Source organism: Tachyglossus aculeatus, chromosome 2 (assembly GCF_015852505.1).
Source record: "Tachyglossus aculeatus isolate mTacAcu1 chromosome 2, mTacAcu1.pri, whole genome shotgun sequence".
In the NCBI taxonomy this organism is placed as follows: domain Eukaryota; kingdom Metazoa; phylum Chordata; class Mammalia; order Monotremata; family Tachyglossidae; genus Tachyglossus; species Tachyglossus aculeatus.
In genome coordinates, this window is record NC_052067.1 from 129586207 (window position 1) to 129658295 (window position 72089).

The 72089-nt window shown below is 44.9% G+C and overlaps 2 protein-coding genes across 4 annotated transcripts in view; both read right to left on the reverse strand.

The window, feature by feature from the left end:
• Positions 1-3420: 3420 nt before the first annotated feature.
• On the reverse strand, positions 3421-27959 carry FBXL3 (F-box and leucine rich repeat protein 3). 3 transcript variants are annotated; one of them, XM_038770643.1, is made up of 5 exons: positions 27940-27959; positions 14071-14431; positions 13346-13468; positions 8237-8408; positions 3421-5603 (listed from the first exon to the last, which is right to left on the reverse strand). In XM_038770643.1, the coding sequence occupies exons 2-5, from the start codon at positions 14428-14430 to the stop codon at positions 4960-4962; spliced, it is 1299 nt and encodes a 432-aa protein (XP_038626571.1). In that variant the 5' UTR covers position 14431; positions 27940-27959; the 3' UTR covers positions 3421-4959. The 3 variants fall into 3 exon arrangements, with proteins under 3 accessions (XP_038626571.1, XP_038626552.1, XP_038626561.1); XM_038770624.1 differs by lacking the exon at positions 27940-27959 and adding an exon at positions 16003-16166; XM_038770633.1 differs by lacking the exon at positions 27940-27959 and adding an exon at positions 15549-15583.
• Positions 27960-43372: 15413 nt separating this feature from the next.
• The window catches only part of MYCBP2 (MYC binding protein 2), a 404370-nt gene continuing 375653 nt past the window's right edge, over positions 43373-72089 (reverse strand). Inside the window, exons 76-86 of the mRNA XM_038763035.1 lie at positions 71536-71655; positions 69085-69186; positions 67053-67181; positions 65739-65871; positions 64424-64527; positions 63001-63189; positions 62115-62222; positions 58337-58546; positions 46979-47086; positions 46527-46692; positions 43373-44248 (exon numbers count right to left, since the gene is read on the reverse strand). Of these exons, the coding sequence (XP_038618963.1) occupies positions 44133-44248; positions 46527-46692; positions 46979-47086; positions 58337-58546; positions 62115-62222; positions 63001-63189; positions 64424-64527; positions 65739-65871; positions 67053-67181; positions 69085-69186; positions 71536-71655 (1485 nt within the window). The 3' untranslated portion in view covers positions 43373-44132. The remainder of the gene's footprint in view (positions 44249-46526; positions 46693-46978; positions 47087-58336; positions 58547-62114; positions 62223-63000; positions 63190-64423; positions 64528-65738; positions 65872-67052; positions 67182-69084; positions 69187-71535; positions 71656-72089) is intronic.

Consider the following 72089-nt stretch of genomic DNA (forward strand, 5'->3'; position numbering starts at 1 on the left):
GGTTCAAATCCCAGCTCCACCACATGTCCGCTGGGTGACTTTGGGCAAGTCACTTCACTTCTCTGTGCCTCAGTTACCTCATCAGTAAAATGGGGATTAAAACTGTGAGCCCCCCATGGGACAACCTCATCACCTTGTAAGCTCCCCAGCGCTTAGAACAGTGCTTTGCATATAGTAAGTGCTTAATAAATGCCATTATTATTATTATTATTATTGTTATTATTAAGAATGCCAAGCATTGGATTATGGGCTGTGGAAGACGCAAGATAATCGGGTCAGACACAGTCAGGGTTCCTTACGGGGCTCACAGTTCTACACACACGTAAGGGAGAACAGGAACTTAATCCCCATTGTACAGATAAGGAAACTGAGGCTGAGAGGAGGTAAGTGACTTGTCCAAGGTCACGTGGCAATGAAACTAGAATTAGAACCCCCAGGTCACCTGACTCCAGCTCTTGCCATCAGGCAACACTGCTTCTCTTGCTTTAAACAGAATAAAAAGGATTCATTTTCAACAGTCACAGCTGAAAATGGTACATATTTGCAAGCCTTATCACAAGGGGTAACAGTCACTGCTTGCAAATAACATCATTTTGGAAAAAGCAGTCAACCATTAGTATCTGGTACCTCAAAAATAAATATTAGGTTCGATACTAAACTCCGAGAAGCAGTGTGGCCCAGTAGAAAGAGCACGGGCTTGGGAGTCGGAGGACCAGCTCTACAACTTGTCACGTGTGCGACTTCGAGAAATCGCTTAACTTCTCCGTGCCTCAGTGTCCTCCTCTGTAAAATGGGGATTCAATCACACTCCTCTCACCCGGACCGTGAGCCCCACTCGGGATGGGGACTGGGTCCAACCTGATAACCTAGTATTTGCTCCAGGTTTCGAGCAGCGCTTGCACAAGTAGTAAACGCTCAACAACTAGTTTAAATACTTCGAGCCACACCAGAAGCTAAAAGACTGAACAGCTCCCCATTTTGGGGACAATCGAAAGCTAAAATTAAGGTAACCAAACCAGAAAGAGTAACTTTTTATTCCAAAATGACAAAAAGCGTCGAATCCGGGGTTTAAGGTATTTACAAGGCAGTTTAAGCGCTGTGCATCTTGCTTATAAACCAAAACCAAAATGTTTCAAGCATTATATGTGTTCAAAATGTAAACTTCCAAACAAAGCTTTGATTCTAGAGCACTGATCCCACAGTCAAATCCTTTGTAGCCATCCATTATATTTGCTGAACTGTGTGTACGTCAATTAGGCGAACTTGGGAGATTGTAAGAGTAGCTAAATAATCAGGGACCTTACAACCTAATGGGTGAGAGAGCCATTAAAAAAACAAAAAAAAAAAGAGGAAAAGAGGAAGGATATTTAGATTCAGACAGCAAAGTATCTATTTATTTTATTTTAATTTGTTAGTATGTTTGATTTTGTTCTCCGTCTCCCCCTTTTAGACTGTGAGCCCACTGTTGAGGGACTGTCTCTATATGTTGCCAATTTGCACTTCCCAAGCGCTTAGTACAGTGCTCTGCACATAGTAAGCGCTCAATAAATACGATTGATCAAAGTATGGATTGGAGAGGGGGAAAAGCTGAGGCAGGGAGGTGAGGAAGGAGGTACCAGTCGAGATGGGATAAAACAACTACTTGGGACAGTGAGGTGGCAGATGGTTGGAGATGGATTGGACTCCGGAGACGTGAAGATCGAAGGGGCAGGACACGGGCTGAAAGAGAGAGGTGAAGGGAGGGTCATGCCAAGGTGGCAGACTTGTGAAATGGAGAGGATAGTGGTGTTGTCCACAATGATGGGAAAGTTGGAGGGAGGGCAGGGCTTGGATGGGAAGAGAAGGAGCTCTGTTTTGCACGTGTTAAATCTGAGGTGTCAACGGGATCATTTGAGAAGAGATAACCCTGAAGACGGGGTGAAACGCAAGGCTGCGCAGGAGAGAGGTTGGAGCCGAAGAGGTAGATTTGGGAGTTATTCCCGCCAATAGAGCAGTGGGAGTGAATGAGTTTTCCAAGGCAGTGGGTGCAAGTGGAGAAACAGAGGGCCGGAACTGAACACTGAGTCCCCACGGTTCGGGGATGGGAGGCAGAAGAGCGAGCGAAGGAGACGGAGAAGGAGCAGACAGAGATAGGAGAACCCTGACGGTGTCAGAGAAGTAATAATAATAATAATGATGGTATTTGTTAAGCGCTTACTATGTGCAAAGCAAAGCTGGGGAGCTTACAAGGTGATCAGGTTGTGTCACGGGGGACAACCCCCGTTTTAATCCCCATTTTGCTGATGAGGGAACTGAGGCCCAGAGAAGTGAAGTGACTTGCCCAAAGTCACACGGCTGACGGCGGGAGGAGCCGGGATTTGAACCCAAGACCTCGGACTCCAAAGCCCGGGCTCTTGCCACCGAGCCGCGCTGCTTCTCGCGGTATTGTGGCCTAGTGGGAAGAGCGCGGGCCTGGGATTCACACGGCCAGATTCTCATCTCACCTCTGCCACTTGTCAGCGGTGTGACCTTGGACGAGTCACTTCCCTTCTTCTGGGCCTCAGCTTCCCTCTCCCTCGGACTTTGAGCCTCATATGAAGCAGAAACTATGTCCAACCTGATGACCTTTTATCTATGTGCTCGGCACACAGTAAGCGCTTAACAAACACTGTGATTATTATTATTATTATTATTATTATTATTATTATTATTATTATTACGACGCTTGGCGTATCGTCAGCATTTAACAAGTACCATTAAAAAAAAAAAGGCAGGGTGTTTCCCGAAGAAGGGGCGGTCCAGAGTGCTCAAAGTCTGTGTCTTCAAAGGAATCAATTACACCACCCACCAACATTTAAGGTTTATCCGGGGGAGAATTCAAGCTGAGAATGAATGCTGTGGAAAAAAAATCTGAAGCTAGGGCTATTTTGTTTTTAATTGAATCTGCCCCCCAAAACCATAGGATGGTGAGGCACCGAATCCTCTCGGTGCAGCAGTGGAGTAACATTTTAAATGGATTTTAGATCATTTTCTTTTTTCTTGCCTTTCTTCCTTTACTTCTGCCTGTCCAGTTCCCCCCAACTCTTTCCCAGGATTTGCTAGAGAGCTTCTGCATATCGGAAGTACCCGGTTTAACAGTACGGAAATCATCTTCATCTTCTGGGCTTAAAAGAGATGCTTGAAAATGGATGAAACGTTAAAGCGCCCAGTACAGTGCTCCGCACATAGTAAGCGCTCAATAAATACGATTGAATGAACTGAAAATCACTCAGTCCATTTTCAAAGTCATTTCTAACTTGTCCTGTACTCAGCAGCCCACCATTTTCCTAAAGTGGTGAGAGTAACTTACCGATTTCCTGACAGAGGGACACAGGTTCAAACGCCAGTGCTCAAAACCAAAGTTTATGCCAGGGCTAAGAATTGCTTTTTTTTAAAAACACCCAGGTTTAACACAGACTTTATTAGTGCATAATTACCTTTTTACAGATGAAGGTAACCTATAATGCAACACGTTCTAATACAAAAGGATCTACTGTCCAAAATGCGGTTGCTAAGCAAACTTCCACAGGAATATTTTCCGATTAAAATTGTCCAGTCGGGCAACGATCTGCTCAAAAATATTACGGTTTTAAATACGTCTTTTATTTCTGCTTACCCTAAAGCTGGTCAGAGTTCTACACCTGGGAACGAAAACCCCTATCTTTTCATTTCCAGCTGAAATGACCTGGCTGCGTATTTCCGATCCAAAGATAGCAGTAAATGCACTTGAGGCAATCTTTCCAACAACTTAAAAGTTTTACCTCTAATTCTGATTTAGTTTTTTCAGCACATAGGTTTTTACTCCTAAGAATTTCAATTACCTTAAAAGAATCTTCAACGGGGATTTGGCAAAGGAAAGGAAAAGCTTATTCTTTACAGTATTGAAAAATGCCTCAAGTACAATTTACAATATGTGTTATAGGATGTATGTACATGGTGTAGCAGATTACAAAAGCCATTTGCCTTCCCCCTTGATATTTCCTTGCTCTCCAATGATTTAGCTCTTTAAACAAGTCATTTTTGTTAAATTTGACATTTTTCTGTTCATTTTCGACCAAGCTTTTCTCCTCCAAGAAACACGCACAGCGTCTCATCTGAATAAATGCAGAACTAGGTAGTGTTATAGTTACGAAAATCCAGGCAGTCCGCTTCAAAAGCAACATAAGTGATCTACGTCTGAGAAGGCTCACCCTCCTGAGCTGCAATAAGCACCTTAAAACAGGCGCATCTATGAAGACCCTACATTCTTAATTTCCCATTTACAAAAAAAAATCTGCATAGACAACAAAACATCTTTTTTTAAACCGGTTATTACTGATTCTCCTATTAACACTGGTTTGCTGAATCTGTCGAAAATGCATTTTTCCCCCCCTCGGTTTTAGCTGTTCACGCTGTACAGGGCCCGGGCTTTGGAGTCGGAGGTCACGGGTTCAAATCCCGGCTCCGCCAGCTGTCAGCTGGGTGACTTTGGGCAAGTCACTTCACTAGGCCTCAGTTCCCTCATCTGTCAAATGGGGATGAAGACTGGGAGCCCCCCGTGGGACAACCTGCTCGCCTCGTGATCTCCCCGGTGCTTTGCACATAGTAAGCGCTTAACAAATGCCATCATCACCATCATTATTATTATTATTATTATTACGGCCATTTCTCTACCTACCCCGCGATGCGTGACTTTTCCAGCAGGTTTACCTAGTCTCTACAGCAACTGATTGAATAACGGACAAAAAGAGAACGCACACCGGTCTTCCGACCCAATTCACCCCGGTGATCTTCCGCGTCGGTGCTTGGTGTCAACGCGCCAGCCGGGAATATCGCTTTTTCGAAGCCTTAAGGGGAGCGGGATTCTCCCGAAAACGCCGCCGAGTCGGCCTGCTCCGCCGTTCGGTGTGCTCCGATTTAAGGTGCGACTCCACAGGGGCCCGCCCCCCGGTTCGAACGCCTTTACCAAGTGGGCATCACGTCCGGGAACCAGACCCTTCCAAGATGCTTCGACACTTCCCAGTGTATCTGCTCCAGGCTGTACTTCTGGTCGGGGATGAGGACTTCCTCCATGATGGACAGCTGGGACAGGCGGCCGCCGCACATCTTCACGAACTCCACGAAGGCGCTGCAGGAGACCTCGCATTCCCCCAGGCCGACGGCCGACAGGTTCTCGCAGCGCTCGGCGATGCGGATCAGCTCCTCGTCCAGCGGGCGCAGGCCGTTGGCACAGACGACCAGCTCGACCAGCCGGGGGCACGTCAGCCCCACGCGGCCCAGCACGTCTTTGCTCACCGACCTCCCGAAGTACAGGTGGGTGGCGGGGACCTCGTAGCGGAAGAAAGGGTCGAACTCCTCCTCGTACAGAAAGAAGTACATGACCAGGTTCACCTTGGGCGAGTGCTTCACGAAAGCGTCCCAGCTGCTCTTCTGAATCCAGTGGAAGTGGGTCTGGCCCGGGTTTTCACTCACCACGTCGATGCGCAAGTGTTCTAGCCGGACGTGCTTCTCCGAGGACAGGGCGAGGAGCAGCTCGTCGCTCAGCAGGTGGTAGTTCAGGGCCAGTTCGCGTAAGCCGTGGCACTGGTCGGCCACGCACAGGATACCTCGTAAGAAGAAGAAGAAAAAACAATCAGCTATAAACCAGAGTTAAATACACAGCTTGGAGAAGTAGAATCCATCTTTCCGAGTTGTAGACATAGAGGGCCTTTGGAAGAAAATCTGCATTACGGTCGCTTCTTTGCATTCATTCGTGAGCGTTTACTGTGTGCAGAGCACTGTACTAAGCCCTTGGAAAGTACAATTCGGCAACAGTTGGAGACAATCCCCACCCAACAACGGGCTCACAGTCGTCATCATCATCATCAATCGTATTTATTGAGCGCTTACTGTGTGCAGAGCACTGTACTAAGCGCTTGGGAAGTACAAATTGGCAACATATAGCCCAACAGTGGGCTCACAGTCTAGAAGGGGGAGACAGATAACGAAACAAAACAAGCAGACAGGCATCAATGGCATCAAAATAAATAGAATTATAGATATATACACACAGAGAAGCAGCGTGGCGCAGTGGAAAGAGCCCGGGCTTTGGAGTCAGAGGTCAGGGGTTCAATTCCCGGCTCTGCCAATTGTCAGCTGTGTGACTTTGGGCAAGCCACTTCACTTCTCTGGGCCTCAGTTCCCTCATCTGTAAAAAGGGGATGAAGACTGTGAGCCCCCCATGGGACAACCTGATCACCTTGTAACCTCCCCAGCGCTTAGAACAGGGCTTTGCACATAGTAAGCGCTTAATGCCATTATTATTTATTATTATTATTATTATTATTATTATTATTATTATTATTATTATTATTATTATAACGACTTTAGATATAATGCTGTTGAGCATTTTGGGAACTTTTTTCCAAAGAACACATCAGTCTGAATAGAACGTGATGCAGTGTCAGAAGAAATGGTGTGCATGTGGTATGAGGACTGTCTCTGTGTGTTGCCAATTTGTACTTCCCAAGCGCTTAGTACAGTGCTCTGCACATAGTAAGCGCTAAATACGATTGATGATGATGATGATGATGACTTACCCTCGGATTTATCAACATAACCCTTGAACTATTTTTTTCCTTCCTGTTAACACAAATTTTAAGATTACACACTGTAGGGATCCAAAGAATTGTTATGCTTATAATACGAAGATTGATTGGGATTAGTGTCCTGTCTAGTATGGGGATGAAATGATTTACTATTTACTTTTTTTGCTTCTTTGGAACAGGAACAAACCTGATTTGTATATACGGTGTCAACTAGAAACTACAAAAGTTTTAGGTGAAAACCACAGTAAAGCACTCCTCTTCCCCAGATGAAAGGAAATTTGAACCTCTGGCCCACTGCCAACATAAACTGGGAAAATAGCTAACGTTTTACAATTTGGTTTCAAAAGAATAAACAAGGCTGTGAATTTTTCCACAAGATGGTCATTGGAAGCGGGAAGATTAAAATACCTTTTCTGGCAAGACATTTTGTTATAATTAGATTAATTTGACTTCTATGTTCCAATATAAAGTGGCCACAGTTTTGCCCGAGGGTGACACACAAACACACACAATACAGAGGGACCGTCTCTCTATGTCGCCGACTTGTCCTTCCCAAGCGCTTAGTCCAGTGCTCTGCACACAGTAAGTGCTCAATAAATACGATTGAATGAATGAATGAATTTACTATTCTATTTATCTTGTTAATATGTTTTGTTTTGTTGTCTGTCCCCCCCTTCTAGACTGTGAGCCCGCTGTTGGGTAGGGACCGTCTCTACATGTCGCCGACTTGTACTTCCCAAGAGCTTGGTACAGTGCTCTGCACACAGTAAGCGCTCAATAAATACGATTGAATGAATGAATGAATTGGAAAAAAAAAGTTTAAGTGGGATGTTTGTTGGTAACTAGAAACTTCTGGGCTTTGGTAACTTTGCCATCTCTTTGACGGAACTCTTCTATCCGCTCGAAAAGCTGCAGTTTGATTGCAAAGTGAAGTTTCTATTTTATTCAGTGACGCTTAGAACAGTGATCTGCACATAGTAAGTGCTTAACAAATGCCATTATTATTATTATTACTTCACTCTTCCGGGCCTCAGTTCCCTCATCTGTAAAACGGGGGGGCCATTATTATCATTGTTATTATCACTTCACTTTTCTGGGCCTCAGTTCCCTCACCTGTAAAACGGGGATGAAGACTGTGAGCCCCCCACCGTGGGACAACCTGATCACCTTGGAACCTCCCCAGCGCTTAGAACAGTGCTTTGCACATAGCAAGCGCTTAAGTGCCATTATTATTATTATTATTATTTTAGGCAAAAAAATATACGTGGAAACTCCGCCACTTAGCTCCAGCAGAATTCAATCGCCGTCACAAAGGCAGGTTAGTCTTACCTCCATCATTTAGAAATAATTTCCCTATTTAACATCTCCCATTCCGGTCATTCCTCGGCAGAACTTGGGAAATAGTAAGGAGTCCTGGAGGCTACTGTTATTCATGGACCAATTTCCTATTCCGGTCATTCCTCGGCAGAACTTGGGAAATAGTAAGGAGTCCTGGAGGCTACTCTTATTCATGGACCACGGCACACAGTTAAGCGCTAAACACCATCCATTTGATTGCTCTGCACATAGTAAGCGCTCAATAAATACGACTGATTGATTGACGCGGCCTGTGTTTCATTACGAATTTTCCCAAATGCCCGTTAACAACATACCTGCAGGTGAGACATGAGGACAGCTGCTCATTTTTAATAGCCTGAGGGTATCGCTGTTGTTGGCCACCAGTACCTTGAGGGATGGATCGTCTACCGGTGTGTCGTCGATCTTAAGCGAGGAGAGGGATTTGGAGTTGACAAACACAACTGTCAGGGCAGAGATAAAGTGAGACTGTGGAAAGAAAAAAGGTTGGGAACACTTTCATAGAGAAATGCTCTTGTGTTTCCTTACATTACATACGCACGCGTCTTACTGCAACATTTTTGACTGCTTTTAGAAAAGAGATCCTCAAAACGCTAGAGTGAATGTCTGCCTAACGTTCTACAATGCAAAGACCCAAAAATACATTTGTGAAAAGGGAACCGACTTGCCAACTAAAACTGGGGTAGCTTAAGTTAATAATTTCAGCCAATCAATTTGGAAACAGACAGCATTTACAATTCTGGCAAACATCCATCAGTTTAAAAATATTTACTGAAGAGCTAACAAAAGGAAAGTGAATTCTTACATGCAAAATCCTTCCTCACTTATAAAAATACCATCAGGGAAACAAGGTATATGTATGCGCTTATCTGTTCTTTTGTAACTCCTGAAATCTCAAATTAAAAAACTCCTTATAGCCAATTATACCCCTCTTGCTACCCCCACTCTTCTTTTTTCTCTTAGCCACTACTTTCATTCATTCATTCAATTGTATTTATTGAGCGCTTACTGTGTGCAGAGCACTGTACTAAGCACTACTTCCATGTGTTTACCCAATTCGCCTTACCTGAGGGTGCAACTTATACCACTTAACTAATAAAGTTACTGCATTTCCTTTCCCTCCTTCAAATTCCACCTCAGGATGCGAAACCAATCAATCAATCGTATTTATTGAGCGCTTACTATAAAGTTACTGCATTTCCTTTCCCTCCTTCAAATTCCACCTCAGCATGCGAAACTAATCAATCGTATTTATTGAGCGCTTACTATAAAGTTACTGCATTTCCTTTCCCTCCTTCAAATTCCACCTCAGGATGCGAAACTAATCAATCAATCGTATTTATTGAGCGCTTACTGCGTGCAGAGCACTGTACTAAGCGCTTGGGAAGTACAAGCTGGCGGCAGAAACTAATCTAATGCTTTCCTTCTTTCGGCTGAATCACCTTTCCATGGTCTAATTGACAGAGCAAGGACCGTCACCTGTCGGCTGTGTGACCTTGGGAAAGTCACTTAACTTCTCTGCGACTGTTACCTCCTCTGTAAAATGAGGATTAATGCTGTGAGCCCCATGTGGGACACGGAATGTGTCCACCCTGATTACCATGTATCTTTCTCAACGCTTAGTTCGGTGCTTGCCACATAGTAAGCTCTTAACATCATTTACTATTTCCTAAATAATTTCATTTTTAAATAACTGCAAGGCATCTTTTAAAGTATTCCTTTCTTTGCCTCTTGGCTCCTATTCCCTCCGAATGACTGGAAACAGCAGGTTCTGATTGACGTTTTCCTCTATTCAGATGATCTGTTCCAATCTCTTTTAACCCCATGCGTTCATTCTGTCGTATTTATTGAGCATTTACTGTGTGCGGAGCACTGTCCTGAGTGCTTGGGAAGTGCAATTCAGCAACAAATCCCTAGAATTCATTGGTAGGTCTAGGGGAGTTCTTGTGGAAATCAAGCTAGGATGCTACCTCCAAATACAATGATATCGCACCCTTCGTCCCGTGAGGTCATACGGAAGTGTGTAGTTACGTCAGGGCTCTTGGCACCACGAGGTGACCTCTTTCCATCCTGCTTCCTTCCACCCTGGCAGCAATGAGAACACCTGCGGCATGAGGCCTCATATATAACCTCGAGAAATCTAGTTACTGTGGACTCTGAATCACAAGGAGAAATTCTGCTCCTCTAGCCACAGCTCCCTGCTGACTTTTGTCTCTCTCTCCCCCTTCCCCTCTCCATCCCTCCTGCCTTACCTCCTTCCCTTCCCCACAGCACCTGTATATATATATACGTATATATATCATCATCATCATCAATCGTATTTATTGAGCGCTTACTGTGTGCAGAGCACTGTACTAAGTGCTTGGGAAGTACAAATTATATATATATATATATGTACGTATTTATTACTCTATTTCTTTATTTATTTTACTTGTACATATCTATTCTATTTATTTTATTGTGTTAATATGTTTGGTTTTGTTCTCTGTCTCCCCCTTCTAGACTGTGAGCCCACTGTTGGGTAGGGACCGTCTCTATATGTTGCCAACTTGTACTTCCCAAGTGCTTGTACTGTGTGCTCTGCACACAGTAAGCGCTCAATAAATACGATTGATAGATTGATTGATTGTCTTTATTTTGTGTACTGTGTATCTGCCCTTGTCCGTTACGCTGCTTTCATGTTTCCGTGTTTCATTGCTCCCAATGTGTCTATCTCCAGTTGCCCCCTTACATTCTGTCTCCAGTACCCCCATTTAGTCATAGACTGTGAGTCCCTCAAAGGACAGGGTCTATGTCTAATAATAATAATGCTGACATTTATTAAGCGCTATGTGCAAAGCACTGTTCTAAGCGCTGGGGAGGTTTCAAGGTGATCAGGTTTATTTTATTTAGTTTATTTTGTTAGTTTATTTTATTTTGTTAGTATGTTTGGTTTTGTTCTCTGTCTCCCCCTTTTAGTCTGTGAGCCGACTGTTGGGCAGGGACTGTCTCTATATGTTGCCAATTTGTACTTCCCAAGTGCTTAGTACAGTGCTCTGCACACAGTAAGCGCTCAATAAATACGATTGATGATCAGGTTGTCCCACGGGGGGCTCACAGTCTTAATCCTCATTTTACAGATGAGGGAACTGAGGCCCAGAGAAGTCAAGTGACTTGCCCAAAGTCTCACAGCTGACAAGTGGAGGAGCTGGGATTTGAACCCACGACCTCTGACTCCAAAGCCCGGGCTCTTTCCACTGAGCCACGCTGCTTATACTCTTTCCCCGCAATTACTGCAGTGCTCTGCACAGAGTAAGCGTTTAATACTACTACTTCTACTAACTGATAGAATTTCCTCCAAAGAAAAAAACAAAACACAAACCAATCCACATTAACAGAGTAGTGTATAGTGTACAGAGCATGGGGCTGAAAATAGTTCTGTTGTATTATACTCTCCCAAGCGCTTAGTACAGTGTTGTGCACAGAGTAATTGCTCAAAAAATGCCACTGATTGATTGACTGGATTCTAGCCCTGCCTCTGACACTGACTTGGAAGGGCCTTTTAGGCAAATCCCTTAATCCCTCAGCCTCAGTTTTCTAGTAAGCAAAATGGGGATAGTAATACCTGCCTCTTCCTACCATTCTGGCATACTGTGAAGATAAAATGAGATGATAATAATAAATAATAATAATAATAAGTGGCATTTGTTAAGCGCTTACTATGTGCAAAGCACTGTTCTAAGCCCTGGGGAGGATACAAGGTGATCAGGCTGTCCCACGTGGGGCTCACAGTCTTAATCCCCATTTTACAGATGAGGTCACTGAGGCGCAGAGAAGTTAAGTGACTTGTCCAAGGTCACACAGATGACAAGTGGTGGAGCCGGGATTTGAACCCATGACCTCTGACTCCCAAGCCCGGGCTCTTTCCATTGAGCCACGCGGATCACCAGTGTGAAATCACTATGGGAAAAATAAAAACAGTTCTACAAATCCAAGGTAAAATGAACTTGAACTATGAATGTTTAGCTACTTCAGTGACCAAATACATCCTCCTTAACACCTACCCCCCCCCCTTTTTTTTTTTGAAACCCTCAATGCAGCTGTCAGTTTTCTGTCACACATTTTCACATTTAATTGGCAATTCTCTTTCCAGGGTAATAAGTTTGAGGTTTCTGAATCCAGCCAATTTACCCTTTAAGACTGGAAGAGGAAAATTATTTACATGCAAAAAGTGAAAAACCTAAACCACCTCATACCGAAATCAAACTGCGCCTTGTGAAAGTGACGTCAGCTCAGTGTCAAGCCTCAAGGAACAATTTCAGTTGTAAAAACTAAATGCCCAGGGATATACAAACTTACTGCACTATTTATCCAAGTTGATAAACATCCACTTTAAGCTAGTACTTTCCAGGGAGACGAGCTGGTTTTAGTTTTCAGGAAATGGCCAGCTCCCACCTTAGCAGATATTTTACTTTACTAGTTATTAACTAATAAAAGTGACTGTTACTTCAGCGTGGCTCAGTGGAAAGAGCCCGGGCTTTGGAGTCAGAGGTCATGGGTTCAAACCCCGGCTCCGCCAATTGTCAGCTGTGTGACTTTGGGCAAGTCACTTAACTTCTCTGTGCCTCAGTACCTCATCTGTAAAATGGGGATTAAGCCTGAGTCCCGTGTGGGACAACCTGATCACCTTGTAACCTCCCCAGCGCTTAGAACAGTGCTCTGCACATAGTAAGCGCTTAATAAATGCCATCATCATCATCATCATTTATTCACTCACTCATTCACTCGCTCATATATTCACTCATTCATTCACCCACTCATTTATTCACTCGCTCATTTATTCACTAATTCACACTCAGCCATTCACTCATTTATTCACTCACTTATTCACTCGCTCATTTATTCACTCATTCACGCACTCACTCAGTTATTCACTCGCTCATTTATTCACTCATTCATTCACACACTCACTCATTCACTCATTTATTCTCTCGCTCATTCATGCACTCAGTCACTCACTCATTTATTCACTCATTCATTCACGTGCTCACTCAGTCACTCACTCATTCACTCACCCCCCCCCCCCCCACTTCTAGACTGTGAGCCCGCTATTGGGTAGGGACCATCTCTATATGTTACCAACTTGTACTTCCCAAGCGCTTAGCACAGTGCTCTGCACACAGTAAGCGCTCAATAAATACGATTGAATGAATGAATGAATGCAGTGAACAGAAAAGCAACTACCCTTCAAAAGATAGCTATAAAAGCAAAACAGAAGACTTCCCAGGGAAAGAGATCTGGAATGTATTTAAACCTAAGGAGTCAATACACCCTCCATAATTATAGATCTGGCTCCCCAACCCAAACACGGCTGCGCTCATCACAGGTCTCGACATACAAACCTAAAAGTCAAAGCTGAACAATACCTTTGGTAAATCCATAAAGCTGGGCCGAGCGGTTGAGATAAGTCCAAGCGTTTTTAATGAGCAGTTCACAAGTTGAGATAAAATATCGCAGGCCGCTTCTGCTGACTCCTTGCTACTGTCCACCTACAAAAAGGAACATTTTCTTAACGGAATGTCCTTGCGTCTCTCTCCAGTTCAATTTTCCATTTATGCAGGACTATTGGAGAAGAAATGCATTAGCCTACATATAGATATACATACGCATATATTTGCATATATACGTATATATATAGCCTACATATAGATATATATACATATATATGCATTTGCTTTGCAAATACAAAGCAAAGAATGTTTGGAAGGGTTGGGAAAAGGTATTTAAACTACCCACCTAACTACCCCTTTTCATCTCTTTGTTCTAACAACAAAAAGAATTGGGTTTGAGTGATTAGGCCACCCCAAGTCCTGAGCTTCAGTTGTCTGGAAGACTTTCAGGCATGAGAGGTAAATGCCCAACTGCTCAAAAGCTATATGTTCCCGAGCTCAGACACGAGTGGGTTTCATCCTCTCGAGGACTCTGTCTCTGCCTTTCCCGTATCTCCGGTTTGTGGGCACCTTTGGGGGATGGGGAAAAGGATATTTAGGAAGCACCCGCCAAACGCCATGGCTGATGAAAACCTGAGGGGAGCCTACCAAGCAACCATAAATCACCACCACTTGGAAAGAGACGAAAAACATACATTTACCTTGAAGCTGACATACTGGAGGTGGTTGGAATGTTTTTTAATAATCTGCTTGATGAGCTCTGGGTGCGTGGCTTTCAAATACGATGTCGCCGGCTGATTCAGTTCGAATTCAAAGCACCTCCACAGGTCAGGCATATGAAACACTTGATTCCAATTTCGGCAGACCTGGGAAGCATGAGCGCGATCCAGAAGGGGCAAGTATTTAAATACCTGAAGGATAATATCTTGAAGGAGATTACCCCAGTCACAAGACGGGATGGCCTCCGAAGAATTTTCATTTGTAGTCCTCTTTTTCTTGCATTTTTCTCCGTTTTCTAAAGCATTGATGGTGACCTCACTATCCCTCCTTCCGCGCTTCATCCTATTAGAAAAAAAAAAAAGAGATGGTGGTCAGATCGATGGCCTATGAAGCCTAGCATTCTTTCTCCAAAGAATACTTCCTGAACAGTGTGATGGTTGCCCCCATGATATTCATCATCATAATCATGATAGTATTTGCTAAACGCTTACTACGTGCCAAGCACTGATCTAAGCACTTAGGGTGGATACGAATTAATCAGACTGGATACAGTCCCTGTTCCACATGGGGCTGAGTCTCAATCCCCATTTCACAGGGGAGGGAACTGAGGCTCAGAGAAGTTAAGTGACTTGCCCAAGGCTACACAAGTGGTGGAGCTGGGATTAGAACTCAGGCCCTCGGACACCCAGCCTTGTGCTCTTTCCACTAAGCTGTACCGTCTGCTGTGTGTGCAGGGAACAGAAGTAGGTGTTTGAGGACATTCAAAAGAAATCAAAGACATGGATCCTGTCTTTGAGGAGTTTTTCATCTAATTTATTTTCAAATAAATTAAAACCATTTTCCTACTACTCATCAGGATTAGATATACACTTCTAATACACCTAATTAACCACCGCAGACCTAAATTCATAGATAACTAACATCCCCCCTACCATCCATTGATCTTTGCACACCCTTCTGGGATATATTATTCCCTATTTCCCCCGTCATATTTGTGACAGTTCTTCTTTTATTCTATTTCAAACTCTCTCCTTACACACCTTCCCTCTGAAAGGCAACCCCGTTTATTGACCACTGTACTAGGGATCTGGGGATCATTATGGAGAAGACAAGTGGACAAATAAAATAAATACGATTTTTAATACGTAATCGATTACGATTTAATACGATTTTTAATAAAATACGACAAATAAATACGATTGAAAGTGGACAAATAACGCAATCAACAGGCGAAAGAGTTAAGAAAACGACCACGGGGGAACTGGAGGGACTCGGTAGGCAGTCGATCCCAGGTGGGCTAAAGCAACGAGTCAGCCTTACGTCACAGACCACCCCCTCAGATGGGAGTAGGGACCGTCTCCACATGTTGCCAACTTGGACTTCCCAAGCGCTTAGTACAGTGCTCTGCACACAGTCGGCGCTCAATAAATACGACTGAATGAATGAATTAATCGCTCACTATGTGCCAAGCACCGTTCTACGCGCTGGGGAGGTTGCAGGGTGATCAGGTTGTCCCACGGTGGGGGGGGCTCACGCTCTTCATCCCCATTTGACAGGTGAGGGAACTGAGGCCCAGAGAATAATAATGATAGCATTTATTAATTCTACTTGTCCATATTTATTCTATTTTGTTTTGTTGTGTCTCCCCCTTCTAGACTGTGAGCCCGCTGTTGGGTAGGGACCGTCCCTAGATGTTGCCAACTTGGACTTCCCAAGGGCTTAGTACAGTGCTCTGCACACAGTAAGCGCTCAATAAATACAACTGAATGAATGAATGAATGAATAAATGAGCACCAGGCAAGAGGCAGGAGGAAGAGAAGAGGTCCAGCAGGCAAGAGAGGCTGGCTTTCTGGCCCACTGCCATCCTTATACACGCCCCCTTGCCATCCACACCTTGTAAGACCTCTGCCCATCTGTGTCCTCACGTCTCCCTTCTGCAGGAAGGGAGGGTGGTCTCCCAATGGCTTCGGGCATGCCTGAATCCTCAGCTCCAAGACATGACTTGTCCTGGGCCTGCCCTCATGGGGAAGGAAGGGCTCTATGTCCCGGAAGAGATGACCGAGTCAACCGGCTCCGGTGGACTCTCAGCTCTCAGGCTGGGGAAGCGTCTTCCAGGCATTACAGCGCTTAGAACAGTGCTTTGCACATAGTAAGCGCTTAATAAATGCCATCGTTATTATTATTATTATTACAATCTGGCCTGGAGGGCGAAAGGAGGTAAAAAAAGCGCTCTTTTGAGTGTTTCTATCAGGTCATCATGAGGTCCACCTTCAGTCCATCCCCCTCCTTCCTGGGGAGACCATGAGCTCTGTAAGCTTTCATTCACTCATTCAATCGTATTTATTGAGCCCTTACTGTGTGCAGAGCACTGTACTGAGCGCTTGGGAAGTACAAGTCGGTAACATGTAGAGACGGTCCCTACCCAACAGTGGGCTCACAGTCTAGAAGGGGGAGACAGACAGCAAAACAAGCGGACAGGTGTCAAGACGTCAGAACAAATAGAATTGAAGCCCGGCCCCGCCACTTGCCAGCTGTGTGACTTTGGGCGAGTCCCTTAACTTCTCTAGGCCTCAGTTCCCTCATCTGGAAAATGGGGATTATAGACTGTGAACCCCACGTGGGACAACCTGATTACCTTGTATCCTCCCCAGCGCTTAGAACAGTGCTTTGCACATAGTAAGCGCTTAACAAATGCCATCATTATTATTATTATTATAAGCTCACGGGGGGCAGGGAATGTGCCCGTTTACTGTTGCACTGCACACTCCCAGCAGCGTGGCTCAGTGGAAAGAGCACGGGCTTGGAAGTCAAAGGTCAGGGGTTCGAATCCCGGCTCTGCCGCTTGTCTGCTCTGTGACCTTGGGCAAGCCACTCAACTTCTCTGTTAACTCAGTCACTCAATGGTATTTAATGAGCACTTGCTATTCATTCATTCATTCACTTAACTTCTCTGTGTCTCAGTTACCTCATCTGTCAAATGGGGGTGAAGACTATGAGCCCCCCGTGGGACAACCTGATCACCTTGTACCTCCCCAGCGCTTAGAACAGTGCTTCGTACATAGTAAGCGCTTAACACGTGCCATCATTATCTTATTATCCTAAGCGCTCAGCACACTGCTCCACATGGAACGCACTCGATAAACACGACTGAATGAACATACACACATTCGCTCACACGCTCGTTGTCCATGGGGACAGCCTCCAGGGATTTATAAATCAGTAACAAAAGCAGCTAAATGGAAAGGAGCACTGAGGCGGCCAAGGAGATGAGGAGGGGGCAAAGATTAACTAGGAGATGCCTACAAAAGGCCTCGAAGGAGAAGAATAGGGTCTAGCAAAGTGAAAGAGGGAAGGCACTCCTCCTGGTGGGATACAGGTGACAGCAATTAGGGATAGGAAGAAGAGCAAACAGCACGAGGAAGGCTGTTTAGGCTGGTCAGATCTAGGACAGGACGGCCGTGTGCGTTTGTGTGTGACCAGTGAACGTGCTGCAGGAGTCTTGTGATGCCCTCTGCGCTTCTCCTGTGTCCGGGGAAATGCAAAGATACTGGCAGTGTTGTGGGTTGATCTGAAGCCACATTGCCACTTCTGTACATAGCCACTTATAAATTACTATCCAAACACTTTTCCATTTTTCCATTTGCTTTTTCCTACTACAGATTACGTCTGTCTCCCAGCTAGATTCCGAAATCCTTAAGGGCAGGGATCGTCTTCCAACTCTTACTGTGTTCTCCCAAGCAGTTGGGACAGTACTCTACACACGGTAGGTATTCAGTAACTATTTACACACTTATAAATTATGCCATATAAATTATTGATCTTAATGTCTGTCTCCCCCTCTGAAATGTAAGCTTGTTGTGGGTCTCAACTCTGTTGTGCTCTCAACTCAGTCACTCAATGGTATTTAATGAGCGCTTGCTATTCATTCATTCAACCGTATTTATTGAGCGCTTACTGTGTGCAGAGCACTGGACTAAGCGCTTGGGAAATACAAGTTGGCAACATATAGAGACGGTCCCTACCCAACAGTGGGCTCACAGTCTAGAAGGGGGAGGCAGACAACAAAACAAAACATATAACAAAGTAAAATAAATAGAATAGTACATATGTACAAGTAAAATAGAGTAATAAATATGTACAAACATATATACAGGTGCTGTGGGGAGGAGAAGGAGGTAGGGCAGGGGGATGGGGAGGGGGAAAGGAAGAAGGGGGCTCAGTCTGGGAAGGCCACCTGGAGGAGGTGAGCTCTCAGTAGGGCTTTGAAGGGAGGAAGAGAGCTAGCTAGGCGGATGGGCAGAGGGAGGGCATTCCAGGCCAGGAGGAGGACGTGGGCCGGGGGTCGACGGTGGGACAGGCGAGAATGAGGCACGGCGAGGAGGTTAGCGGCAGCAGAGGAGCGGAGGGTGTGGGTTGCGCTGGAGAAGGACAGAAGGAAGGTGAGGTAGGAGGGGGCGAGGGGATGGACAGCATTGAAGCCGAGAGTCAGGAGTTTTTGCCTGATGCATAGGTTGATTGGTAGCCACTGCAGATTTTTGAAGAGGGGAGTAACATGTCCAGAGTGTTTCTGGACAAAGACAATCTGGGCAGCGGCGTGAAGTATGGATTGAAGTGGGGAGAGACACGAGGATGGGAGATCAGAGAGGAGGCTGATGCAGTAATCTAGTCGGGATAGGATGGGAGTTTGAACGAGCAGGGTAGCGGTTTGGATGGAGAGGAAAGGGCAGTTCTTGGCGATGTTGCGGAGGTGAGACCGGCAGGTTTTGGTGACGGATTGGATGTGAGGGGTGAACGAGAGAGCGGAGTTGAGGATGACACCAACAGAGCACTGTTCTAAGCACTAGGGAGAGTACAATGCAACAGAATTAGCGGACACATTTCCATCAAGCCATTAGTACAGTGCTCTGCACACAGTAAGCTTGCAATAAATTTCCCTGATGAATGATCATATTTATTAATTAGTTTGGTGGCAGTGGGCATATTCTTAAATCTCTTGAATTTTGGTGCCCTATCTCTGGACACGTGTTTCCTAGACCAAACCATACATCTTAGAACAGTGCTCAGCGCTTAGAACAGTGCTTTGCACATAGTAAGCGCTTAACAAATGCCATCATTATTATCTCAGTGTTGGTTTCCATAGCTTCTGCTTTGTTACGATCAGTGTTCTACCTTATCCTCTACACTGTAAGCTCATTGTGGGCAGGGAATGTGCCTGCTTATTCTTGTATCATACTCTCCCCATCGCTTAGTACAGTGCTATGCACACAGTAAGCGCTCAATAAATTCTACTGAATGAATGACAAGCCCTAAGCACTAATGCTTAGCTTGGAACTAATTCCTTCATGAGGCTTAGTTAGGGCAAAATAGCAATTCGGTTTAACTAGAGGTGTCATTTCTCCCAGCTTGTGTCCTCACGCCTCTCCTTCCTCATCACTCTTTTTCCTCAATCGATCAATTGTATTTACTGAGCACTTACTGGGTACGAGCACTGTACTACGCGCTTGGGAGAGAAAAACAGAGTTGGTGGACACATTCCCTGCTCCTTTCCTTTCTCACCTCTCTGACATTTCATAAAGTTTGGTTCAAAATACACTCCGCATATGCTTTCCTCCTCACGTGCCTTTCCAACCTCCGACAGCAACCAAAACTCCCATTTCTCAAGCTTTTAACAGAGGGAACAGGGTAGACTCCTCCCCTTCTCTACTAATCTCCCATCACTGCTACTCTTTCCCTGGCTATAGCACCCAAGTTACAGCTCAGCAAACAAAATTCCACAGTTGCTATTGCCGAGGACGTGTTCTCAGGGAACTCCCAGGAAATAGGAATATTTAGCTAAGCCAATGGCCTAAGTGAATTTTTTTAAAACCAGTTCTGCTGCGTTCAAGATGAACTGCGTTGTAGAAGGGTAGGGACGAGCAGAGCTAACAAAGGGAGGGGCGTTTATAATACAGGGGTTGAATTCTTGAAGAGACGTGTGTTTTGGGAAAATCGTGTCACGGGACCATTAATTCAACGGGAATTAATGGCTTAGGGGATGGATGGTTTGAAGATACCACCATGACTGATGTTTTGAGATACAGATTCTGATATTATCGCTCTGGCCACCCTCTCAGGGTCGCACCTGGAGAGTTTCCAGTCCTCTACCGGTCTCGGCTACGGGAGGGAGAGTCAAGCCGAGGCCTATCCATTCCAGGCTCGGCCAGTGGCTAATCAATCAATCGTATTTCTTGAGCGCTTACTGTGTGCAGAGCACTGTACTAAGCGCTTGGGAAGTACAAGTTGGCAACACAGACAGTCCCTACCCAACAGTGGGCTCACAGCGAGCGGAAGGCGATCCGCCACAAGTCAAAACACCCCTGTGCCGGGCAGCAGTGGCAGGGGAGAGAGTGGAGGGTGGAGACCCAAGTTTACTGCACGGAAGAAGGCAACGGCAAACCGCTCCCTTATTTTTTTTTACCAAGAAAACTCTCTGGATCCACTACCAGAACGACTGCAGACGGAGGTGGGGCCTTCTGGGAGAGATGTAATAATAATAATAATAATGATGGCATTTATTAAGCGCTTACTATGTGCAAAGCACTGTTCTATGGTGTGTCCGCGGCGTCGCTGTGGGTCTGAGACGACTCGACAGCATAAGACAAGACACCACTGGCAAAAAGCTTTACATCCCTTCCGCTCGTTATTTTACTGAATGGAACACTGGAACATCAGAAAAACATTAAGTACTATAGAGACTGTAGATTGTCAGCTCGCTGTGGGCAGGGAATGTGTCTGTTCTACTGTTACAATGTACTCTCCGGAGCATCTAAAGCGTTCAATAAATGCAACTGATTATAAGGTCCTATATAATATGACTCACTCCTCTTGAATTTGCCCCATCACTTCTTTGTATATAAATCTTTGTTTTCAGCGTTTCATCGAGCAGGACTGCATCAATCACTCAACCCATCATGTCCTTCTTTTCCGCTACATATAGGCATCCTTCCCTTCCAAGCCCTACCGAGAGCTCACCTCCTCCAGGAGGCCTTCCCAGACTGAGCCCCCTTTTTCCTCTCCTCCTCCCCCCTCAGCCCTACCTCCTTCCCCTCCCCACAGCACCTGTATATATGTTTGTACAGATTTATTACTCTATTTATTTTACTTGTACATATTTACTACTCTAACTATTTTGTCAATGATGTGCATCTAGCTTTACTTCTATTTATTCTGATGACTTGACACCCGTCCACATGTTATGTTTTGTTGTCTGTCTCCCCCTTCTAGACTGTGAGCCCACTGTTGGGTAGGGACCGTCTCTAGATGTTGCCGACTTGTACTTCCCAAGCGCTTAGTACGGTGCTCTGCACGCAGTAAGCACTTAATAAATACGACTGAATGAATGAATGAAATAATATAAAATGGGCAAAACATTTCACTGGTGGGTCACGTTGTACTCCAGCAGGCTCGTACTGTACCAAGAGCACTCCCTAATTTTTCCAGTCAGTCGCATTTGTTGATCGCTTACGGTTTGGCAGGTCACTGTACTAAGCACTTGGGAGATGTATTGGAAACAACATTTATAGCAAGACTTTGGTGGATTGTTGTATGGAATAAGTACAGAGTTTGTCTTAACACCCCTGGATACTGCTGAAAGCGTAGCTGCCACTTTGTGTTCAAAACAATCCTGTTTATCCAGACCACACACATTTGTTATAACTATAAAGAGTCCGGAGGTAGTAATCGGAACTTGGTTCCATGCCATGAGTGTTAGACACAGAACACTGTACTCTCCCAAGCCCTTCTACAGTGCTCTACACACATTAAATACTCCAAAAACACAACCGAGTGTAGGTTCCCCATCAAAATAGAGTGCAAGATTGGGAGAATTGATCAAAACAACAAATACACTAAAGTGAATAAACAAATTACATGATCAGATGGTGCTGAATTAATCTGTGTATTTAAGTAAATAATTTTCAGAGTTTCTTTTACCGATTTAGCAGAAAAATCTTGGGCTAATATGCATATATCAGAAAGATTTTTCTGTTTGGTATTATACCAACACAATACCAAACAGAAAAATCTTGTGCTAATATGCATATATCAGAAAGATTTTTCTGTTCGGTATTACACCAACACAATACCAAACAGAAAAAAACAGCCGCTTAAATAATAATGACGGCATTTATTAAGCGCTTACTATGTGCAAAGCACTGTTCTAAGTGCTGGGGTGGTTACAAGGTGATCGGGTTGTCCCACGGGGGGCTCAGTCTTAACCCCCATTTTACAGATGAGGTAGCTGAGGCACAGAGATGTTAAGTGACTTGCCCAAAGTCACCCAGCTGGTAAGTGGCGGAGCCGGGATTTGAACCCATGACCTCTGACTCCAAAGCCCCTGCTCTTTCCACTGAGCCGCGCCGCTTCTCTAATGGGCTTTTAATCTCTCTCTTTTAATCTCTCTATTCAAGTTAAAGTAATCCAGTTCTGTTATGGGGTACTCTCCCAGTAATACAGAACAATAATCCGACAATAATCAGTCCGTCGTAGTGAGTGCTTCAAGTATTTCAGGAGTCGAGAGGATGGAAGTTATGAAACGAAGGAGGTGTTTGAACTTAGGCAAACTCTGCCTTATCAATCAATGATATTTATTGAGTGCTTACAATGTGCGGGGCACTGTCCAAAGGGCTTGGGAGACTATAATAGACAATCCCTGCCCACAAGGAATTTACAATCCTAAAGGGGACACAGACATTAAAAGGGGGAATGGTTTCAGGACGGACTCTATGACTTTCGGGCATTTTGGTATCTGCCCCACAGCCCTCATGTACATAACTGTAAATTACGTATTAGAAATTATTTATTCATATTACTGTTTCTCCCTCTCTAGACTATAAGCTCGTTGTGGGCAGGGATCATGTCTACCAACTCTGTTGTACTGCACTGTCCCATGCACTTAGTACAGTGCTGTGCACATGGTAAATGCTCAATATAGACCCCTATTTAACCCTTAACAACAGTTCTGTGCTTGGCCACATCTTTAAACAAAGTTTAGTTCTTATGGTGGCAGTATCATCATCATCATCATCATCATCCATCGTATTTATTGAGCGCTTACTGTGTGCAGAGCACTGTACTAAGCGCTTGGGAAGTACAACTTGGCAACATATAGAGACAGTCCCTACCCAATAGTGGGCTCACAGTCTAAAAGGGGGAGACAGAGAACAAAACCAAACATACTAACAAAATAAAATACATAGAATAGATATGTACAAGTAAAATAGATAGAGTAATAAATATGTACAAACATATATACATATATACAGGTGCTGTGGGGAAGGGAAGGAGGTAAGATGGGGGGGATGGAGAGGGGGACGAGGGGATATTTACAGAAGCACATAGGGCCAGACAATCCTGAGGAAAAAGACTTTCTCCGCAAGAGACCCATCGGCGTAGTTCACTCTGACCCTGTGAGCCCGTTGTTGGGTAGGGGCCGTCTCTATATGTTGCCGATTTGTACTTCCCAAGCACTCAGTACAGTGCTCTGCACACCGTAGGCGCTCAATAAATACGATTGAATGAATAACGATCTTAAAGACCGGAACACGCATCACCAATTCCCTTCCGCATAGTCAGGAAAGAGTTCCCAGAAATTTCACGGGGGTTTCATAAAGAGAAGAGAAGCAGCGTGGCTCAGTGGAAAGAGCCCGGGCTTTGGAGTCAGAGGTCATGGGTTCGAATCCTGGCTCTGCCACTTGTCAGCTGGGTGACTTTGGGCAAGCCACTTAACTTCTCTGGGCCTCAGCTTACCCCATCTGTAAAACGGGGATTAAGACTGTGAGCCCCCCGTGGGACAACCTGATCGCCTTGTAACCTCCCCAGAGCTTAGAACAGTGCTTTGCACATAGTAAGTGCTTAATAAATGCCAGTATTAATTAATTAATAAAGGAAGAGGCCTGCAAAGGGTCCCCTAAAGAAGAGGAGAAAATGACTGGTGGGCTTAGAATTTAAGAAGGGTGCTCCCAGGCTGGAGAAATTTGAATCACCGCATTTTTCTAGACTGGCCACTACACTAGACTACAGCCGTATTACAATTTATAGTTTCAATTTAGGAAACCATATAAACTCATCCATGCTAAATTAGTTAGGACTGAAACAATATAGTGCCCACCTTTTTATAAACGTTTTTTTTTTTATTTTTTATAGGAATAACAAGTTGCTTTTAGACTGGGAGTCCTAACTAATTTGGGGTAGAAAGTGAACGCTAGAAAGAAGCAAGAGCTCTAGTGGAAATAGCATGGGTTTGGGAGTCGGGAGAACTGGGTTCTGAGTTCGACTGCCACTTGCCTACTATGACCTTGGGTAAGTTACTTTTTCATTCATTCATTCATTCATTTATTCATTCAATCGTATTTATTGAGCGCTTACGGTGTGCAGAGCACTGTACTAAGCGCTTGGGAAGTACAAGTTGGCAACATATGAGACGGTCCCTACCCAACAGTCTAGGAGGGGGAGACAGAGAACAAAGCCAAACATATTAACAAAATAAAATAAATAGAATAAATATGTGCAAATAAAATAGAGTAATAAATACGTACAAACATATATACATATATACAGGTGCTGTGGGGAGCCCACGACTCAGTTTCCTCATCTATAAGTGGGAATAAAAAAATGTTTTCTCTCTTTGACTGTGAGCCCCAGGTGAGACAGCAACAGTGTCCAACGTGATTACCCGCTCTCTGTGCCCCAGTGCTTAGCACACTGCTTGGCAAACACTGAACACTTAACCAAAGCCACAGTTGTTGTTATTATCATTAGGGTTATTATTATAATAAAAAAATCTACATTTGAAGTGAGTATAATTCTATTTGTAATTCTACTGTACTTCCCAAGCGCTTAGTACAGTGCTCTGCACACAGTAAGTGCTCAATAAATACAATTGATTTACCTATTCTGATGGCATTGACACCTATCTATTGTTTCACTTTGAGGTTTGTCACCCCCTTCTAGACTGTGAGCCCGTTGTTGGGTAGAGATTGTCTATCTGTTGCCGAATTCTATTTTCCAAGCACGTAGTCATTCATTCATTCATTCATTCGTATTTATTGAGCGCTTACTGCGTGCAGAGCACTGTACTAAGTGCTTGGGAACTGCAAGTTGGCGACATATAGAGACGGTCCCTACCCAACAGTGGGCTCACAGTCTAGAAGGGGGACTGTGCTCTGCACACAGTAAGCGCTCAATAAATACGACTGAATGAATGAATGAATGAATTTCAGATCGGAAAGAAGGTCACATTTGTTTCACGGCAACTCGTGTCAAGTGCCCACTTGTACTTCCCAAGCGCTTAGTACAGTGCTCTGCACACAGTAAGCGCTTAATAAGTACGATTGAATGAGCTGAATGAAGTGTTGAGAATCTCACTGAAGAACATAAATTTGGGAGTTTTCCATCTCTTTATATCCCATTTTTTACTGAAGCCCCCTCCCCAACCCCCCGCCTTACCTGATTGAGGTACTGCTACTCTTTAGATATAGGCCTTCCCAGACTGAGCCCCCTCTTTCCTCTTCCCCTCCTCCCCCTCCCCACAGCACCTGTATATATGTTTGTACTTATTTATTACTCCATTTTACTTGTCCATATTTATTTTCTTTTGTTAATATGTGTTGTTTTGTTGTCTGTCTCCCCCTTCTAGACTGTGAGCCCGCTGTTGGGTAGGGACCATCTATGTTGCCAACTTGGACTTCCCAAGCGCTTAGTACAGTGCTCTGCACACAGGAAGTGCTCAATAAATACGACTGAATGAATAAATGACTGAAGCCATAAAAGCCTGGCCGAACCCAACCTGACCCGGTGACGGAGGGTCCCGTCTGCAGCGGCAGGATGGAGAACCTGCGCAGAGGAATTGCATTTAGCGGGAGTGGCTTGCATTCTGCCACTCACATTCTCTCGTCCCAGACAGTCCTGTTAAGCTCAATAAATACGATTGATTGATTGATTGGCTGAGGTACAGGCAAACATTCCTGCGACCACGGCACAATCTGGCAGGTCTCTCCAGGACGGTCTTGCCAAGTTATTTCTGCACTGGCATTCCCCAACTAAGCCCACATTTTCTTTTCTCCCACTCCCTAATTTGCTCCCCTTCTTCACCTCCCGCTCAGTCCCACGGCAGGTGAGGTACATATCTGTAATTTATTTATATTACTATTTCCCCTTCTAGACTGTAAGCTCATTGTGGGCAGGGAACGTGCCTATCAACCGTTATGCTGTACTCTCCGAAGTCCCTACTTCACTGCTCTGCACCCAGTAAGGTCTCCTTAAATACGACTGATTGACCGAACTGTCTCTTAACCAAGAGCAATTACCGAATTATTCGTTATCTGTATTATTATTAATCATATCTGAGTGCTTACTGTGTGCAAAGCACTGTACTAAGCGCTTGGGAGAGTACACTATAACAGTCACATTCCCTATTGTGCACAGTGCTCTGCACACAGTAAGCGCTCAATAAATACGATTGAATGAATTCAATGCTCACAAAGAGCTCACAGTCTAGAGGGATTTAAGGAAAAGGAAAAATCTGGGTTTTCCACTTTTATTTCTCTTTTTGGACTTCCCCTAGAAAAAGAAGCATCTTCTCATCTATTACTCTATTTATTTATTTTACTTGCACATATCTATTCTATTTATTTTGTTAATATGTTTTGTTTTGTTCTCTGTCTCCCCCTTCTAGGCTGTGAGCCCACTGTTGGGTAGGGACCGTCTCTAGATGTTGCCAACTTGTCCTTCCCAAGCGCTTAGTACAGTGCTCTGCACACAGTAAGCTCTCAATAAATACAATTGATTGATCATCATCATGATTGATGATGATTGATTGATTTTGTTAATATGTTTTGTTTTGTATATATGTTTGTACATATTTATTACTCTACTTACTTATTTATTTAACTTGTACATATCTATTCTATTCATTTTATTTTGTTAATATGTTTTGTTTTGTTCTCTGTCTCCCCCTCCTAGGCTGTTAGCCCACTGTTGGGTAGGAACTGTCTCTATATGTTGCCAACTTGTACTTCCCAAGCGCTTAGTACAGTGCTCTGCACACAGTAAGCGCTCAATAAATACGATCGATTGATTGATTTTGTTAATATGTTTTGTTTTGTTCTCTGTCTCCCCCTTCTAGACTGTGAGCCCGCTGTTGGGTAGGGACCGTCTCTATATGTTGCCAACTTGTACTTCCCAAGCGCTTAGTACAGTGCTCTGCACACAGTAGGCGCTCAATAAATACGATTGATTGATTTTGTTAATATGTTTTGTTTTGTTGCCTGTCTCCCCCTTCTAGACTGTGAGCCCGCTGTTGGGTAGGGACCGTCTCTGTATGTTGCCAACTTGTACTTCCCAAGCGCTTAGTACAGTGCACTGCACACAGTAAGTGCTCAAGAAATACAATTGATTGATTGATTTTGTTAATATGTTTTATTTTGTTCTCTCTCTCTCCCTTCTAGGCTGTGAGCCCGCTGTTGGGTAGGGACCGTCTCTATATGTTGCCAACTTGTGCTTCCCAAGTGCTTAGTACAGTGCTCTGCACACAGTACGCGTTCAATAAATACGGATTGATTGATTGACTGATTGAAAGCAAAAATCCCGGAGAGGCTGTAAAAGCTCTGCCAAAGCAGTTTGTTTTGACGTTTTAATGCCATCGATTTAAGAGCCTTCGGATGAAGGCCGCGGACGAATTGATTTTGCAATTCGATCCCTGCAGGAAGCAAACCCTCCACATGGCTGGTGGGCCAGAAAACAACAACACAACAACAAAAACAACAACATTGACAATAAATAAATACGATTGATGATGATGATGATGACCTGACCTCGTTGGCTGTGCCTGGGAGCCATGCACCCCCTCAATGCGATGCCCTGCTCGGGACCTCCCGAGACTGTGAGCTCGTTGTGGGCAGGGAATGTGCCTGTTTATTCTTCTATTGTGCTCTCCCAAGCGCTTAGCACAACGCTCTGCACCACAGTAAGTGCTCATGATTGACTGCGGAGGAAGCCGCCATGGCCTAGTGGGAAGAACCCGGGCCTGGGCTCTAATCCCACCTGTGCCACTTAATAATAATAATAATCAATCAATCGTATTTATTGAGCACTTACTGTGTGCACAGCACCGTACTAAGCGCTTGGGAAGTACAAGTTGGCAACATATAGAGATGGTCCCTACCCAACAGTGGGCTCACAGTCTAATAATAATGATGATGGCATTTAAGCGCTTACTATGTGCAAAGCACTGTTCTAAGTGCTGGGGGGGGGATACAAGGTAATCAGGCTGTCCCACGTGGGGCCCACAGACTTAATCCCCATTTTATAGATGAGGTAACTGAGGCTCAGAGAAGTGAAGTGACTTGCCCAGAGCCACACAGCTGAGAAGCAGCGGGGCCGGGATTAGAACCCATGACCTCTGACTCCCAAGCCCGGGCTCTTTCCACTGAGCCACTTGTCTACTGTGTGGCCGTGAGCCAGTCGCTTCACTTCTCTGTGCCTCAGTGTCCTCATCTGTAAAATGGGGATTCAATACTTGTTCACCCTCCTACTTAAACTGCGAGTCCCCTGGGAGACCTATTTATCTTGGATCAATCAATCAATCGTATGTATTGAGCGCTTACTGTGTGCAGAGCACTGTACTAAGCGCTTGGGAAGTACAAGCTGGCAACATATAGAGACGGTCCCTACCCAACAGTGGGCTCACCGTCTAAAAGGGGGAGACGGAGAACAAAACCAAACATACTCACAAAATAAAATAAATAGAATAGATATGTACAAGTAAAATAAATAGAGTAATAAATATGTACAAAAATATATACAGGTATCTACGCTGGCACTTAAGCACAGGGCTTGGCACATAGTGAGCACGTAACAATTGTTATTATTATTACTGTTAGCAGCCCAGGCTTGGGAGTCTGGGGAACTGGGTGCGAATCGCCGTTCTGCCACTTGTCTGCTACGTGTCCACGGACCCGTCTGGACTTCTCTGTGCCTCAGTTTCCCCATCGGTAAAATAGGGATTCAATACCGGTTCTCCCTCCTGGAGGCGGGGGAGACGGCATCTGATCTCATTAAAACGCGTTAACCCCAGCGTTTAGCACATAGTGGGAGAGAAGCCGTGTGGTTTGGCGGCAAGAACATGGGCGTGGGAGTCATCACCATCATCATCATATTTATTGAGCGCTTACTGTGTGCAGAGCACTGTACTGAGCGCTTGGGAAGGACAAGTTGGCAACATATAGAGACAGTCCCTACCCACCAGTGGGCTCACAGTCAGAGGTCGTGAGTTCTAATCCCAGCTCTGCCACTTGCCTGCTGTGTGACCTTGGGCGAGCCACTTCACTTCTCTGGGCCTCAAGTGACCTCATCTGTGAAAAGGGGATTAAGACTGAGCCTCACGTGGGACAGCCTCATTAGTTGGTAACTACCCCAACAGTGTTTGGCACATAGTACGTGTTTAACAAATATCATAATTATTATTATTCAATTCTATGGGCCTCAGTGACCCATCTGTAGCAGCGTGGCTCAGTGGAAAGAGCCCGGGCTTTGGAGTCAGAGGTCATGAGTTCGAATCCATGGGACCTCAGAAGCAGCACTTGTTAATAATAATAATAGCATTTATTAAGCACTTACTATGTGCAAAATAACAGTTCTATTTATTTTATTTTGTTAGTATGTTTGGTTTTGTTCTCTGTCTCCCCCTTTTAGGCTGTGAGCCCACTGTTGGGTAGGGACTGTCTCTGTATGTTGCCAATTTGTACTTCCCAAGCGCTTAGTACAGTGCTCTGCACATAGTAAGCGCTCAATAAATACGATTGATGATGATGATGAATCCCAACTCCGCCACATGTCTGCTCTGTGACCTTGGGCAAGTCACTTCACTTCTCTGGGCCTCAGTTACCTCATCTGGAAAATGGGGATTAAGGCTGTGAGCCCCACGTGGGACAACTTGATCACCTTGTATCCCCACCAGTGCTTAGAACAGTGCTCTGCACATAGTAAGCGCTTAACAAACGCCATTATTATTATTATCTGTAAAGTGGGAATTAAGACTGTGAGCCCTACGTGGGACAACCTGATTACTTATATATCTATAATTCTATTTATTTATTTATATTGATGCCTGTTTACTTGTTTTGATGTCTGCCTCCCCGCTCCTAGACTGTAAGCCCAGTGTGGGCAGGGATTGTTTCTATTGCCGTATTGTACTTTCCAAGCGCTTAAACAGTGCTCTGCACGCAGTAAGCACTCAATAAATACGACTGAATGAACGAATAATCCAGCACTTAGGGCAGTGCTTGGCCCGTAACAAGCTCTTAACAAATACCAATGTTATTATTATGTACTTCTCTGAGCCTCAGTAACCCCATCTGTAAAATGGGGATGAAGTCTGGGAGCCCCAGGTGGGACAACCTGATTAACTGGCGTCTACCCCAGGGCTTAGAACCAGTGCTTGGCACATAAATAAGCATTTAACAAATACCATCATTATTATTATTAACAAATGCTATTCTTATTAGTCACTTCTCTGGGCCTCAGTGACCTCATCTGTAAAATGGGGATGAGGACTGGGAGCACCAGGCGGGACAACCTGATTGAATGGTGCTCCCCCAGAGCTTAGCACAGTGCTTGATGTATAATGAGCGCTTCACCCAGTGCTTAGCACATAGTAAGCGCTTAGTACAGTGCTCTGCACACAGTAAGTGCTCAATAAATACGATTGATTGATTAACAAATACCATCATTCATTCATTCAATCGTATTTATTGAGCGCTTACTGTGTGCAGAGCACTGTACTAAGCGCTTGGGAAGTACTAGTTGGCAATATATGGAGACGGTCCCTACCAGTGGGCTCACAGTCAAGTTATTATTATTATTATTATTATTATTATTATTAACAAATGCCGTTATTATTTTTATTATTAGCTTCTCTGGGCCTCAGTGACCTCATCGGTAAAATGGGGATGAAGACCGGGAGCCCCAGGCAGGAAAACGAGATTGGGCAGTATCTCCCCCAGCGCTTAGAACAGTGCTTGGCACATAATAAGCGCTTAACAAGTACCGTTATTATTATTATTATTATTATTCACTTCTCTGGGCCTCAGTGACCTCCTCTGTAAAACGGGAATGACGACTGCGAGCCTCAGGCGGGACAACCTGATTGGGTAGTGTTCGTTCATTCATTCAATCGCATTTATTAAGCGCTTACTGTGTGCAGAGTGCTGTACTAAGCGCGCTTACTGTGTGCAGAGCACTGTACTAAGCGCGCTTACTGTGTGCAGAGCACTGTACTAAGCGCGCTTACTGTGTGCAGAGCACTGTACTAAGCGCTTGGGAAGTACAAGTCGGCAACATATAGAGACGGCCCCTACCCAACAGCGGGCTTACAATCTAGAAGGGGGAGACAGACAACAAGAGAAAACATGTAGACAGCTGTCAAAACAGAATAAATAGAATTAAAGTATCTCCCCCAGCGCTTAGGACAGTGCTTGGCACGTAATAAGCGCTTAACAAATACCATTATTATTATTATGACTGCTATTCACTTTTCCGGGCCTCAGTGACCTCCTCTGTAAAATGGGGATGAAGACTGGGAGCCCCATGGGGGGACAACCTGATCACCTTGTACCTACCCCAGCGCTCAGAACAGTGCTTGGCACATAATAAGCGCTTAACAAATACCATTATGATGATGATGATGATTGTTATTCGCTTCTCCGGGCCTCAGTGATCTCCTCTGTATAATGGGGGTGAAGACTGCGAACCTCAGGCGGGACAACCTGATGGGGTAGTATCTCCCCCAGCGCTTAGAGCAGTGCTTGGCACATAAATAAGCGCTTAACAAATACCATCATCATTAGGAGAAGCAGCGTGGCTCAATGGAAAGAGCACGGGCTGTGGAGTCACAGGTCATGGGTTCGAATCCCGGCTCTGCCAACTGTCAGCTGTGTGACTTTGGGCAAGTCACTTCACCGGGCCTCAGTTCCCTCATCTGTCAAATGGGGATGAAGACTGTGAGCCCCCCGTGGGACAACCTGGTCACCTTGTAACCTCCCCAGTGCTTAGAACAGTGCTTGGCACATAGTAAGCGCTTAATAAATGCCATCATTATTATTATTATTACTATTAACAAATGCTATTATTATTATTTGCTTCTCCAGGCCTCAGTTGCCTCCTCTGCAGAATGGGGATGAAGACGGGGAGCCCCCGTGGGACTGGGTGGTATCTCCCCAGCGTTTAGAACAGTGTTTGGCACATAATAAGCACTTAACTAACACCATTATTATGATGATGACGATTGTTATTCGCTTCTTCGGGCCTCAGTGACCTCTTCTGTACAATGGGGGTGAAGACTGTGACCCTCAGGCGGGACAACCTGATGGGGAAGTACCTTCCCCAGGGCTTAGAGCAGTGCTCGGCACAGAAACAAGCGCTTAACAAATGCCACCATCATCATTATTATTATTATTATTAACAAATGCTATTATTATTACTCGCTTCTCCGGGCCTCAGTTCCCTCATCAGTAAAATGGGGCTGAAGACCGGGAGCCCCAGGCGGGACCACAGGATTGGGTGGTATCTCCCCAGCGTTTAGAACAGTGTCTGGCACATAAACAAGCGCTTAACAAATACCATCATCATTATTATTATTAACAAATGCTATTATTATTATTATTGTTCACTTCTCCGGGCCTCAGTTCCCTCCTCTGCAAAATGGGGATGCAGATGGGGAGCCCCAGGCGGGACCAAGGGATTGGCTGGTATCTCCCCAGCGTTTAGAACAGTGTTTGGCACATAATAAGCACTTAACAAATACCATTACTATGATGATGATGACTGTTATTCGCTTCTCCGGGCCTCAGTGACCTCCTCTGTACAATGGGGGTGAAGACTGCGACCCTCAAGCGGGACAACCTGATGGGGTAGTATCTCCCCCAGCGCTTGGAGCAGTGCTTGGCACCTAAACAAGCGCTTAACAAATAGCATCATCATCATTATTTATTTATTATCTTTATTATTTATTTATTTGTACATATTTATTCTATTTAGTTAATATGTTTTGTTGTCCATCTCCCCCTTCTAGATTGAGAGCCCGCTGTTGGGTAGGGACCGTCTCTAGATGTTGCCGACTTGTCCTTCCCAAGCGCTTAGTCCAGTGCTCTGCACACAGTAAGCGCTCAATAAATACGATTGAATGAATGAATGAACGATTATTGGGTAGGGACTGTCTCTATCTGTTGCCAACTTGTCCTTCCCAAGCGCTTAGTCCAGTGCTCTGCACACAGTAAGCGCTCAATAAATACGATTGAATAAATGATTATTGGGTAGGGACTGTCGCTATCTGTTGTCGACTTGTCCTTCAAAAGCGCTTAGTCCAGTGCTCTGCACACAGTAAGCGCGCCATAAATACAATTGAATGAATGATTATTGGGTAGGGACCATCTCTGTTGTGAACGTGTCCTTCCCAAGTGCTTAGTCCAGTGCTCTGCACACAGTAAGCACTCAATAAATATGACTGAATGAATGATTATTGGGTAGGGACCCTCTCTGTGTTGCCAACTTGTCCCTCCCAAGCGCTTAGTACAGTGCTTAGTCTAGTGCTCTGCACACAGTAAGCGCTCAATACGATTGAATGAATGAATGATTATTGGGTAGGGACCATCCCTATGGGTTGCCAACTTGTCCTTCCCAAGCACTTAGTCCAGTGCTCTGCACACAGTAAGCACTCAATAAATACGACCGTATGAATGAATGAATGATTACCGGGTAGGGACCGTCTCTTTGTGTTGTCAACTTGTCCTTCCCAAGCGCTTAGTACAGTGCTCTGCACACAGTAAGCGCTCAGTAAATACGATTGAATGAATGAATGATTATTGGGTAGGGACCGTCTCTGTTGCCGACTTGTCCTTCCCAAGCGGTTAGTCCGGTGCTCTGCACACAGTCCGCGCTCAATTCATTCATCCATTCATTCCTTCAATCGTATTTATTGAGCGCTTCCTGTGTGCAGAGCACTGGACTAAGCGCTTGGGAAGTACAAGTTGGCAACATCTAGAGACGGTCCCTACCCAACAGCGGGCTCACGGTCTAGAAGGGGGAATCAATAAATACCACTGAATGAATGAAACGAATGCATAAAGTAAGCGCTCAATAAATATGACTGGATGAATGAATGAATGACGATGATGGCTATTGGGTTCTCTGGGCCTCAGTGGCCTCCTCTGTAAATGGGGGTGAAGTCATTCCTTCAATTGCATTTATTGAGCGCTTACTGTGTGCAGAGCATGTACTAAGTGCTTGGGAAGTACAAGTTAGCAACATAAAGAGATGGTAAATCAATCAGTCAATCATCATCATCATCATCAATCGCATTTATTGAGCGCTTACTGTGGGCAGAGCACTGTACTAAGCGTCTTGGGAAGTACATGTTGGCAACATCTAGAGACGGTCCCTACCCAACAGCGGGCTCACAGTCTAGAAGGGGGAATCAATAAATACGATTGAATGAAATGAATGCACACAGTAAGCGCTCAATTCAATCATCCATTCATTCATTCAGTCGTATTTATTGAGCGCTGTGTGCAGAGCACTGTACTAAGCGTTTGGGAAGTACAAGTTGGCAACATCTAGAGACGGTCCCTACCCGACAGCAGGCTCACAGTCTAGACGGGGGAATCAAAAAATATGACTGAATGAATGAAATGAATGCACACAGTCAGCGCTCATTCATCCATTCATTCAATCATATTTATTGAGCGCTGACTGTGTGCAGAGCACTGGACTAAGAGCTTGGGAAGTCCAAGTTGGCAACATATCTAGAGACGGTCCCGCCCCAACAGCGGGCTCACCGTCTAGAAGGGGGAATCGATAAATACGACTGAATGAATGAAATGAAGGCACACAGTAAGCGCTCAATAAATACGACTGGAAGAATGAAGGAATGATGATGATCGTTCAGAGTGTCCTCCTCTGTAAAATGGGGGTGAAGTCATTCATTCATTCAATCGTACTTATTGAGCGCTTACTGTGTGCAGAGCACTGTACTAAGCGCTTGGGAAGTACAAGTTAGCAACATAGAGAGACGGTCAATCAATCATTCATTCAGTCATATTTACTGAGCGCTTACTGCGTGCACAGCACCGTACTAAGCGCTTGCGAAGTCCAAGTGGGCAACATCTAGAGACGGTCCCTACCCAACAGCGGGCTCACAGTCTAGAAGGGGGAATCAATAAATACGACTGAATGAATGAAATGAATGCACACACTAAGCGCTCAATTCATTCATCCAATCCATTCAATCAATCGTATTTATTGAGCGCTTCCTGTGTGCAGAGCACTGGACTAAGCGCTTGGGAAGTCCGAGCTGGCAATCAATCAATCAATCATATTTATTGAGCGCTACATGTAGATGAATATCTACATTCATTCATTCAATCGTATTTATTGAGCGCTTACTGTGTGCAGAGCACTGTACTAAGCGCTTGGGAAGTACAAATTGGCAACATCTAGAGATGGTCCCTACCCAACAGTGGGCTCACAGTCTAAAAGGGGGAGACAGAAAAAAAAACCAAACATACTAACAAAATAAAAATAGAATAGATATGTACAAGTAAAATAAATAGAGTAATAAATATGTACAAACATATATACAGATATATACATATCTCTATATGGCAACATCTAGAGACGGTCCCTACCCAACAGCGGGCTCACGGCCTAGAAGGGGGAGACAGACGGCAAAACCAAACATACTAACAAAATGAAATAAATAGGATATGTACAAGTAAAATAGAGTAATAAATAGGATTGAATTTTATGTACAAATATATATATACATATATACATATATATAAATATCTCTATATGGCAACATCTAGAGACGGTCCCTACCCAACAGCGGGCTCACGGCCTAGAAGGGGGAGACAGACGGCAAAACCAAACATACTAACAAAATGAAATAAATAGGATATGTACAAGTAAAATAAATAGAGTAATAAATAGGATTGAATTTTAGACAGTCTTTTAGACTGTGAGCCCACTGTTGGGTAGGGACTGTCTCTATGTGTTGCCAACTTGTACTTCCCAAGCGCTTAGTACAGTGCTCTGCACGCAGTAAGCGCTCAATAAATACGATTGATGATGATAGAAGGGGGAGACGGGCAACAAAACCAAACGTATTAACGAAATAAAATGAACAGAATAGACATGTACAAGTAAAATAAATAAAGTAATAAATATGTACAAACATATATACAGATATATACATATCTCTATATGGCAACATCTAGAGACGGTCCCTACCCAACAACGGGCTCACGGCCTAGAAGGGGGAGACAGACGGCAAAACCAAACATACTAACAAAACAAAATAAATAGGATATGTACAAGTAAAATAAATAGAGTAATAAATAGGATTGAATTTTAGACAGTCTTTTAGACTGTGAGCCCACTGTTGGGTAGGGACCGTCTCTATGTGTTGCCAACTTGGACTTCCCAGCGCTTAGTACAGTGCTCTGCACATAGTCAGCGCTCAATAAATACGATTGATGATGATAGAAGGGGGAGACGGGCAACAAAACCAAACGTATTAACGAAATAAAATGAACAGAATAGACATGTACAAGTAAAATAAATAAAGTAATAAATATGTACAAACATATATACAGATATATACATATCTCTATATGGCAACATCTAGAGACGGTCCCTACCCAACAACGGGCTCACGGCCTAGAAGGGGGAGACAGACGGCAAAACCAAACATACTAACAAAATAAAATAAATAGGATATGTACAAGTAAAATAGATAGAGTAATAAATAGGATTGAATTTTAGACAGTCTTTTAGACTGTGAGCCCACTGTTGGGTAGGGACCGTCTCTATGTGTTGCCAACTTGGACTTCCCAGCGCTTAGTACAGTGCTCTGCACATAGTCAGCGCTCAATAAATACGATTGATGATGATAGAAGGGGGAGACGGGCAACAAAACCAAACGTATTAACGAAATAAAATGAATAGAATTGACATGTACAAGTAAAATAAATAAAGTAATAAATATGTACAAACATATATACAGATATATACATATCTCTATATGGCAACATCTAGAGACGGTCCCTACCCAACAACGGGCTCACGGCCTAGAAGGGGGAGACAGACGGCAAAACCAAACATACTAACAAAATAAAATAAATAGGATATGTACAAGTAAAATAGATAGAGTAATAAATAGGATTGAATTTTAGACAGTCTTTTAGACTGTGAGCCCACTGTTGGGTAGGGACCGTCTCTATGTGTTGCCAATTTGTACTTCCCAGCGCTTAGTACAGTGCTCTGCACGCAGTAAGCGCTCAATAAATACGATTGATGATGATGATGATGATACTGCCACCATAAGAACTAAACTTTGTTTAAAGATGTGGCCCAGCACAGAACTGTTGTTAAGGGTTAAATAGGGGTCTATATTGAGCATTTACCATGTGCACAGCACCGCACTAAGTGCATGGGACAGTGCAGTACAACAGAGTTGGTAGACATGATCCCTGCCCACAACGAGCTTATAGTCTAGAGAGGGAGAAACTGTCATATGAATAAATAATTTCTAATATTGAGCGCACATAGTAAGCGCTCAATAAATACGACTGATGATGATAGAAGGGGGAGACGGGCAACAAAACCAAACGTATTAACGAAATAAAATGAATAGAATAGACAGGTACAAGTAAAATAGATAGAGTAATAGGATTGAATGGCTGAAACGAATGCACACAGTAAAAGCGCTCAGTAAGTACGACTGGATGAATGAATGACTGGATGAATGAATGACTGAACGAAGATGATCGTTCAGAGGGGCCCCCTCTTCTGTAAAATGGGGGTGAAGTCATTCATTCATTCATTCCTCCAATGGCATTTATTGAGCGCTTGCTTGCTGCGTGCAGAGCACTGGACTAAGCGCTTGGGAAGGCCAAGTCGGGGAGGCTGGCTGGCTCCCCTGGGGCCGAGCAGAGCGTTTATGTCAGGGCTAAGCGCCGAGGAGGCCGGCCGAGCCGGGCCCGTTACCTGAGGCGGACGGACGGACCGACGCTCCCGCGACGCTCACATCCCGCCTCGTCCCGCCCCGAACATCCCAAAATGGCGGCGCCTCCGTCCTCCTCAGCCCGCCGCGCGCATGCGCGCCTCCGCCCCCTCCCGCTGCCCGGACCCACGGCGCATGCGCCGACTCCCCCCCCGACGAGGCAGAGTGACGCTGCCCGTCCCCTGGCCCCCCGCCCTCTGCGCGGGCCCACGGCGCATGCGCCGACTCCCCAGGACGATGCGCAGTGACGCTACCCGTCATCTCGCCCCCCGCCCTCTGCCCGGACCCACGACGCGCGCGCCGACTCCCCCCTACGAGGCAGAGTGACGCTACGCGGGCCCACGGCGCATGCGCCGACTCCCCACGACGCGGCAGAGTGACGCTGCCCGTCCCCTCGCCCCCCCCCGCCCTATGCCCGGACCTATGACGCATGCGCCGACTACCCAAGACGCGGCAGAGTGACGCTACCCATCATCTCGCCCCCACCCGCACCCACGGCGCATGCGCCGACTCCCCCCGACGAGGCAGAGTGACGCCGCCCGTCATCTCGCCCCCCCGCCCTCTGCTCGAACCCACGGCGCATGCGCCGACTCCCCCCGACGAGGCAGAGTGATGCCGCCCGTCATCTCGCCCCCACCCGCCCTCTGCCCGGACCCACGGCGCATGCGCCGACTACCCAAGACGCGGCAGAGTGACGCCACCCGTCCCCTCGCCCCCACCCGCCCTCTGCCCGGACCCACGGCGCATGCGCCGACTACCCAAGGCGCGGCAGAGTGACGCTACCCGTCATCTCGCCCCCACCCGCACCCACGGCGCATGCGCCGACTCCCCCCGACGAGGCAGAGTGACGCCGCCCGTCATCTCGCCCCCCCGCCCTCTGCCCGAACCCACGGCGCATGCGCCGACTACCCAAGACGCGGCGGAGTGACGCTACCCGTCATCTCGCCCCCCCCGCCCTCTGTCCGGGCCCATGGCGCACGCGCCGACTCCCCACAACGAGGCAGAGTGACGCCACCCGTCATCTCGCCCCCCCGCCCTCTGACCGGACCCACAGCGCATGCGCCGACTCCCCCCCGACGAGGCAGAGTGACACTACCCGTTATCTCGCACCCACGGCGCATGCGCCGACTCCCCCCGACGAGGCAGCGTGACGCTGCCCGTCATCTCGCCGCCACCCCCGCGCCCTCTGCCCGGGCCCACGGCGCATGCGCCGACTCCCCCCGACGCGGCAGAGTGACGCTGCCCGTCCCCTCGCCCCCACCCGCCCCCTGCCCGGACCCATGGCGCATGCGCCAGCTCCCCACGACGAGGCGACTCCTCATTCATTCATTCATTCATTCATTCATTCATTCAATCAATCAGTCAATCGTATTTATTGAGCGCTTACTATGTGCAGAGCACTGTACTAAGCGCTTGGGAAGTACAAGTTGGCAACATATAGAGACGGTCCCTACCCAAGAGTGGGCTCACAGTCTACAAGGGGGAGACAGAGAACAAAACCAAACATACTAACAAAAATAAAATAAATAGAATAGATATGGACAAGTAAAATAACTAGAGTAACAAATATGTACAGACATATATACATATATACAGGTGCTGTGGGGAAGGGAAGGAGGTAAGACGGTGGGGATAAAATAAATAGAATAGATATGTACAAGTAAAATAGAGTAATAAATATGTACAAACATATATCCATATATACAGGTGCTGTGGGGAAGGGAAGGAGGTAAGACGGTGGGGATGAAATAAATAGAATAGATATGTACAAGTAAAATAAATAGAGTAATAAATATGTACAAACATATATACAGGTGCTGTGGGGAAGGGAAGGAGGTAAGACAGTGGGGATAAAATAAATAGAATAGATATGTACAAGTAAAATAAATAGAGTAATAAATATGTACAAGCATATATACATATATGCAGGTGCTGTGGGGAAGGGAAGGAGGTAAGACTGGGGATAAAATAAATAGAATAGATATGTACAAGTAAAATAAATAGAGTAATAAATACGTACAAACATATATACATATATACAGGTGCTGTGGGGAAGGGAAGGAGGTAAGATGGGGGGATGGAGAGGGGGACGAGGGGGAGAGGAAGGAAGGGGCTCAGTCTGGGAAGGCCTCCTGGAGGAGGTGAGCTCTCAGTAGGGCTTTGAAGGGAGGAAGAGAGCTAGCTTGGCAGATGGGCAGAGGGAGGGCATTCCAGGCCAGGGGGAGGACGTGGGCCGATGGCGGGACAGGCGAGAACGAGGCCTAACGGTGAGGAGATTAGCAGCGGAGGAGCGGAGGGTGCGGGCTGGGCTGGAGGAGGACAGAAGGGAGGTGAGGTAGGAGGGGGCGAGGTGATGGATGGACAGCCTTGAAGCCCAGGGTGAGGAGTTTCTGCCTGATGCGCAGATTGACTGGGAGCCACTGGAGTTATTTCTATTAATGTCTGTGTCCCCCTGTAGGCTGTAAGCTCATCGTGGGCAGGGAACGTATCTGTTTCTGCTTTTTAGACTGTGAGCCTACTGTTGGGTAGGGATTGTCTCCATATGTTGCCAACTTGTACTTCCCAAGCGCTTAGTCCAGTGCTGTGCACACAGTAAGCGCTCAATAAATACAATTGATTGTTATACTGCTGTGTTGCTCTGTACAGTGCTCTGCAGGCAGGAAGTGTTCAATCAATCCGATTTCCAGGCTGGCTGAATCAATCAATCAATCGTATTTATTGAGCGCTTACTGTGTGCAGAGCACTGGACTAAGCGCTTGGGAAGTACAAGTTGGCAACATATAGAGACGGTCCCTACCCAACAGTGGGGCTGAATGGGGGAGCTGAGTTAGGGATACTTCCAAGGTTATTTCCAAGGTTACGGGCTTGTGAGACAGGGAGGCTGGGATTCAGGGGACCTGGTTTCTTGGCCCGACGTCCTCAGACGAGTCTCTTCACTTCTCTGTGCCTAAAATGAGGATTCAATCCCCGTTCACCCTCCTACCTCAGCTGTGAACCCCATACATGGGACCGAGACTGAGCCCGACCTGATGCGGCGTGGCTCAGTAGAAAAAGCCCGGGCTTGGGAGTCAGAGGTCGTGGGTTCGAATCCCGACTCCGCCAGTTGTCAGCTGTGTGACTTGGGGCAAATCACTTCGCTTCTCTGGGCCTCAGTTACCTCATCTGTAAAATGGGGATTAAGACTGTGAGCCCCACGTGGGACAACCTGATCACTTTGTAACCTCCCTAGTGCTTAGAACAGTGTACTAATTCCCCTACTGGAGTTATCATCCTTCCCCTCCCCACAGCACCTGTATATAGGTATATATGTTTGTACGTATTTCTTACTCTATTTATTTTACTTGTACATATCTATTCTATTTATTTTATTTTGTTGATATGTTTGGTTTTGTCGTCTGTCTCCCCCTTCTAGACTGTGAGCCCACTGTTGGGTAGGGACCGTCTGTATATGTTGCCACCTTGTACTTCCCAAGAGCTTAGTACAGTGCTCTGCACACAGTAAGCGCTCAATAAATACGATTGATTGTTTGATTGATGTACATGTACAGTGTACTATGTACATATGTACATAGTACATATGTACAGTGTACATAGTACATAGTGCACATAGTAAGCACTTAATAAATGCCGCCATTATTATTATCTTGTTTCTACCTCAGTGCCTAGTCCAGCGGCTGGCACTTAGTATGTGCTTAACAAATATCACCATTATTCTTATTTATTAAAACTCATAAAAATCAAACGTATTTATTGAGCACTTACTGTGTGCAGAGCACTGTACTAAGCGCTTGGGAAGTACAAGTTGGCAACATATAGAGATGGTCCTGACCCAACAGTGGGCTCACAGTCTAGAAACCTCAGCTCCACTAAAGTGAGCTACACTAGCTACCAAAAGAGGCAAAGAACTGCTTGTTCAGTGAACACAAGTATTTATATGTGATATTTTTTGAAAGACGCCTGAGCACTTGTTGCCAACTTGTACTTCCCAAGCGCTGAGTACAGTGCTCTGCACACAGTAAGCGCTCAATAAATACGATTGAATTGAATTGAAGCATGTTTGCATTTCAGGACCTGAGGGTACTATCTGGATGTCGGTCTATTCATCATCATCATCAATCGTATTTATTGAGCGCTTACTGTGTGCAGAGCACTGTACTAAGCGCTTGGGAAGTACAAGTTGGCAACGTATAGAGACAGTCCCTACCCAACAGTGGGCTCACAGTCTAAAAGAGATGGGAAAGGAGGAGGGAAGGAGATGGGAAAGGAGGAGGGAAGGAGATGGGGAAGGAGGAGGGGAAGGAGGAGGAAAGGAGATGGGAAAGGAGGAGGAAAGGAGATGGGAAAGGAGGAGGGAAGGAGATGGGGAAGGAGATGGGGAAGGAGGAGGGGAAGGAGGAGGAAAGGAGAAGGGAAGGAGATGGGAAAGGAGGAGGAAAGGAGATGGGAAAGGAGGAGGAAAGGAGATGGGAAAGGAGGAGGAAAGGAGATGGGAAAGGAGGAGGAAAGGAGATGGGAAAGGAGGAGGGAAGGAGATGGGGAAGGAGGAGGGAAGGAGATGGGGAAGGAGGAGGGGAAGGAGGAGGAAAGGAGAAGGGAAGGAGATGGGGAAGGAGGAGGGGAAGGAGGTGGAAAGGAGAAGGGAAGGAGATGGGAAAGGAGGAGGAAAGGAGATGGGAAAGGAGGAGGGAAGGAGATGGGGAAGGAGGAGGGAAGGAGAAGGGAAAGGAGGAAGGAGAAAGGAAAGGAGGAGGGAAGGAGATGGGGAAGGAGGAGGAAAGGAGATGGGAAAGGAGGAGGGAAGGAGATGGGGAAGGAGGAGGGAAGGAGATGGGGAAGGAGGAGGGGAAGGAGGAGGAAAGGAGAAGGGAAGGAGATGGGGAAGGAGGAGGGGAAGGAGGTGGAAAGGAGAAGGGAAGGAGATGGGAAAGGAGGAGGAAAGGAGATGGGAAAGGAGGAGGGAAGGAGATGGGGAAGGAGGAGGGAAGGAGAAGGGAAAGGAGGAAGGAGAAAGGAAAGGAGGAGGGAAGGAGATGGGGAAGGAGGAGGAAAGGAGATGGGGAAGGAGATGGGAAGGGAAGGAGATAGGAAAGGAGGAAGGAAGGATAAAGTAAAGCGAGCAGGAGTCCGGAGCGGCCCGTCCCCTCACGCACTTCGTTGCTTCCTCTCCCAAGTAAAATCTCACTCATTTATTAGACTTTATCACTGTATAAAAACGTACAGTGGCTTTATTGACATGTACATTCCATTATGTTTACAGCTGCAAGATATGAGGCACACTCAGTATTGCACTTCATTAAAATTTCAGGCTCAAACGTAACCCAGAAGTTTAAATGAAACTGCTCTTGTAATTTAGTAATTCTTATACAAGACAAACATTGATATCTTTATATACAGTGTGATACTTATTACATTTAATATGCCTGCCTAACACAATTTTTGTAACAGTCTAGGAAATAAAACAGAATATTCCTCTTCCCCCCCCCCCCCCAACACCTCACCCGTGATGCAGTTACAATTGTACAGGATTACAAAAGTCAGTATACAATAACCAACGATTTCTTTCCTTTACTGAGAGCCAGCATCTTTCCAATCTATGGGCATGGACATCTTTTTTTTTTTTTCAATTATCTATAAATACCCAAAGCTTCATAGCCGATGACTGCAATGGCCACATGCAAACACCTTACAAGTTTTGATGGATTGGATTTTTTTTAAAAAAAAAAAGAACGGAAGAAAGAAAATCTCTCACAGCAAGAATTATGTACACGGTATTTGGCATCCTTCTTGCACTAGAAATAGTTTTTGTTTTGTTGTTTTTTTTTTTTTAACTTCGATTTTGAAAATGGTCCCATCCTCATCCTGAGGGATGTTCAACGTCACCATGCTCTCTCTTCGGGGCGGAGGGGGAACGGGGGCAACTGTTTTGTCCAGCAAAGAAAACCGACCGGTCTAAAACGTGTGAGCGTTTCTGCAAACTCCACAGCCCAGAGCAAATTCTTCGCCGGTTGGGGGGTGGACTACGTGCAGTGGGCATTCGGTTCCCTCCAGCTGTTTGCCTTTGGGACCTAAAATGATCGAGAGGAGACAGAACAAAGACAGTCCAAACTCTGACAACCGCTGCAAATGAAATGCTCCAAAACGATCGGGAACGTGAAGCCATTCAAATCCGTCCATTCCTTGTGATTAATGCCAAGGAATCGCTAAACAAAAAGAATGGCTCAAGATGGGCAACCGAACATTTTTAACTTCAAGGAGCTAACGAAGACGTATGCCCCGAGCAGGTAATAGTGCAGTGTGTCTGGGAAGATCTGGAAATAAGTCAAATTTGACAACTTCGGAAATTTGATTTTACTTGTACACATTTACTAGTCTATTTATTTTATTTTGTTAATATGTTTTGTTGTCTGTCTCTCCCTTCTAGACTGTGAGCCCGTTGTTGGGTAGGGACCGTCTCTATATGTTGCCAACTTGTACTTCCCAAGCGCTTAGTACAGTGCTCTGCACACAGTTAGGCGCTCAATAAATACGATTGAATGAATGAACTTTTGTTTCCTCTCTTTGGATAAAAGTATCATTGGCCCAATGAGCAGCAGCAGCAGCCAACAAAATTGACAAACTGAGAGCAAGAAAAGTTCCTTAACTTAAATAAAAGCCCACTATATCAGTCTGTGGAGTGCTCATGGACTTCTCGTAAAAAACAGCAGTAATCATCATCATCATCATCAATCGCATTTATTGAGCACTTACTATGTGCAGAGCACTGTACTAAGCGCTTGGGAAGTACAAATTGGCAACATATAGAGATAGTCCCTACCCAACAGTGGGCTCACAGTCTAAAAGGAGTGGCATTTAAGCAATGCACTTGTGCTAAGTGCTTAGGAGAGCATGACAGATTCATGTTCCCCACCCAGAGGGAGACAGACATAAATATTTACACAGAATGAATAGTTGACTCAAAAAATAATTACGCGCAATGTGCTCATATTATTGGGAGAATACAAACTAAAAAAGTTGGCAGAATAATAATGATGGTATTTAAGGGCTTACTATGTGCCAAGCACAAGGTAATCAGGTTGTCCCGCGTGGGGCTCACACTTAGTCCCCCATTTTACAGATCATCATCAATCGTCTTTATTGAGCGCTTACTGTGTGCAGGGCACTGTACTAAGCGCTTGGGAAGCAGAAGTTGGCAACATATAGAGACAGTCCCTACCCAACAGTGGGCTCACAGTCATAGAGAAGTTAAGTGATTTGCCCAAAGTCACACAGCTGCCGAGTAACGGAGCCGGGATTCGAACCCATGACCTCTGACTTCCAAGCCCGTGCTCTTTCCACTGAGCCACGCTGCTTCTGCCCTCAACAAGCTTGTAGTCTAGAGGACTGTTTGTTATTTATTACTACTAGTTAGTTTATTATTTATTATTAGTTTTGGCACCTTTCATAAAATGCTCTTCAAGCTCATTTTGGGCCGACGGGTTCACAACTGAAGTGCTGGTTTTTATGGACTCGCCTGATTTCTTCACTCAGACGAGTGTTCCATTTCTGAAAACACGGCCTTTAAGCTGGTGTTTGTTTTTGCGTTAAAAGCTTTGAGACTTTAGAAGGTCCATTTTGGGAAGCTCCTTCTTTCAGCTTCTTCCTAAGGTCTGTACTTTTTCAGTTTCCTTTTCTAAAATGGAATATCCTTCTGTTGGGATTTTTTTCTTAGTAATTCCCTAACCAAAACGTCGCATTTTATATTGTATTTGAACAGCTCTCTCGCTCCTGCTTCCATAAAGGTTTCCATCCCCTAATCCGAGTTAAATCCAGTTTGTGTTTCCCTTGTTGGCTTTACGAGAGCTGCCCGTCACTTCAAAAAACTCTTCCGATTCAATAAATCAATGGGAAGAATGGAAGTTTCCCGCTATGACTGCCCGCCTTAGTTTTCCAACTGCCACAATCTTATCTAACGTTTCCTGGTTACTTTTTTTCCAAATTGGTCAAACGCTTACATTTGCTCTTCTCGAGACTGCCTGTGAATGTACTAGTTCCATCTTCCGCTTTGCAGCTGCTTACGTAATGGGGATGCAGTTGCAGGTTGCTAAGAGAACTTTAATTATCCTAACAACTCCAAGAAAAGGAGATTCTGAATTGCAATGGATTTGGTAAAGGGCAAACTAACGCTGAAATCAAATTTTTCCCAAATTAGCAATCGCGTTTCAGAAAGTCCCCCAGGCCCCAACAACCGCATTTTATAGCACTTTATTTTTTTGAGGGAGCATCACGGATGAATCTGTACCTGAAAGGGGCTCAGTCGCAAAACACGTAAGCCTCATCATTAAATATGGTTTTGGGCAAGCCTACCTGCAGGACAGTGTGGAAGTTCTTCTTTAGGAATGCTTGTCATCCTCTGAAAGTCATCGTGACAAGCGTTACAAAAATGCGTTGTTCCGAAACAGAAAAATACAGCCACGGAGCAGCAGTAACGGCATTTGTATTCTAAAAAGTCCGTACCATGCTTGGGGCACATCTGTAGATAAATAATCACATATGGCGTTAGAAAGACATGCAAAGGCAGTGAATGTCACTGTTTATTGTTGTATTGTCCTTTCCCAAGCGCTTAGTACAGTGCTCTGCACGCACCAAGCACTCAAGAGATATGATCGAATGATAAAAGCATATATTCACTGCCAAAACTGCTTTTCCAAAAGATCGATTAATGTTTACTGTCACGAAACTCGGCAGACAACTTGGACTCTTCTTTAGGAGGCGTCGGCATTGAGAGAAACGCTCCGTCTCCTCATCGGGTTGCCTACCTGAGCCCTGGAAACGTCGGAGCAGGCGCCACAGATGAGCTCTCTCGGGTCGTAATCATCCCCTTGTCCGGCCTCGGCATCGCAGCGAGCTTCACCCCCAAAATATGCCTTTGGAGAACGGGGGACGCGTCCGAGAACACGACAGAGGGGGAAAAGTTGGAAATGAGAAAGATTAGATCCGGGGCTGGTCAAGAAAAAACACTGCTGGGTGACTAATAGGAAGACCTGGATTTTACCGCTTGCTTTGGCTGTCAGGCCTGAGGGATGGCCTAGAATAATAATAATGATGGCATTTATTAAGCGCTTACTGTATGCAAAGCACTGTTCTAAGCACTGGGGGGATACAGGGTGATCAGGTTGTCCCACGGTGGGCTCGCAGTCTTAATCCCCAGTTTACAGATGAGGTAACTGAGGCACAGAGAAGTGAAGTGACTTGCCCGAGTCTCGGGGGCAGAAGGACCTGGGTTCTAATCCTGGCTCCGGCCTCTTGTCTTCTGGGTGGCCCTGGGCAAGTCACCTCACTTCTCTATTGCCTCAGTTACCTCATCGGTAAAATGGGGATGAAGACTGTGATCCACAAGGGGGACAGAGACCGTGTCCAACAGAGACCGTGTCCAACAGTGCTCTGCACACAGTAAGCGCTCAATAAATATATATTGAATATATTATATATATATATACATATATATATATATATATATATCTATTCTATTCATTTTATTTTGTTAGTATGTTTGGTTTTGTTCTCTGTCTTCCCCTTTTAGACCGACTGTTGGGTAGGGACTGTCTCTATATGTTGCCAATTTGTACTTCCCAAGCGCTTAGTAAAGTGCTCTGCACATAGTGGGCGCTCAATAAATACGATTGATGATGATGATAAATACGATTGATTGATTGATTGATTAGCTTAAATCTACCCCAGCGCTTAAAACAGTGCTTGACACGTAGTAAGGGCTTAACAAATACAACCACTCATTCACTGGAAACCAGTGCTGGAGTAATAATAATGATGGTACTTGTTTAGTGCTTACTATGTGCCAAGCACTGTCCTAAGCAATGGGATAGATATGAGTCTTCTTAACTCAACCGGCTGTGAATATCCCCGGACTGGCTTTGAGACAGCCATAACTGGGCAAGGCCCAGCCCCGAGAAAACACGCTGTGACCCAAATTGGCCCTTTAATGAGGTGGCGGCACGTACAGTATCGAGTTGGAAGGGTTACTTCGCGACTCTTGCATGTTATACCCTTTATCCCAATGAATGGCCTCACAGAATCAGCACAGTGTTATACAGTCACAGTATTTAAGCCTACTCGCCTTCGCACTTTTTTGAATAGCTCTCTTGCTCCTGCTTCCCCTAATCCGAGTTAAATCCAGTTTGTGTTTCCCTTGTTGGCTCTATGAGAGCCGCCCGTCACTTCAAAAAACTCTTCCGATTCAATAAGTCAATGGGAAGAACAACGGAAGTTTCCCGCTATGACTGCCCGCCTGAGTTTTCCAACTGCCACAATCTTATCTAACGTTTCCTGGTTACTTTTTTTCCCGAATTGGTCAAACGCTTACATTTGCTCTTCTCGAGACTGCCTGTGAATGTACTAGTTCCATCTTCCACTTTGCAGCTGCTTTAAGCTCGTTCTATATAGTTATCCTTTCATATTTTCATTAGCCAGAGCATTTTGTGTCTGTCAGTCTCCTGTTTAGATCGTATGATCGCTGCTTCTCTCCATCCCCCTCATCTTACCTCCTTCCCTTCCCCACAGCACCTGTATATATGTATATATGTTTGTACATATTTATTACTCTATTTATTTTACTTGTACATATCTATTCTATTTATTTTATTTTGTTAGTATGTTTGGTTTTGTTCTCTTTCTCCCCCTTTTAGACTGTGAGCCCACTGTTGGGTAGGGACTGTCTCTATATGTTGCCAACTTGTACTTCCCAAGCGCTCAGTACAGTGCTCTGCACACAGTAAGTGCTCAATAAATACGACTGATTGATTGATTGGCCCACTGTTGGGTAGGGACCGTCTCTATATGTTGCCAACTTGGACTTCCCAAGCGCTCAGTACAGTGCTCTGCACACAGTAAGCGCTCAATAAATACGATTGATTGATTGATTGATTAACTCTACTCTTCCTGATCATCTCTCTTACCGCTGGCCATTTGCTCATGTCCTTCTCCTGGCCTGAAGCACCGAACTCAGCACTTGGGAGTGTAGAACGGAGCCGGCAGATATAATAATGATGGTATTTGTTAAGCGCTTACTATGTGCAAAGCATCCCAAGCACTTAGTACCTGTATATATGTATATATGTTTGTACATATTTATTACTCTATTTATTTATTTATTTATTTTATTTGTACATATCTATTCTATTTATTTTATTTTGTTAGTATGTTTGGTTTTGTTCTCCGTCTCCCCCTTTTAGACTGTGAGCCCACTGTTGGGTAGGGACCGTCTCTATATGTTGCCAACTTGGACTTCCCAAGCGCTCAGTACAGTGCTCTGCACACAGTAAGCGCTCAATAAATACGATTGATTGATTGATTAACTCTACTCTTCCTGATCATCTCTCTTACCGCTGGCCGTTTGCTCATGTCCTTCTCCTGGCCTGAAGCACTGAACTCAGTACTTGGGAGTGTAGAACGGAGCCGGTAGATATAATAATGATGGTATTTGTTAAGCGCTTACTATGTGCAAAGCATCCCAAGCGCTTAGTACCTGTATATATGTTTGTACATATTTATTACTCTATTTATTTATTTATTTTATTTGTACATATCTATTCTATTTATTTTATTTTGTTAGTATGTTTGGTTTTGTTCTCTGTCTCCCACTTTTAGACTGTGAGCCCACTGTTGGGTAGGGACTGTCTCTATATGTTGCCAACTTGTACTTCCCAAGCGCTTAGTACAGTGCTCTGCACACAGTAAGCACTCAATAAATGCGATCGATTGATTGACTGATTAACTCTACTCTTCCTGATCATCTCTCTTACCGCTGGCCGTTTGCGCTCATGTCCTTCTCCTGGCCTGAAGCACTGAACTCAGTACTTGGGAGTGTAGAATGGAGCCGGTAGATATAATAATGATGGTATTTGTCAAGGACTTACTATGTGCAAAGCATCCCAAGTGCTTAGTACAGTGCTCTGCACACAGTAAGCGCTCAATAAATACGATTGATTGATTGATTAACTCTACTCTTCCTGATCATCTCTCTTACCGCTGGCCGTTTGTGCTCATGTCCTTCTCCTGGCCTGAAGCACTGAACTCAGTACTTGGGAGTGTAGAACGGAGCCGGTAGATAATGATGGTATTTGTTAAGCGCTTATTATGTGCAAAGCATCCCAAGCGCTTAGTACAGTGCTCTGCACACAGTAAGCGCTCAATAAATACGATTGATTGATTGATTGATTGATTAACTCTACTCTTCCTGATCATCTCTCTTACCACTGGCCGTTTGCGCTCATGTCCTTCTCCTGGCCTGAAGCACTGAACTCAGTACTTGGGAGTGTAGAACGGAGCCGGTAGATATAATAATGATGGTATTTGTTAAGCGCTTATTATGTGCAAAGCATCCCAAGCGCTTAGTACAGTGCTCTGCACACAGTAAGCGCTCAATAAATACGATTGATGGACTGATTGATTGATTGACTCTACTCTTCCTGATCATCTCTCTTACCGCTGGCCTTTTTCTCAAGTCCTTCTCCTGGCCTGAAGCACTGAACTCAGTACTTGGGAGTGTAGAACGGAGCCGGTAGATATAATAATGATGGTATTTGTTAAGCGCTTATTATGTGCAAAGCACTGTTCTAAGCGCTGGGGAAGATACAAGGTTATCAGGTTGTCCCACATGGGGCTCACAGATATGTCCCTGCCCTCAAGGAGCTTACAAACTAGTTGGGAGGAGACAGATAATAAAACAAATTCCAGACAGGGGTTAGCAACAGGGTCCAAGGATATGTACATATGTAAGGTTGGGGTGTGGTGAAGCATATCAGAAGTACTCAGGGGGTACAGACCATATGCGCCTTAGCTCTGTACCCCGATATGTCCCTGCCCTCAAGGAGCTTACAAACTAGTTGGGAGGAGACAGATAATAAAACAAATTCCAGACAGGGGTTAGCAACAGGGTCCAAGGATATGTACATATGTAAGGTTGGGGTGTGGTGAAGCATATCAGAAGTACTCAGGGGGTACAGACCATATGCGCCTTAGCTTTGATGTGCAAGTGCGTGGGTGATGCAGAAAAGATGGAGAATAGGATGGGGCGATGCATGGTTTGTCAGGGAAGGCTTCTTGGAAATGAGATGATTTTAGTGGGGCTTTGTAGTTGCGGAGAGAATGGGGGTCTGCTGGATGTGAACGGGGACGGAAGGAAGGAAGGAAGCAAGAGGCTGATGAAACTGAGGCACGGTAGGTTGGTGACGGAGGAGCTGAGTGTCCTGTCCGGGTTGTAGTGGGGAAGCAGCGTGGCCCCGTGGAAAGAGCCCGGGCTTTGGAGTCAGAGGTCGTGGGTTCAAATCCCGGCTCCACCGCTTGTCAGCTGGGTGACTTTGGGCAAGTCACTTAACTTCTCTGGGCCTCAGTTCCCTCATCTATAAAATGGGAATTGAGACTGTGAGCCCCCCGTGGGACAACCTCATCACCTTGTAACCTCCCCAGCGCTTAGAACGGTGCTTTGCATATAGCAAGCGCTTAATAAGTGCTATCATTATTATTATTATGAGTGACAGAGGAGAGAGGTAAGGTGGGAGGGAGAACGGATGCTTCCATAACGAACTACCTTATGCGCTCTCAACGTGGAACGGCTTGTTGGCCACAAAGCAGCTTTTAAGGCCAACACACTCGCACGGGCATGGACAGAATTTCCCTTTAAATTACTATCAATTGAATCAATTGAATTACTACTGAAGCAGCAGCGTGGCTCAGTGGAAAGAGCCCGGGCTTTGGAGTCAGAGGTCACGGGTTCAAATCCCGGCTCTGCCAGTTGTCAGCTGTGTGACTTTGGGCAAGTCACTTAACTTCTCTGTGCCTCTGTTGCCTCATCTGGAAAATGGGGATTAAGACTGTGAGCCCCCCGTGGGACAACCTGATTGCCTTGTAACCACCCCAGCGCTTAGAACAGTGCTTTGCACATAGTAAGCACTTAACAAATACCATCATTATTATTATTATATCACTGTATTGTCAAGTGCCTATGATGTGTCAAACACTGTTCTAAGCGCTGGGGAAGATACGAGTTAATCAGGCTGGACACAGTTTCTGTCCCACGTGGGGCTCACAGTCCAAGTAAGAGGAAGAACCTGTTGAGGAAACTGAAGCACACAGAATAATAAAGATGGCATTTGTTAAGCGCTTACTATGTGCAAAGCACTGTTCTAAGCACTGGGGAGGATACAAGGCGATCAGGTTGTCCCATGGGGGGCTCACAGTCTTAATCCCCATTTTACAGATGAGGGAACTGAGGCACAGAGAAGTGGCTTGCCCAAGCTGACAATTGGCGGAGGTGGCATTTGAACCCGTGACCTCTGATTCCCAAGCCCGTGCACTTTCCATTGAGCCAAGCTGCTTCTCTGAGAAGGTAAGTGACTTGTCCAAGGTCACACAGCAACCAGTTGGCAGAGCTGGGACTAGAATCCAGGACCTCTGACTCCTAGGCCCAAGCTCATTCATTCATTCAATCATTGTACATATTTATTACTCTATTTATTTTTTTATTTTACTTGTACATATCTATTCTATTTATTTTATTTTGTTAGTAGGTTTGGTTTTGTTCTCTGCCTCCCCCTTTTAGACTGTGAGCCCACTGTTGGGTAGGGACTGTCAACTTGTACTTCCCAAGCGCTTAGTACAGTGCTCTGCACACAGTAAGTGCTCAATAAATATAATTGATTGATTGATTGAATCGTATTTATTGAGCGCTTACTGTGTGCAGAGCAACTACCCCATCTGATTTCAACGATTTATGTTCTGAGGTTCTCCAAAGTTGGAAACTCGACAAGCTTCCTGTTGGGAGCCCATTTCAGTGGTTTAAAATTTGAGGAGTCCAAGAAGTTCTTCCTTTTTGTCCAAATGACATCTTCCTCGGGTGTCAAACCACAAACCCCGTCCATACGCCTGAAGCTGACTGGCTACTCTACTTCAATTGCTCTTCGTTGTTTTATCGTTTCTAGCCTAGTGGCCAGAGCCCGGGCCTGGGAGTTGGAAGGTCCTGGGTTCTAATCATCATCATCAATCGTATTTATTGAGCGCTTACTATGTGCAGAGCACTGTACTAAGCGCTTGGGAAGTACAAATTGGCAACATATAGAGACAGTCCCTACCCAACAGTGGGCTCACAGTCTAAAAGTCTAATCCCTGCCCCACCACTTGTCTGCTGTGTAACCCTGGGTAAGTCACTTCACTTCTCTGGGCCTCAGTTACCTCACCTGTAAAAAAAAATAGGGGGATTGAGACTGTGAGCCATACATGGGACAGGGACTATGTCCAACTTGATTTGCTCGCATCCACCCTAGCATTTAGTACATGCCTGACACATAGTAAGCGCTTAGTACAGTGCTCTGCACACAGTAAGCGCTCAATAAATACGACTGATTGATTGATGGAAAGCGCTTAAAAAAGCCCCCTCCTTCCTAGCCCCCTCCCCACCCCCCCGCCTTACCTCCTTCCCCTCCCCACAGCACCTGTATATGTTTGTACATATTTATTACTCTATTTATTTTACTTGTACATATTTACTATTCTATTTATTTTATTTTGTTAATATGTTTTCTTTTGTTGTCTGTCTCCCCCTTCTAGACTGTGAGCCCGCTGCTGGGTTGGGACCGTCTCTATATGTTGCCGACTTGTACTTCCCAAGCGCTTAGTACACTGCTCTGCACACAGTAAGCGCTCAATAAATATGATTGAATGAATAAATAAATTAATGAATAAATACTATTATTATTATTATTATTATTACTGTCCTACTTTCAACTCTTTAAAACTTCTTCTCGGAGCCCTCTCCACGTCCAATAAAAATCGGAATATGACCTTTTTATTTGGTGCCTCGCTCCCTGTCCCTTATGTCCCAGCCAAGTGCTGCCATTTATTCAATCGTCCTGCCTTGGCTGGAGATTAAGCAATCAACGGTGCAGCGTGGCTCAGTGGCAACAGCACGGGATTTGGAGTCACAGGTCATGGGTTCAAATCCCGGCTCCGCCAACTGTCAGCTGTGTGACTTCGGGCAAGTCACTTCACTTCTCTGGGCCTCAGTTCCCTAATCTGTAAAATGGGGATGAAGACTGTGAGCCCCCTGTGGGACAACCTGATGACCTTGTAACCTCCCCAGCCCTTCGAACAGTGCGTTGCACATGGTAAGCGCTTAATAAATGCCATTATTATTATTATTATTATTATTAACAGTGAATGGATCTTGGAGAAAGCTCTTCCCTGTTTGGGTTCAATTTTCAAGACACTGAAGAAATCCTAAGCAACTAACCAAAGACTTGGGCAGCCGCCTAGCTGGGGGATGGCTGATAATAATAATAATAATAATAATAATAATAATAATAATAATAATGGTATTTGTTAAGCGCTTACTATGTGCAAAGCACTGTTCTAAGCACTGGGGTGGATACAAGGTGATCAGGGTGTCCCACGTGGGACTCACGGTATGCATCCCAATTTTACAGATGAGGGAACTGAGGTAGATATTTATTATTATTATTATTAATAATAATAATTGTGGTATTTGTTGAGGGCTTACTATGTGCCACATACTGACCTAAGCACTGGGATAAACACAAGATGATTATATCCCCCATGGGGCTCATAGTCTAAGTAGGAGGGAGAATGGGAATTGACTCCCTGTTTTCCAGATGAGGGAACTGAGGCCCAGAAGTGAAGTGACTTGCCAAAGGTCACACAGCAGCCACGTGGCAGAGCTGCGATTAGAACCCAGGTCCTTGGATTCCCAGGCCCGCGCTCTTTCCCCTAGGCCACATTGCTTCCCCTTGTCCAATGCAGGCCAGAAAATATGGAGAAATCACGATGGTTTCTCCACCATTAAAAGTCCTGCAACAATTTTCAAGACAGTGGATGGACTTAAACATATATGACTGAGGAAGATGATTCACACGAAGAGAGGTGTTCGAAGTAGGAACTTTATGAAGAAAGGAAGAAGGCTCATCAGAACAATCAATCAATCAATCGTATTTATTGAGCGCTTACTGTGTGCAGAGCACTGTACTAAGCGCTTGGGAAGTACAAGTTGGCAACATATAGAGATGGTCCCTACCCAACAGTGGGCTCACAGTCTAGAAGGGGGAGTTTACTTCTGCAAAGGCTTATAATAATCAGTGGTATTTACTGAGTGTTTATTGTGTAGAGCACTCTGATAATAATAATAATAGTAATTATGGCATTTGTTAAGTGCTTACTCTGTGCCAGGCACTGTACTAAGCATTGGACTCAGCCCTTGGGACAGTACAATACTACACAGTTGGTGGGCACATTCCCTGTCCTTATTTCAAGTCCTCAATTAATACTGTGATTGTTATGCCTAAAATAATTTTATTAAGATTAAATAGCTTAGGGATGTTTATCATTACCGAGTATGGCATGTAAAGGAATTTCCTTTTTCCCTTGCCTAGTACCGGGAACTGATTCTAATTCGCAAAATGTGCATCTATGGGCAAATATTCCCACTATACAACCACATTTTTAGGGTGAAAAAAGCCGTCGGATTGTGGGGCACACCCCTATATTGACTGTAAGCTTATCCACACGGACCTTACCGTAGACTAGATTAAGCTCTCTGTGGGCAGGGGTCGTATTTACCAACTCTGTTGTATTGTACTCTTCCAATTGCTTAGTACAGTGCCCTGCACACAATAAGTGCTCAATCAATCAATCAAATCGTATTTATTGAGCGCTTACTGTGTGCAGAGCACTGTACTAAGCGCTTGGGAAGTACAAGTTGGCAACATATAGAGACAGTCCCTACCCAACAGTGGGCTCACAGTCTAAATACCATTGAGCTTAGTACAGTTCTCTTCACAGTAAGGGCTCAATAAATACGATTGAATGAATGAATGAATGAATGAATGAATGAATGATTCATCGCTGTATATGACTTCTGTTTGACTTCTGCCCAACTCTAACCTCTACAATTTTTTCTGCTGCTGTTGAGGGTAGCTAGTCTCTTGTTCTGTACTATTTGCTTTTCGAGCGCCCTGCTTCACATTGTTCTCTGTTAATTCCACACGGCTTTTATTTCTGAGCTTCATACCTAATTTGTAGATTTTTGCTCATCCTTGTTCCCACTGAGTTTTTGTGTCTGCAGGTATCTTCTAGATACCTCTGCTTGGTGCTTTTTTCCCTTATTTTCTCCTTAAAGCTGAGGGGAAACGGGGAATCTCATGACCCCTCAGCCCAGTTCGGCATTCCCTACTGCTTTGTGTAACAAGACAATTCACAGTTAACTGAGAAGAATGTTTTCCTTTGTATTGAAGCCATGCTGCGTAACTGTTAGATCCTATCCATAGAGCAGTGCTTTGCACATAGTAAGCGCTTAACAAATGCCATCATTATTATTATTATTGTTAGTGCAGATGTTGCTAAAAATGATTTTTATGTGACCAACACTCCATTCTGCACTGTGCACTGATGCAACTGCATTTGCACGACTTGCTACTATTTTCAAAGCTGCCTCTTGGGTCTCTGGATTTTTCCAAAACCTTTGAGAAGCAATGTAACCTAGTGTATAGAGCCTGGCCTGGCAGTCAGAAGGACCTGGGTTCTAATCCTGCCTCCGCCACTTAATAACAATAATAATAATAATAATGACATTTATTAAGCGCTTACTATGTGCAAAGCACTGCTCTAAGCGCTGGGGAGGTTACAAGGTGATCAGGTTGTCCCACGGGGGGCTAACAGCTGTGTGACCTTGGGCAAATCACTTTACTTCTTTGGGCCCTGGTTACTTCATCTATAAAATGGGGGTTAAGACTGTGAGCCCCATGTGGGACATGGCCTGGGTCATCATCATCATCATCAATCGTATTTATTGAGCGCTCACTATGTGCAGAGCACTGTACTAAGCGCTTGGGAAGTACAAACTGGCAACATATAGAGACAGTCCCTACCCAACTGGGTCCAACCTGATTATCTTGCATCTGTAATTTTATTCAGATTAATGTTATCTTAAGCTTGTTGTGAGCAGGAAATGTGTCTGTTACACTGTATTCTCCCCAGCGCTTAGTAAAATGTTCTGCACACAGTAAATGAATACAATTGACTATCTACCCCATTACTTAACACACTGCCTGGCACATAGTAAGCACCTGAATGCCATAAGGAAAATTAAAAAAAAAGAGAGCAGTTGTTTCACACTGCATTAGGTCATCTGCTGGTCCTGACTCTCGTATGTCTTCCCACATTATCAGAGGGCAAACTTTATTTTGTTCTACAAGCATCTGTTCTGGCCACCGTGCTTATGGCCCCATCCCTGTTCAAGTAGCTGCCTGGGTATCCTGCATTACCCATTCTGCTTCCGTGCCCTGAAATTCATTCATCTATTCTATTTATTTTATTTTGTTAGTATGTTTGGTTTGTTCTCTGTCTCCCCCTTTTAGACTGTGAGCCCAATGTTGGGTAGGGCCTGTCTCTATATGTTGCCAATTTGTACTTCCCAAGCACTTAGTACCGTGCTCTGCACATAGTAAGCGCTCAATAAATATGATTGATTGATTGATTAAGTGCTTACTGTGCGCAGAGCACTGTACTAAACACTTGGGAAAGTGCCTCAATGGTGGTGAGCGGCCTGCATTCTAGATTCTCACTGTAGGTATCCTGCCTGGCCATTTCGCGGAGGGAACTATAATGAAACTGCTTGAGAAGCTGGATAATACACCTTCTGGGGGCAGGGAATGTATCTACCGACTGTTTAATTGCACCCTCCTCTGTGCTTAGTACAGTGTTCTGCGCATAGTAAGTGCTTGAACAATTCGATTGATTCTGTACAAACCACTTGGGGCAAAACTCGCCTTCCTACGGACAGAATTTCATTCATTCAATCGTATTTATTGAGAGCTTACTGTGTGCAGAGCAGTGTACTAAGCGCTTGAATTGCGCTTTATTAATAGAGTTGCCCGTTTTCTCAAAAGCAGGGGGGAGGGAGACGAAGTACCAACTGTGTTATCGTGTAATCACGACAGATAAAGCCACTTCCCAAAGCACAGAGGAAACACAACAGAATAAAAAACACAATCTCTGAAATCCGACATTTTGTTTCCGCCCCCTTTTTTGAAAGGACATTACCAAGCTACATAATAGTTCTCATTTTCCACCGGCGAATCCAGTTTCCCTCCTACCTTTCTGCACTTGTAGCAGACGTAATATGCGTATCTATTCATGGCATATCCAGCTGGATCGTTATAAAACCTGACTCCAGGAGTTGTAATGGCCTCGCTCTTGTGCAAACCTTCATATTCCAACCTCATCAAGGCTTTCCTTCTGACATCCTCATAGAGTTCTTTGATTGGATCAAGCAGATCTTTCAATACTGTATGATTGATTTTGTTCTGAAATGAGAAATTACAGGTCCTTGAATTCAGCCCGGATTTAATGTTACATTTCCGCAGTAAGGATTTTCGCGTTCGATTTCATATTTTTGAAAAGCTTGGCCGAACGTCTGAATGTGCCACGTAACTCTCCAAATACGAAAATTCTCTCAAAATGAAAAGGTATTTCTCTTGGAAAATAGGGACATCTGAATTTGGGCAAAGTGAGTGTTTTAAAAAACTGACAAGCTGATGGAAGTTCAGCCTGTCAAATGCCACTGGGACACTGTAAGCTCATTGTGGACAGGGAATGCGTCTGTTTATTGTTATACTGTAATCTCCCAAGCGCTTAGCACAGCACTCTGCACACAGTAGGCACTCAATAAATATGACTGACTGAATGAACAATGCCTGCCTGACTGCCTGTGAGAAAGGCAGTTTTTTGTTGGCATATTTTGTTGGTATGTTTGGTTCTGTTCTCTGTCTCCCCCTTTTAGACTGTGAGCCCACTGTTGGGTAGGGACTGTCTCTATGTGTTGCCAATTTGTACTTCCCAAGCACTTAGTACAGTGCTTTGCACATAGTAAGCGCTCAATAAATACGATTGATTGATTGATTGAAAGGAAGAGGTGAAAAGATAACCAAAGCTCTGTGATAAAAGATTCAGTTCCCTTTCTCTCTGCAGACCCACTTTCTCGTTCCTCTTTGTAGTCACTGTAGCGGAAACCACCTGTCATCCCCAAACTAAACTGGGATATTTTTCTAGTCCCACATACACCCAGTTATGCCTGGGGGAGGCACAACTTCCATTCTCCTGAACCCTACTTTATGCAATCTTTCCTGACGTCCCATATTTGACAAAGGAGGACTTCAGAAGGGAGGAATTTTCTGTCTCACTCTTTGAAATAATATTCTTGGAGGTACCCCCTAAAGGATGCCTTGGATCTGTCTTTCATCTGCACACTGGGCTACTGAAGATATATGGATGAATGAGAGTTGAACATGTCCACATCACTTTCCTGGCCAGCGTTGTTGGCACTGTTTAACGCGTGGCTCAGTGGAAAGAGCACGGGCTTGGGAGCCAGAGGTCCGCCACTTGTCAGTTGTGTGAATTTCGACAATTCACGTAACTTCTCTGTGCCTCGGTTACCTCATCTATAAAATGGGGATTAAGACTGTGAGACCAGACTGTGAGCCCACTGTTGGGTAGGGACTGTCTCTATATGTTGCCAACTTGTACTTCCCAAGTGCTTAGTACAGTGCTCTGCACACAGTAAGCGCTCAATAAATACGATTGATTGATTGATTACCCCAGTGCTCAGAACGGTGCTTGCCACATAAGCGCTTAACAAATACCATCATCGTTATTATTATTATTAATATTATGCCAAGTGGCAGGAATATCCACGGTGATAAGGCTCTATGGCCAGAGGCTTTATAAGAGCAGAGGAGTTGAACGCCCTTAAATGCAGTTCTGAGTTTGTGACTTGTTGATTAATAATTAAAAAAAAGTTGATAGTTCTATCTCTGACATCAACCTGACAGCCCAAAGGCTATCTGATCTTGGGTTAGGAAGGGGTATGCTATTCCCATGAAGCTCCAACGACCTCTTCCCCTCTGCCTTCAAATATGCCCAGGTCTCCCCCATCCTAAAAAAACCCTCTCTTGACCCCACTGGCTCCTCCAGTTATCGCCCTATCTCCCTCCTACCCTTCCTTTCTAAACTCCTAGAATGAGTCATCTACTCTCGCTGCCTCGAATTCCAACTCCAACTCTCTCCTGGACCCCCTCCAATCTGGCTTCCGTCCCCTCCACTCCACCGAAGCTGCCCTCTCAAAGGTCACCAATGACCTCCTTCTTGCCAAATCCAACGGCTCCTACTCTATCCTAATCCTCCTCGACCTCTAAGCTGCCTCTGACACTGTCGACCATCCCCTTCTCCTCAAAACGTTATCCAGCCTTGGCTTCACAGACTCCGTCCTCTCCTGGTTCTCTTCTTATCTCTCTGGCCGTTCATTCTCAGTCTCCTTCGTGGGCTCTTCCTCCCCTCTCCCATCCCCTTACTGTAGGGGTTCCTCAAGGGTCAGTTCTTGGTCCCCTTCTGTTCTCTACACTCACTCCCTTGGTGAACTCATTCGTTCCCATGGCTTCAACTATCATCTCTGCGCAGATGACACCCAAGTCTACAACTCCTCCCCTATTCTCTCTCCCTTCCTTCAGGCTCGTATCTCCTCCTGCCTTCAGGACATCTCCACATGGATGCCTGTCCACCACCTAAAACTTAACATGTCCAAGACTGAACTCCTTATCTTCCCTCCCAAACCCTGCCCTCTCCCTGACTTTCCCATCACTGTGGACGCACTACCATCCTTCCCGTCTCACAAGCCCACCACCTTGGTGTCATCCTTGACTCTGCTCTCTCATTCATCCCACACATCCAATTCGTCACCAAAACCGGCCGGTCTCACCTTTACAACATCACCAAGATCCACCCTTTCCTGTCCACCTAAACTGCTACCTTGTTGGTACAATCATCCTATCCCGACTGGATTACTGTATCAGCCTCCTTTCTGATCTCCCAACCTCCTGTCTCTCCCCGCTTCAATCTATACTTCACTCTGATGCCCGGATTATCATTCTACAGAAATGCTCTGGGCATGTCACTCCCCTCCTCAAAAATCTCTAGTGGTTGCCTATCAACCTTCACATGAAGCTAAAACTCCTCACTCTCGGCTTCAAAGGCTGTCCATCACCTTGCCGCTTCCTACCTCACCTCCCTTCTCTCCTTCTCCAGCCCAGCCCACACACTCCGCTGCTCTGCCGCTAACCTCCTCACTGTGCCTCGTTCTCGTCTGTCCAGCCGTCGACCTCCGGCCCACGTCCTACCTCTGGCCTGGAATGCCCTCCCTCCTCATATCCACCAAGCTAGCCCTCTTCCCCCCTTCAAAGCTCTAGAGAGCCCACCTCCTCCAGGAGGCCTTCCCAGACTGAGCCCCCCTTTTCCTCTGCTCCTTCTCCCCTCCCCATCGCCCCTACTCCCTCCCTCTGCTCTACCTCCTTCCCCGTCCCACAGTACTTGTGTATATTTATACATAATTATTATTCTATTTATTTTATTAATGATGTATATCTATAATTCTCTTTATTTTGATGCTGTTGATGCCTGTCTACTTGTTTTGTTTTGTTGTCTGTCTCCCCCTTCAAGACTGTGAGCCCGTTGCTGGGTACGGACTGTCACTATCTGTTGCCAAATCGTACTTTCCAAGTGCTTAGTACAGTGCTCTGCACACAGTAAGCACTCAGGAAATACAACTGAATGAATATCTAATAACACATGCCAAAACGTTGAAGACTGGTTTATACTCTGAACCAGTTTTCCTGAGTGATGTAGATCGAAAGATGATAAATTCATTGCTCTTTAGCCTGTTCAGATCAAAAAGGAATGAAATGACGTGTGTCTATTACTTAGAATGGGAGCCTTCTGTGGGACAGGCACTGCATCCCACCTAATCGACCTTTAGATTTTCGGACGTCCAAAGATCGGGTACAGTTGAATAAAAAGTAGACAGGGTCCTTCATTTTTCCATACCTTGCAAATGGGACAAGATATAAACCCAAATGTTATCCGTGGCCCAAGCCACCTGTTTTCCAAAACCCGTCGGCAGCACTGCAAGTGGAACACGTGACTACAGTCCAGCTTTAGAAAAGGAAAGAGAGAGATAGGTAAGCTCGGCAAATTCAGAGTAAACACTTCACGAATCGGAAGGTGACCCATAACTCGATGCTGTTCTTTCTCCATTACCGCATCTGAATTGCTTCTCCTGTCTTACATATTTATTACTCTATTTATTTATGTATTTATTTATTTAACTTGTACATTTCTATCCTATTTATTTTATTTTGTTGGTATGTTTGGTTCTGTTCTCTGTCTCCCCCTTTTAGACTGTGAGCCCACTGTTGGGTAGGGACTGTCTCTATGTGTTGCCAATTTGTACTTCCCAAGCGCTTAGTACAGTGCTCTGCACATGGTAAGCGCTCAATAAATACGATTGATTGATTGATTGATTGATTAGGACCGAGTACATGCATGTGCTTAATAAGAAGCACACTTAATACATATTAGAGACGATCATGTCACATGAAAGTCTGATGGAGGAGCTGTCTGGTTCAATCTGTGGATTACCACAATCCTCCGTGGCCCACGCTCGCCTACGCATCATGGGAGACGCGGCCATCTGGGAAAGAGCCTATCTTTTTTGGAAATGGTACTGACGGTTACATCGACTCAGTTTTCCAATGTTCAGAAATCCCAGAACGCTGTACGCTCGCCCAAGTTTGGATACCTTTGTGACACTAGGGAACTACGTGACTCACGCCAAAGATTTTAGCCACCCGTCCATTTCGAACGCTCCCGCTGGAAAATCCTCTCCGCTTCTCCGAACGGACTACCCAGAGTCTTAAAAACGAATGCCAACCTGGATGGCCGGGGCCGCGGAAAGGGCTTCCGTGAAACAGATCATGCACATGTCATCGGCATCTTGCTTCAGCGTTGCGGCGTTTTTATCACAGCCGTACAGGCAGGGCAGACAGTGGTCTTCATTTTTAACACCTCCGCAAGGATGGCCACAGGGATGAGTCTTGCTACAGGCTATCTTAGCATACTCCTAGTCGAGAAGGAGTCAGCGCAAGAATTTTCAGTTTTTACACCACCTTCCTTGCTAACTGCAACACAACTGAGACATTCATTCGTGCAGTCGCCTTGCTGCGACCCAGAAAATGTTGTTTTCTAGCTACAGGGACAGCGACAGGGAACGAATAATCTATCACGTTTTGATATTCACCTAATTTTTTCATCTTGGAAGTAGGGAGGGATCTGGTCTAGCAACATTACTGCAGTGTACTCTCCCAAGCCCTTAGTTCAGAATTCTACCCACAGTAAACACTTTCATTCAGTCCATCGCATTTATTGAGCGCTTACTGTGTGCAGAGCACTGTACTAACCCACTGACTGAATGATCGGCTTTTGTTCCTGGACAGCAAACGGAGGAACTACTAATTACAACGGAATGCTTTATGCACCAGGAATTCTAAATGAAAATAGTCATGTCCAAAATATTCTATTTTTTCGCCTGTCCACAGTATTTATCAGGGCCAAAGGAAGCAAAATACCAAGAGGTAAGAAATTTTCTTTAGGAAGCGAGGGAAATAAGTGAAGAAGATTAAGTAACTAACCTCCCCAAATTTAATGGAGCATAAGATTATTTCATCTATGTTCAATTTTTTTTGGACCGCTCTATAACTCCGGCATAACCACCTCTTTCCGCACTGGCACTAAGAGGTTTGGGTCTCTCAAATTCCTAGTACTGTGCCGTGCACTCAGTAGATGTTCAGTATTAATGATTGATTGATCCACCTAATGACTTTAAGTCACGAGAAGCCAGGAGGCCTGGTGGATAGGGCATGGAAGTCAAAAGGATCTGGGTTCTAATCCCGGCTCTGCCACTGGTCTGCTGTGTGACTTTGGGCAAGATGCTTCACTTCTCGGTGCCTCAGTTACCTCATCTGTAAAATAGGGATTAAGGGATTGTCCACGTCCGACCTGGTTAGCTTGAATCCGCCACAGCGCTTACTTCAGCGCCCGGCATATAATAAGTGCTTAACAAATGCCGTAAAAAAAAAAAAAGGACCATCCTTTTAGACTGTGAGCCCACTGGTGGGTAGGGACTGTCTCTATGTGTTGCCAATTTGTACTTCCCAAGCGCTTAGTACAGTGCTCTGCACATAGTAAGCGCTCAATAAATACGATTGATTGATTGATTGATTGACCACTATGGAACGTGCTATCGGGATGACTTATTGTGACAGAATTCCCCCCACCGTGTTTTTCCCGCACCGTACCTGACAATCAGCATCAGGACATACGCTGCCCACGGAAGAAAGCTCTGTCCCGTTCCTCGAACCACAGAAACGACACGCGTCTGAGCTGCTTGTAGCCGGTTTGCCTAGATCCGAAGGGGAAAAATGAAAATCCTCTCAAATAAAAAGAGCCGCCCAGCTAATTTACAAAACAGCGTGAGTACAGCGCTACAGTACGCTCGCCGTGGGCAGCAAATGTGTCTGTGTGTTCTACTGTTCCAATGTACTCTACCAAGCACTTAGTACAGTGCTCTGCACAGTGAGCGCTCAGTAAATACCATTGCCTGACTAAAGAATAACCAGTACATCTAAAATGTCTTGCTTTCTTCTTGGGATCAAAGGAGTTTATACAGAAGTCATTGGACCCGTTTCTCTAACTGGAATTTCATTAGTGTCACACACTACGAAGAGATGATATAATGCTCTAGATTTTATTAGATCGTACTGCAGTTGGAAGATAGATGTTTAGAAGATTATTGTCCATTTTCCTTTGCTGAAACTTAACAAAACTTCTGTTTTGTTGTCTGTCTCCCCCTTCTAGACTGTGAGCCCACTGTTGGGTAGGGACCATCTCTATGTGTTGCCAACTTGTACTTCCCAAGCGCTTAGCACAGTGCTCTGCACACAGTAAGCGCTCAATAAATACGATTGATTGATTGATTGGATGAAAATTTTTCTCGGAACACTTTCCGTTTTGAATTTGAAGACGCTCTGCCTTCAAATCGCTCCCTTAAAATGGACAACAAATGTAGTCAGTATCCACAACTGTGATGGCACAGTGGGTACAGCCCAGGCCTCGGAGTCAAAAGGTCATGAGTACTAGCCCCTGCTCTGTCACTTTCATTCATTCAATGGTATTTATTGGGCGCTTACTGTGTGCAGAGCACTGGACTAAGCGCTTGGGAAGTACAATTCGGCAACAGATGAGACGGTCCCTACCCAACAACGGGCTCACAGTCTACAAGGGGCAGACAGACAACAAAACGAAACATGTGGACAGCTGTCAAGTCCTCAGAACAAATAGAAATAAAGCTAGATGCAATCATTAACAAAATAAATAAAATGGAGTAATAAACCTGTACAACTGCTGTGTGACCTTGGGCAAGTCACTTGACTTCTCTGGGCCTCAGTTACCTCATCTGGAAAATGGGGATCGAGACTGTGAGCCCCATGTGGGACAGGGACTGTGTCCAACCCGATCTGCTTATGTCCACCCCAGCGCTTAGTACAGTGCCTGGCACATGGTAAGTGCTCAACAGATACCACCATCATCATCATTATTATTTCTATTTTGTACCTGTGTGTTCCCGGAACTCCACCATCGCCTTCATGGTTTTGGAATCGGCTAATGCCATCAGCCAGAACAATTTAGTTCTACCACACCCCTCATGAAGATCGACCTTGATAGCTTCTTCCTCTTCTTTGAACACCTATAAGTTCAACCAAGACGAAACACAAGATTTTTTGGTTCAACCAAGATGAAACACAAGATTTTTTGTTCTACTCTAGAACCAAAAACCTACAGAACTACACATAGGACACACTGAGAGATCTATACTTAGGACAAAAGGATACAGAAAAATGGGCATGCACATGGAGAATTTTCAAACACTGTTAGTGTCTCGTGGATAAAGGTGATGATTTTTGCTCAAAAGGAACAGACTGTGAGCCCCATAATAATAATAATAATAATAGTGATGGCATTTATTAAGTACTTACTATGTGCAAAGCACAGTCCTAAGCGCTGGGGTGGATACAAGGTGATCAGGTTGTCCCACGTGGGGCTCACAGTCTTAATCCCCATTTTACCGATGGGGTAACTGAGGCCCAGAGAAGTGACTTGCCCCACGTCACACAGCTGGCAAATGGCAGAGCCGGGATTTGAACCCATGACCTCTGACTCCAAAGCCCTGGCTCTTTCCACTGAGCCCACGCTGCTTCTCTATCTTCTGTCCCCATGTGGGACAGGGACTGTGTCCAACCAGATAAACTTGCATCTACCCCAGAGATTAGGACATAGTAAGCGCTTAGCAAACACCATCAAAAAAACCTTCTAGGGATAAAACTCTAAGCTATAAAAACTAAGAAAATGGAAGTTACACCTCTATAAAACTATGCTGCCTCGTGGAGGTAGGGGGGTTGTCCTCATTAATTGTAAGATCATTAGGGAAGCAGCGTGGTCCGGTGATAAGAGCATGCGCCTGGAAGTCCAAAGGACGTGAGTTCTAATTCCGGCTCCACCCCTAATTTGCCGTGTGACCTTGGGCAAGTCACTTCACTTCTCCGTGCCTCAGCTACCTCATCTGCAAAATGGGGACTAAGACCGTGAACCTCATGTGGGACAAACCGATTTGCTTGTATCCATTCCAACACTTAGTACAGTGCTTGGCACAGAGTAATCGTTCAACAAATGCACAATTACTCATTAGTATCATATTGTAACGGTGAGTTAGATGTATCAGAAGTTGGTAACCCATGTGTCTTCTATAAATCAATAAGGGTGACGCTTCTAACTCTAGAGAGATTAAGCAATGAAACACTGTTTTCTTAATCTCCCAGACTGTAAAATACCACATAGCTGCGAAATATAAACACCGGTTACACTCGTCACCTGTCTTTGATGAGTTTTTGTTCGGCGATGAAGATGGAGGAATCTGTCACAGTCAGTGCATAGATTTCCACACACGTTGCATAAAATGATTGCTGCAGTTTCACCATCATCATGGTTATCACACATAGGCTGGAATTCAAAGGAAAGAAGGATAAATCCCAATTGTAAAAATAAACGGAAAACAAAATATCTCTCCAGGCAGCTGCATGAACTGAAGGCAATTTATTTTCAGGGATTTAAATCTTCAGTTTTTAAAAGTCAACCAGAATAACGACCTGTAAATTGAACTCGATACCAGACTATCAAAGATTCGTGAAAGTACCCAGGATACTTTTTCTTCATACTTTTAAAAATTTCCTCACCACACACCAAAGGCTAAATCTACATATGTTCTAAGTGAACAACAATCAATTTTGAAAATTTGCAAGACTCCTTCCAAAGATATTTGGTTCCAATATTAAATACTGCCTTTCTAAGACTCATTTTCAGGGGGAGAAAGCTACTTTATAAAGGCTTAAAGGATAAATACAAATTATGTTGAGCAGCAAAAATACTCACGTTGCCCTAGGGTAGGAGTGTACTTTCATTTAAACTTTCACAGTGAATTTTCCAAAAACGCCAGTGACTATGATGCTGGGTTAGAAAAATCAAAACTAGAAGATCAGGTGGTAGAATGGGTGGCAAAATAAAAGTGTTCTCTGTTTTCGTAAAAGGAAATCTGCAAAGCACTTTTCCCTTTTCAGATTAGTCTTTTGCTCTGCTTGGGTACTAATTTATTTCTTCCGTGCTTTGTTTTTTTGGCAAGCATTTTGATTTCCTTGATCAGTCATTCGACAGGGTGGATTTTTTTTCCTTTTCGGTAAAGAATATAAAGTGAGAGCACTATGTTTTTCCCTGCTGTGTTCATTTTTTTTCTGGTTATCAATCGAGAAATTCTATTTCTGTTTAGTTCTGCCTTCTGACAATTGCCGTGTCTTCCTTCCTTACACATTTGAGTAAAAACAAGTATCACTCTCTCCCATTTTATAATAATAAAAACCTTTTTTGGGGGGTGATATACACCTCTCCACTCCCATACCTTCTAAACTCAGTTGCTTTCTCCTACCTATACTATTGTCTTACATACTATGCCGTGAGGAACCTGAGGGTAGAGATCATATCTAATTCTTTGGTACAGTGCCGAACAAAAATATACTAAATACTGCTGACTGATTAAAAATGTTCCTCCTTAGGTAAACTACTGAGTTCGTCTTTTTAGAGGGAGTTGGTTTGTTTTGTGTCTCCACTTTGCACTTTGTTTAGCCTTCTCAGAGGTTTCACTGTAAACACACATTATGAAAGGGATTCTCCCCCACTTATGCTTCTTTTAACTTCAGATTTTAAGATTCGCATCAAAGTTATTTCCCAAATCAAACACACACCCATATTTTAGAGGTCAGAAGACAAATTCGCTTATCGCCACGTGTAATATGCATTTAAAATTTAGAATTCTTGAGGGCTGATTCAGGGCTTGGAAATACCGTACAGTCAATATTCAGTTACACAGAGCCCTGCCGTGTTCTCGCAGCGAGAAGCTGCGTGGCCTAGTGGAAAGAGCACCGGCCTGGGCGTCACAGCACCTGGGTTCGAATCCTCCACTTGCCTGCGGTGTGTCCTCGGGCAAGTCATTTCAATTCTCTGGGCCTCAGGTCCCTCCTCGGCGAAATGGGGATTCAGTACTTGTGCTCCCTCCTACTTGGACCGTGCGTGCCATGGTGGATCTGATCACCTCGTATCTACCTCAGTGCTCAGAAAAGCGCTTGGCAGACAGTAGGCGCTTAATGAATACCATGGCTACTGTCATGATCAAGGCACCTGGAAGCAGCTGGGGTTGAGAAGGGCCCCAGGGTGTGTAGGTGAGCAAGAGGATGGCTTGGGGCAGGGAAAACTGGGCCTCAGAACTGTAGAAGTGCCCAAGGCTTGGGGCCCACGAGGAGGCCGACGCGGAAAGTCAAATTCACCCCTCTCTCCTGTCAAAAATGTCTGCTCTTACCATTTGCTTCTGTTGCCCATCCTTTCCCATCCATCTGCCGGAGGACAGCCGATCTACGTGGTCCTGATCGAGGACACAAAGTGAAGCGAGAGCCAGCCATAACTGCGGAAACACGAGGACATGTGAGGGAAAACTTGAGGAGAGTTACTCCATTTATTTATTTATTCATTTTACTTGTACACATCTATTCTATTTATTTTATTTTGTTAGTATGTTGGGTTTTGTTCTCTGTCTCCCCCTTGTAGACTGTGAGCCCACTGTTGGGTAGGGACTGCCTCTATATGTTGCCAACTTGTACTTCCCAAGCGCTTAGTACAGTGTTCTGCACATAGTAAGCGCTCAATAAATACGATTGATGATGATGATGATGATGTTGGGTTTTGTTCTCTGTCTCCCCCTTTTAGACTGTGAGCCCACTGTTGGGTAGGGACTGCCTCTATATGTTGCCAACTTGTACTTCCCAAGTGCTTAGTACAGCGCTCTGCGCACAGTAAGCGCTCAATAAATACGATCGATTGATTGATTGATTGATTGAGAGAGAAGTTATTGTTAGTATTGTCCTTAAGGAACTTGTTAAGCACTTACTATGTGCCAAGCACTGATCTAGGCACTGGGGCGAGTTATTCAGGTCGGGTACAGTCCCTGTCCCACATGGGGCTCACAAAGCAGACGTTTCTCCCAACTACTTTTCTTTTTCTCCAGCTGAAAGTACTGTAATGTCGTAGGTTATAGTCGATTTTCTTGCCTCAGACCTATCCCCTGAAGAGATTACTATTATTATTGTCGTATTCGTTAAGTGCTTATTATATAATAATGATAGCATTTATTGAGCGCTTACTCTGTGCAAAGCACTATTCTAAGCGCTGGGGTAGATACAAGGTGATCAGGTTGTCCCACGGGGGGCTCACAGTCTTAATCCCCATTGTACAGATGAGGCAACTGAGGCCCAGAGAAGTGAAGTGACTTGCCCAAAGTCCCACAGCTGACAACTGGCAGAGGCGGGATTTGAACCCGTGACCTCTGGGCCTCAGTTACCGCATCTGTAAAATGGGGATGAAGACTGTGAGCCCCCCGTGGGACAACCTGATCACCTTGTAACCTCCCCAGTGCTTAGAACAGTGCTTTGCATATAGTAAGCGCGTAATAAATGCCATCATTATTATTATTATTACCTGCACTTTAAAACTAGGTTGGGGAAACAAAGGTATAGAACTGAAGGGAGGGCGGGAATCGCAGTGTGGTTTAGTGGACAGGGCCCCGGGCTGAGAGTCAGACGCATCTGGGTTCTAATCCTGGCTCTGCCACTTGTCTGCTGTGTGACCTTGGGCGAGCCACTTGACTTCTCTGGGCCTCAGTTACCTCGTCTCTAAATGGGGAGGTGAAGACTGTGAGCCCCATGCATGACCTGATTAGCTGGTATCTCCCCAGTGCGTAGTACCCTGGCACATCAATCAATCAGTCAATCGTATTTATTGAGCGCTTACTGTGTGCAGAGCACTGTACTGACCGCTTGGGAAGTCCAAGTTGGCAACATATAGAGACAGTCCCTACCCAACAGTGGGCTCACAGTCTAAAAGGGGGAGACAGAGAACAAAACCAAACATGCTAACAAAATAAAATAAATAGGATTTGTACAAGTAAAATAAATAAATAGAGTAATAAATCCGTACAAACATATATACATATATAAAGGTGCCGTGGAGAAGGGAAGGAGGTTAGATGAGGGGGATGGAGAGGGGGACAAAATTGAAATTGTTCTCAACTATGATCTATTCTCCCACAAATGCAGGGAAATAAATCTTAATTCCACCCATGCTACTCCAGGGATGTAATAATAGGGAAATCTGGAGGGGGAGAGGAAGGAAGGGGCTCAGTCTGGGAAGGCCTCCTGGAGGAGGTGAGCTCTCAGTAGGGCCTATCTCATAAAACAAAAAAACCCAACACAAAACAAGAGACATCATAGGCTCCCCCGGAAACTCATTAAAGTCACTGCAGTTGACTTCTCTCATTCTGTCTGCGAGCACTGTTTTCTTCCTAATGATGTCCCAAAGCTTTCTTCAACGTACCCTCTTTCTCCCATAAAACATTTCTCTTCTTCCTCCCAATTTCTCTAAAAAAGTCCGTCTTAAACCATTAATTGCATGCTGTAGCCTGCAAGGTATACAACCGACCATATAATAAAGGAAGGGCCCCTATGTCCTGCTACGAAACTCCACTTGCGTTATCCTTGTACAGTTCAGATGAACTTTCAGTAAAATTTCAGTTAGAGGTGAGAGGAGAAAATTATAAAATATCTAGGCTAAGATAAAATTAGACAACGTACCTGCTGGAAAAGAGTTCAAGTGTATTTACTGAGCGCCTACTGTGCACAGAGCGCTAAGCGTTTGGGAGACTATAACATAGTCGGAAGGCACGTTCCCTGACAGAAAATGGAAATAATTCAAAACTCACCCTTGTTGTTGCAATGCATCGCACTGGAGATCTATACTCTTCCTCCATCTTGGTCAAGGCAATGATAGTTTCTGCAATGGCATTCTTTGTCACACGGGACCAAGCTTCGGAAAGGTGACCCTGGTGAAAAATTAATGACTAGTTAAGCTACCAATCAATCAATCAACCGTATTTATTGAGCGCTTACTGTGTGCAGAGCACTAAGTGCTTGGGAAGTACAAATTGGCAACATATAGAGACAGTCCCTACCCAACAGTGGGCTCACAGCCTAAAAGGGGGAGACAAGAGAACAAAACCAAACACACTAACAAAATAAAATAAATAGAATAGATATGTACAAGTAAAATGAATAAATAAATAGAATAATAAATATGTACAAACATGTGCTGTGGGGAAGGGAAGGAGGTAAGATGGGGGATGGAGAGGGGGACAAAATTGAAATTGTTCTCAACTATGATCTATTTTCCCACAAATGCAGGGAAATAAATCTTAATTCCACCCATGCTACTCCAGGGATGTAATAATAGGGAAATCTGGATTTAAGTGATATGAAA

Excerpts from the sequence above, each read along its gene's own strand:
- FBXL3 (XM_038770643.1), bottom strand. The coding sequence starts at position 14,430 with ATGAAGCGCGGAAGGAGGGATAGTGAGGTCACCATCAATGCTTTAGAA. Across the intron at positions 8,409-13,345 it reads GCTTTATGGATTTACCAAAG|TCTCACTTTATCTCTGCCCT; the intron begins GTATTGTTCAGC and ends TTCTTTCCACAG. Across the intron at positions 5,604-8,236 it reads TCCTCATGTCTCACCTGCAG|GTATCCTGTGCGTGGCCGAC; the intron begins GTATGTTGTTAA and ends TCTTCTTACGAG.